Source organism: Pezoporus occidentalis, unplaced genomic scaffold, assembly GCF_034315485.1.
Source record: "Pezoporus occidentalis ecotype Australia unplaced genomic scaffold, CSIRO_AGI_Poc_V1 ctg189, whole genome shotgun sequence".
Taxonomy (NCBI): domain Eukaryota; kingdom Metazoa; phylum Chordata; class Aves; order Psittaciformes; family Psittacidae; genus Pezoporus; species Pezoporus occidentalis.
This window is the reverse complement of record NW_026913737.1, coordinates 1,315,886-1,377,139: the sequence shown is the minus strand read 5'-3', so window position 1 is coordinate 1,377,139 and position 61,254 is coordinate 1,315,886. Positions and strand designations below refer to the sequence as shown.

The 61,254-nt window shown below is 40.9% G+C and overlaps 2 protein-coding genes and 1 long non-coding RNA gene across 4 annotated transcripts; all 3 read right to left on the bottom strand.

Annotated features, from left to right (window-relative positions):
* Positions 1–11,627: 11,627 nt before the first annotated feature.
* On the bottom strand, positions 11,628–14,081 carry LOC134162453 (uncharacterized). The gene is made up of 2 exons (XR_009964326.1): positions 12,626–14,081; positions 11,628–12,537 (listed from the first exon to the last, which is right to left on the bottom strand). It is a non-coding gene; the product is annotated as an uncharacterized LOC134162453 (long non-coding RNA).
* A 15,330-nt stretch (positions 14,082–29,411) lies between these two features.
* On the bottom strand, positions 29,412–41,087 carry RGS21 (regulator of G protein signaling 21). The gene is made up of 4 exons (XM_062616304.1): positions 36,313–41,087; positions 32,388–32,449; positions 30,988–31,154; positions 29,412–30,014 (listed from the first exon to the last, which is right to left on the bottom strand). Exons 2-4 carry the CDS (start codon positions 32,428–32,430, stop codon positions 29,811–29,813), a joined length of 414 nt encoding a protein of 137 aa, XP_062472288.1. The 5' UTR covers positions 32,431–32,449; positions 36,313–41,087; the 3' UTR covers positions 29,412–29,810.
* Positions 41,088–41,095: 8 nt separating this feature from the next.
* RGS18 (regulator of G protein signaling 18) lies at positions 41,096–49,766 on the bottom strand. 2 transcript variants are annotated; one of them, XM_062616302.1, is made up of 5 exons: positions 49,400–49,766; positions 48,640–48,741; positions 45,160–45,224; positions 43,936–44,102; positions 41,096–41,569 (listed from the first exon to the last, which is right to left on the bottom strand). In XM_062616302.1, exons 1-5 carry the CDS (start codon positions 49,516–49,518, stop codon positions 41,315–41,317), a joined length of 708 nt encoding a protein of 235 aa, XP_062472286.1. In that variant the 5' UTR covers positions 49,519–49,766; the 3' UTR covers positions 41,096–41,314. The 2 variants fall into 2 exon arrangements, with proteins under 2 accessions (XP_062472286.1, XP_062472287.1); XM_062616303.1 differs by having other exon boundaries at positions 45,160–45,221; positions 49,400–49,765.
* Between the last annotated feature and the right edge of the window lie 11,488 nt (positions 49,767–61,254).

The following is a 61,254-nucleotide window of genomic DNA, read 5'->3' as shown; positions in this document are numbered from 1 at the left end:
AACCAAACAGATCTTTAAGGTCCCTTACAACACAAATCAGTCTATGATTCTATAAATGTGGCTCAAAGGTAGGGGAAACACACGGGTTTCAAAGTTCACAGTGAAGGGTGGAGGCATTTTTACTCATGAGTGGGCAGGCAGGATGTGGCATTTCATGACACGGACTCAAGTTAATGCAGACTCAAATCCTCGTTTATTGTCACAAAGCTTAAGGGCTGGGTTAATAAGAAACAGTCTAAGCTAATAAAAACTAGTAAAACAAACATTCTTAATACAATTCTTTCACTCATAGCAAATAAACTGTTAAAGAACAGTTAACGTTCTGCACTAACAATTGGTTTTGAACTGTATAATGAAAATACAGATACATATCTGTTTCTACAGATCTCAACAAATCAATTTCTTGCACCTGTGTTATTATACCACCCAGCCATCCCACGTGTCCACAGGATTTGAGGTTGCCATTGCTTCCAACAGCAGTCCTCTTAGGTGTGGCAACCAACAGGCACAGGGTGTCTTGTCCATTCGCATTGGCTATAGATGTTCTCTTTTGGCTGAGCGGGAAACCATGGCTGGGTCAGTCCTCTTGTGATGAAGAGAGAGAAGACAAGGCAGGACGAACCCATCGTGCAGGGACCCAACGAAGTCCTTTATCTGTGGAAACACAAGCATACCCTTGTCCCCAGGTTAGTAAAAGGAACGGGCCTTCCCATTCATGAGTTTCAAGATTACGTACTTTAACATGAGCTTTCCCCTGTTCAGAATTCTTAGAACCCCTGAAATGTTGCTGTATAGGAGGTCCATCCTCCGTCCAGCAATTTAAAAAATTCAAAACATAACAAACTGTCGTGGTTTAAACCCAGTCAGGTAGCTTGTTCACTCACTCCCAGTGAGTGGTGCCGAGCTGACAACAATCGAGGTCCGTGTCCGTCTTCCCCCCCTGCCTCCCCGCACCGGGGCTCTCCCCTTCCCCGCTCCCGGAGGAACGGGGAGGAGGATCGAGAGAGTGCAACTCCTACGGGTTGAGACAAAAACAGTCCAGCAACAAATCACCACCGCTACTATCAGCTACAACAATGATAAGGGAAAATAACAAGGGAAGAGAATACGATACCACCGGCCAAGAGAAACGAGCTCCACCCGGAAACCCCTGTCCTTCCGGGTCACTCCCAGTTACCCCTCACCCCGGGCATGACGTGCTGTGGTATGGAATACCTCCCCGGCTAGCCCGGGTCAGGCGCCCCGTCTCTGCTTCCTCACAGCCTCCCCTCCTCCCTGGCAGAGCATGAGCCTCACAGAGTCCTTGGTCAGGGTAAACATCACTTAGCAACAGCCGAGAACATCGGCTTCACCAACACTGTTCTCAAACTGGAAGTCAAAACACAGCACTGTACCAGTTAACACAAAGGAAAAACATGACTGCTACTGCGGAACCCAGGACACAAACTTTTGCTATATGTTCTTGTGGGGTTAACCCTGAACTCCCCCTTTTTTGTTCCTGCAACATAGCCTTAAGGGTGCTATGTGTGCATTCAATAATTGCTTGGCCTATGGGAGAATGCGGAATACCTGTAATATGTTGAATTCCCCACTGTTGAAGAAATGCTTGTGTTTTGTGTGCTATATAACCTGGGCCATTATCTGTTTTTATAGTTTTTGGAACCCCCAGTGTAGAAAAAGCTGTAATGAAATGTCGACTATATCCGGGCCCATCCTCCCAAGGCTTGCTCTTCAACCTTCCCTGTCCTTCAACAGCCCAGCTCATCGCCCCAGGGCTTGTTAAGCACTAAGGCCTCAGAGCTCACTCCCAAACTGTTCGCCTTCACTCCCCACAGCAGGACTCACCCCTGAGCAAAGGAAGGCTGCATTTGTTACACCTGCGAGGGGTGAGGTGGTTCAGATGAAAGGGAAGCAGTCCTCCTGTGGGAGAGGAGGCCCTGCCTTGCACCTGGGCACGGAGGGGTGCAGGTCTAGCAGAGCAGGCAGCCTTAGAGAGGGAAAAGTTCAAACAAACCCAGCGTGCCCAGGGGTGATGGAAGCTTTTGTCTGTGCTTTGCAAGGAGTCTCTATCAGATTGCAGTAAGTATGGAATGACTCTGCCAGGGTGGAGAAGCCAAGTCTGACACCCAGCTCCAACACCGCACAATAGGTCAAATGTGGGCCCAGGCACTCAGCTCCCCTGGGACTGATAAGCGGATTGACTCCACAACTCATTAAAAGTTGTAATGTAGGTATGCTTTTTATTCAGTGCTGAGATGCACAGGGATAATTCCTCAAAGTCATGCGTGCCTCAGTGTTGTTTCCCTCTACATTTATTCTCTAAAGTTATATATATTCATAAGGTTGCATAACACACCTATACATATTCATGTCCTATCCCCGCTTCTTATTATAATGAGATAGAAGGTCCTTTGTGCCTGCGCAGTCCCCCCTCTGGTCATGGGCAGGGGTCTCAAGAAGAAGTAAATGAGTCTTCCTCCTGTGGGTAGGGATCGTCAAGATGAAGTAAATGAGCTTTCCTCTTCTTGAACTTTTCACCTTTTAGTCTTCACATATGGCCTTAGGGTTTGGTCGGTGTCCCAGCCATAAATCATCTGCTTCTCCCCCTTATCAGTAGATTCAGGTGTCTGCTTTTCCTTATCAATAGCTGCTTATCAGTAGAATCAGGTGTCTGCTTTTCCTTATCGATAGAACCAGGTGTCTTTGTTCTGCTTAGTAGGCATTTACAACAGACAATACTTTTGTTTAAGCAAGGGAATTCCTCTAACCCCCTTGTACAACCCCCCTGTACCACCCCCCTGTACATTGGTCAACCCTCTGCATCGGGACCACACGGGATGGAGCTGCAAGGCCCAAGGCATCAGGATAGGTGCAGCATCTGTTCCCAGTCTAGCAAGGTATTCAGGCTGAGTTTTGCAGAAGCATCTTACTGCTTCTGTTTGCTTTGGCTACAAAATAAGACAGTATGTTTTCACCTGTGCTGGCAAAAGACTTTGAGGAATATATATGATGGCCATCTTGGAAGTGCCAAGCTGCCACCAAACACCGCCCTTTTCTTTCCAGGACTAGTTTGTACTGTGTCCTGAACATTACAGGAAAATCCCAGAGAGAGCCACCAGCAAGGAGAAAAGATGCTTTCAAAAAGAGGTCATAATATAACATCCTTCCACTCAAAAGCTTTTGCAGCTGCTTGCTCAGGGAGCTGAATCTGAAGGTGAGAAAATAGAGAGAAGAGGGAAAGTCTCCCCTCAGAGCAGACACCTTTGCAAGAGAGACCCACCCACTGCTGAGCTTGTTCACTGGCAATGTCCCAGGAACCTGTGATCAGCATAACACTGTTCCCTCTGCACTGACAGAGGGTTTTCTCATGATCAGCTATAACTGCAGCACCACTGAGCCTGATGTCACATCAGGCATTACACTCAAAACCTACATCCAGAGAAGCCAAGGGAAAGTATTTCGTTGTTTTTCACTGAGGTCTCGTAACATCTTTTATTGTTTAACCACAATCTGAAAGCCACTTTCTTTTTTTTTTTTTCTTTTTAATTTTAATGAAACAAGCACAACCACCCCCTCCCTGTAGGAAATAAATGAAAAGCAACTACATGAATGCCTCAACATACCAGGTATTAGTCCCCCTAATCCTTGGTATTTTTAGCAGAGCAGAATTGTCTGCATTAATGCCCCCAGGGTTTCTACCACTTTAAGTTCTGCAGTAAATTGCAGGCTACACTACTTGCCAAGACACATTCAGCTGTCAGCTGCAATTTAGGTAGATGGCATAATAAAAAATACTACCTGCTGACATTCATGGATTTGGCGCTGATCTAATCAACTAATCTTATCTGGCTCACTGAGCTCTTTTCTTACCCTCTGCTGGCTTAAAACACAGATGATCTGTATAGATTCATGCCAGTATTTCTGTTCCTTCTGGGATAAAAGCTGCTTTAGAATGGTAAAACAACCTTAAAATGGGGAGGTGGACTTGTTCTTGGGCTGTGTTTTTGTTATCAAGTAAACGATTGCTACCAGGGACAGAAAAGGCATAGATAGTTGTATAATGATCAGCCTTTGTCAGGCAGTGACCAGCATTCACAGCTACACCCTAAACCCACAGCCACATTTAGGTGACTTCTATTTCCCCCGGGGCCCTGTGAGCAGACCTTCCTGCTGGCTGGCTCTAGTTCTTCAGAGCCTCAGGCTGAAAGGAAACTCAGGACATCTGTCTGGCTAAACACTATCTTGCATAGGAGTGCAAGGGGCCCGACAAAGTCCAGCCACACTGAGATTTTGGTCTGAGTCAGTACTCCCACCACAGGCCACATCCTCCCAGCAGAGGTGGGGTGGTCTCTTTGGAGCATCACAAAACAGTTGCTTTGAACAGCAGATCCACTGTGGAAAACCCATGGTTTGACCTGAGGCATTTTCACATTTCTGAACTTGGATGTCATCCTTTTATCCTGGGTGACAAAACTCAGCCCAGGAGGACAATCTGAGCAAATCAATGGGCCAGGGTGTTGAAGCAAAGCCTTTGATGTCATGGGTCAGTCCTGGAAAAGCTAAAGTGCTCTAGGATAGAAGTGAAAAATGATGCAAAATGATGGATTCCAATCCCTAAAGTACTTCTTACACAGATGGAGCTAATGCAATGCAGTTAGCACACTCAGTGGATGCTGCATTTCTGGGAGAGCTGTCAGAGGGAACAAGTGGGAAAAGTAGATTGGAGGGAGCCTACTTTGCTAGCCAGGCTTAAACTTCAGTTTTCCTCTCTCCCATCTTGCCTCCAAGAGCCTCCCAAGGCTCCAGTTTCAGCTCTTGCTGCTTCTGCCATTTGTCTATCTGATTTCATGCCCCTTGTCGTGGTTTAAGCCCAGGCCATAAATCAAAATCATGCATTCTACTCCCCCCCCCCTTTCCCCCCCCCCCCCCCCCCCCCTCCCGAAGGGATGGGAAAGAGAATTGAAAGAATGTAACTCCCATGGGTTGAGATAAGAACAGTTTAGTAACTAAGGTATAACACAAATCACTACTGCAATAATGATAACAAAGGAAATAACAAGGGAAGAGAATACATCATCTCACCACCAGCTGACCGATAACTCGCCCCCCCAGCCCAACCAAGCACCGACCGATACCTCCTCCAACCCCTCAGTCTCCCAGCCCTTCCGGCTAACTCCCAGTTACCTCCTGTGCATGACGTGCTATGGTATGGAATACCTCTTTGGTCAGTTTGGGTCAGGTGTCCTGTCTCTGCTTCCTCCCGGCTTCCCCTCCTCCCTGGCAGAGCATGAGCCTCACAAAGTCCTTGGCCAAACCAAAACATCATTGTTATCAGCTCTGTTGCCAGGCTTAAAATCAAAACACTGCACTGCACCAGCTACCAAGAAGGAGAAAAATGACTGCTACTGCTGAACCCAGGACAACCCCTCATGATCTCACAGCTGAGTTTTAAAATGCCTTGCTTAGTCTGTCAAGACAGTGCCATATTTTTCAGTGCTGTCAAGAGCTTCAAACCAGAAACATCCCGAAAAGGAAAGCTACAGACATCTGGTGTCTGCTTTGCTGGTCTGGAAATGGTGGGAAAGGCAGTTTTCTCAGCCCATCTCTTCTGCAGAAGCAACTGCCAAAACCAACCAGCTACACTTCTTCACTTTATCTCTGTTTGTCTGAAGGACAGCCCTTCTTGCTCACCTTAACTCTGCCTCCTTTACAAATAGCACAGGTAACAGCAAATGCACATCACCTGGAGGACCCACAAGCCATTTTTCTCCACTACTTCACTTCAGTAAGTCAGAAAACCAGTCATGAAGCTCCCACAGCTAGGTGTAAGTAAAGCTGGCACAGTGACATTTGGGAAGGCTGCTCAGGGACTGCAGAGCCTGCTTCAGGGAGCAGAATTCTATGGACTTTGTTAGGATATTAACTTTTAGCACTGACTGCTCTTGCTATTTAAAGACCACCAAAATGCTGAGGTTGTCTGCCTGGATCATCTGTGTGATAAACACATAAATGTATTGGCTTTCGCAAATCATAGGTGTTGCTATGTGGATATAACTGTAGGAGTTTGCAATAACAGAAACAAAGCTCTCTAAAGACACAAGATCAGACAAGAAGTTGAAAATGGCCAGAACTCTTGAGCAAAATGGAGTCACATAGCAAAAGAATTTGAAAAGGTAAAAGAAAAGGGGGGAGGGGACACACACACACAAGGACTTGACATGAGGCAAGCAAATGCCTGGAAAACCTAGAGATAAAGTAATTTTAGCTTAACTTGGGTCGAAGATAGAGAACAATGTTTGTGCTGTAAGTCTGTGGTGAGATAACAGTATTTAGCAGCCCCACTAAACATGAGTGAATTGTTTCACACTATCCTTCTACTTATCAGTTAGTTTGAAGACAGTGCCTCCCGAACATCTGCTAGCTTTGGATACTCCTTGTCCTCCCATATTGTTTTGCTTGCAGTAAATTTTGTACGAAGGTCACACTGTTCTAAATCTTTGCAGCTATCAGAAAAATTAGATATGTCTGGTTTCAGCTAGTTTTGTGATTACTGGGGCACCCAACTGTGCCAAAGGTGAAAAGTACACCGTGAGGAAGACTGCTTACTGTATCTTGAAGACTCCTGCCTGCACAAGGAAGACTGCTTACTTCATCCTCAAGATCCCTGCCCACGATCACCAGAGAGCAGTGCGCAAGCGCTGAAAGGAAGGAGACTTATGATAATAAGTTCCTGGAGCTAGTTATAATATTCACCGCCCATACGCGGGCATTATGGATATGTATATGGCTATATGCAATAGTGAAAGTATATAAACCTGTAACAAATGCTAATCAGTGCGCCGCTGGCTACGGTGTTGCTTTTGCTTTATTCACTCTGTCTCTCAATAAGATCCTGTTATCTCCATGAGAGCAGTGAGCTCGTATTTCACAATCTGGAACATCTCCTTGTGTTGACTCCTCTCCTTGTCTTGAGGTGTGAAAAAGATTTGACCACTTGTGACCATGATCAGAGGATTCTTAGTCCAGAAATAAGGATATTAGCTTGTGGCCTGAGAAGCTAAACATCTAATAGTTATTTCAGGCTGTGCCATGGCTTTTTCTCTGCCTTGGGCAACATGGTCTAGCATGTGGCGTCTGTGCCTGTGGCAGGGGGGCTTGGAACTAGATGACCTTCAGGTCATTTCAACCTTGATCATTCAGTGATTCTGTCATCTCTTCCTGGGAATCGGTGCTGCTGTGGATGTTTGAGACAGATCTACAGGTGATGGCTATTAATCTCAATATGTTATGTTTCTATAATTTCTTTGGGATAGACTGAGGTTAGCGGAAGAGGGAAACATTCAGAAATGCCAGACTTTGTTTTGGGATTCTCACTTCAGAAGATTGCTCTCTGCAGACTTCCCTCATGTTTTAAATCTAAGCGATGGAGTTAGTTTTGGACATTTTAATTGTGATCTGGAACGCACATAATGCTACTGAAAATGTGATTCCTAGGATTTGCTGTAGGAACAGCATTTAAATTGAAAGTTCATTTACTCTTTCTGGAAACTATGTATGCATGAATTGAAAGAGTCAAACTTAAGCCATGCCATCCGATTATAACTCAGTGGGTGGGAGGGACACAGTCCTTAGGCTTTGAACTACTTAGATCGAAATGCAGAGCTAGCTGGGAAAACTCTGACCAGAGGAACAGGAGGCCCCAGGTAGAGTGGGATACTCCCAGTATCCCAACCAATAGACAGTGCGACATAGTTATTAAGGCCAGAGTCCTCTGAGGAGTGCTTGGCTGAAAAGACACCCGAGTGTTACAGACTTCTAGGGGAGGAAAAAAACAATTTGTTTTTGAAAGGAATATTGAAAAAGAGCCTAGAATCAAAACTAAAGAGATGAAAATCCTCATAGTCTGTAACAGAGATTTATACTGTTTCAGCATCCTGTAGCAGGGCCAGCAAAGGCATAACTGCAATCAATGTATCTGTAACCAAAGTAAAATGGAACAGAGCAGAACGGAAGAAGAAAGTTATGGTTATAAATGGAAAGTTTTGAGAGCTATTTAATCAAATAGTTAATTGTCTTGTTATGGAAACTGAAGCTTGCTTGAAAAGAACATGAACTATGGCAAGGAATTTGCGAATGAGGAGAAGGACTGAGTAGCAACTAGCCAAAACAAAAAACCAAACTTGTAAATGTACTGAAAGTAAACAGCTTCTTATGGAGGATCAGCCTGTTTATGGGGAACGGAGAAAAATCAGGGAAAACAAGAATTTTGCTGTAGCAACCCAGTATGTGTTTGTGCCATGACCAATCTAATGATTACACCTTTCTTAGGTGCAAGAAAAAAGAAACGGAAGGTCTGCAACTAAGAAAAGGCAATCTTTTGAGTGACACTTGTATGTGACAGCCATTTGATTCGCAAATCAGGAAGAGAGGTTTCTTTTCCTTAATTCAGCTGATGCAAACAAAATGACCCATTTACATGACAATGTCCATAAGGCTTTTTTTTTCTCATGTATGTTGGACCTAATTTCTGATGCAGTCTAGAAGCTGTGGCAGAAAACTTGGTGGTTACAAAGTGATGATACTAAATGGAAGTGTGTATGTGTGTGTAAAAGATGGGAAAATCAGTCCCTTCACTGAAAAAATCGGTAAGCTCCATCTCCCTGTCTTCTCCTTTCTATGCACGCTTGCCTATTCCTCTGTGAAAAAATCATAAGGAACAGAGTCCCATTGTTTACAAACAGAGCAAACTCAACAGGAGAGCAACTTTCGCTTTGTTAATACCCCGCTATCCCCTAACACAGTCTTGTTTCAAGCACTGTGCAGTATCTGAGTGCTTTGGACACTGCTTCTTCTTGACCTGTTCTAGCGGGTTTGTATCATCTTTATGAAAACAAATTACTGAATAAGACTGCCTTGTGAGATTGGAGATACCTTTTCTTCTTTTTTCTTTTTTTCTTTTTTTTTTCTTTTTTGGTGATATGTTTGAATTATCGTGAAAGATTAGTAACCTCATGCAACTGGTAGGCAGTTCAGGTCTAATTTCATGCTAAACTACCAGCTGAGCAAGATGTGGGCTGTGCTGGTGCAGGGTCTGCCTCAGGATCCCAGTATCCATCTGGCTGAAGTCACCAGCTTGTCCTGGAGTTTTGCTATATGCCAAGGCCAGCTCCATTTGACCATGTCCTGGGAGAACTGATGGGGAGCCATTGTGCTCTTCAACCTCGGAAGCTTCTGCAGATCTCCCTTCCCATCATTTTTCACTCAGTTTGTGACATGACGATTTTGGTATGGAAAGGACAGCTTGCCAAGAACACCTGCAGTATTCCCCCAATCTAGAAGTATGGCTTTGATTGTTCTATTTATTATGTGCAGGCCATTTTCTGCCCTCAGCTCTGCACGAAGCAGTAGAGCACCTGGTACACATTGTGGTTAGCAGAGGAGGGAAAACATTCTTTTCTCTTACTTTTCTTTCTTTCCTCTTTTCCTGGCAGAACACCAGTGAGGAGGAAGATGGCGCTCTTTCCCACAGCATCTTGGTAAGAACGCTGATTCTCGACGCTCCTGACAAAGAAACACCATCGCTAGGGGTAGAGTGCAGCTGGCACAGTGCCATTTTGGAAAGCTGTTTATGGGCTTCGGAGCCTGCTCCAGGAGTAAACAGCAATGAAACATCGTTCCAACGCTTCCCCCCCCCCTTTATTATTTTCTTTTTTTCATCCTAAGAATTTTGATGTCAAAAAAAATTGCAGCCACTGAACAGAAGAAGTCTTTCCCTAGTACTGTAATGATAGTGATACTGCTTTATAAAAGCTGACTAGTTTTTGTATTTGGTAATTCAACTGAGTTGTTGGAAGTTTTCTACATTTTGGAGCAGGGAGGGAGGGAAGCACTGAACTGTATCCTTGGTACAAGTCATGAAAAACTGCAAGCGCACCTAATGTCAGAGACAGATAGTGGGTTTTGGCTGTCCCAACCAGTATTAAATGTCCCAGTATGCTGATTCGTAGCCTGGCCAGGTAATCTTCAAGGGAGGTATGAAGTTTTTGACAGTGTAGGTAGTTAAATCAACATAGATGTGTGTGTGTGGATATTAGGAGGATTTGGGTAGCTGAATTTTATACTTTTATCCATTGAAAGTCAGTGCAAGTCCTTGCAAACATTTTCTTTTTAAGTTTCATCCTAGAGAAAAATATTAACTGCAGACTAAATTTTAAAAACATTTTTAAGTAAATCTTGTTGCATATGAAGCTACTCATTTCAGCAGCGACTGTAGTGATAGGACAAGGGGCAATGGTTCTCAACTTGAGCAGTGGAAGTTCAGGTTAGATATAAGGAAGAAGTTCTTTACTGTGAGGGTGGTGAGGCACTGAGAGAGGTTGCGCAACAAAGAGTAAACGCTCCATCCCTGGCAGCGCTCAAGATCAGGCTGTACAGAGCCTTGGGCAATATGGTCTAGCATGTGGCATCCCTGCCTGTGGCAGGGGGGCTTGGAACTAGATGATCTTCAGGTCATTTCAACCTTGATCATTCAGTGATTCTGTTATCTCTTCCCCGGAATCGGTGCTGCTGTGGAAGTTTGAGGCAGATCTATGGGAGGTGGCTATAACTCTCAATATTGTTATGTTTCTATAATTTCTTTGGGATAGACTGTGGTTAGCAGAAGAGGGGAAACGTTCCTTTCTCTTATTTTTCTTTCTTTCCTCTTCTCCTGGCAGAACACTATTCAGGAGGATGAAGAAGGTGCTCTTTCAAGTGACAGCCTGGAAAGTGTGCAGATTGAGAGCGCTTCCCAAGAAGAAACAACATCGCTAGGGGTAAGTGAAGCTGCTACAGTGGCATTTTGGAAAGCTGCTTATGGGTTAGGAGCTTGTTCCAGGAATAAACAGCAATGAGACATCATTCTAGCACTTCCCCTCCCCCCTTTTTATTCTTTTCTGTATTTCATCCTAAGAATTTTAATGTCACAAAAAATTGCAGCCACTGAACAGAAAAAGTCTTTCCCTAGTACTGTAATGATACTGCTTTATAAAAGCTGACTAATTTTTGCATTTGGTAATTCAACTGAGTTGTTGGAAGTTTTCTAAATTTTGGAGCAGGGAGGGAGGGAAGCACTGCACTGTAGCATTGATACAAGTCATGAAAAAGTGCAAGGGCACCTAATGTCAGAGACAGATCGTGGTTTTTGGTTGTCCCAACCAACATTACATGTCCCAGTATGCTGATTCATAGCCTGGACAGGTAATCTTCAATTCAAGGGAGGGTATGAAGTTTTTGACAGTATAGGTAGTTAAATCAACATAGACACGTGTCTACGGAGCTCTTTCAAATTCCCGGCTTGTGACTGTTTTTCTTTCTTTCTTTCCTTCTTTCTGGCTTTCTCTCTGTTGTGTAGCTCTCTGAATCCTCCATTCTACCTTTCTGTGGATCCATTCACTTGGGGGAAGTGTCTGGAATCGCCACCCCAGCCATGACCATCTCGAAGGAAAAGGACTCCTCAACCAATACTGCACTTGAAGATTGCCGTAGATAGGATAGGATAGGATAGGATAGGATAGGATAAGTTATCATAGGATAGGTTATCATAGGATAGGATAGCATAGCATAGCATAGCATAGGGTAGCATAGGATAGGATAGTTAAAGAGATTTTATTTTTCAAAGCCATAGGCAAGACATAGATTGTAAGCAGCCCTTATTGAAAAGTCTTCGAGTTACATTAGTAGTAGTAATGTATTTTACAATTCTGTAAGAGGGTACTCTTAGCATGGTTTCACCCTACAATTAGTATAGTTTATTTATATTATGAGTACAGTGTATGTTAGCGTCGGTTTGCACTACTGTAAGATTTACCACTTCTATTTACAAGTACCAGCATTTAGCTCCTAGTCCAAATAGTTCAAGAATACCAAGTTAGGGTTTTTTGAGAGGGTAAATATAGTGCATTTCCATAGTTTACACTTTACATTACATTGCATATGAAAAAGATGTTTTTAATTGCTTTCCTGCAATATGTATACATAAGTATTAAATGTTTTTCCACTGGTATTTGCCTCGAGTTAATCTGTGTTGTTAGCTTAGACTTTCTTACTGAATGTCAGGTTGGGGGGTTTTGTTAGTTAGGTGTTGGTTTTGGGTTTTATTTAACACCTCACACCACCTCTGTTGCTCTGTTCAACTTCATTGCTTTTACTGTTGGAACTTCTTCCAGCTCCCACAACTCATCTTCCCTGCCCCCTTAAGAACTTGAAACACCCCGTTTCAGCTGAATGGCCTGTAGGTGTAACCCTTCAGCTACAACCTTCCTTCAGCATTGTTTTCATTTTCAACATCACATCCAGTAACAAGGTATGGACTGGTTGTAACACCACCAGCGTTACTGGCGTGCATCTTGTTTAAATTCGTGCAGTTTTTCATGAGGGTGGCTTCTGTGTTTCAACAACAGTGGGGCTAGAAAGGGTTGTCCAAGTAAACCAGTCTCACCTGCGTTACCCATCGAGTCACAGCAGCTTATCATAAGCTCTGTGTAGTCCAGTTGCATGCTGCAAGAGTGCAATGAGCTTGTTGAGAGCTAGAGGAAAACGTCAGGAAAGCAAAAACTGTCCCAGTGCTTCAGCCATGCACACCAACCTGCTGCTGCTCTGGGATATTTTGTGCTCTTTTTTGAGCTCACAGTTTAATGATTTCTGCTGCAGCTAACTGGGCATCTGAGATTATACACAAATTTTACAACTCCTTCTTCATGAAATTGTTCTCTTTTGGTGCACTGAATGATTTCTACAGCAAGTTAATAAATGTAAAATGGTTTTGAGTGTTTGCATCTTTTCCCCATTGTCCCCATCATGGCCTTTTCCCCTCCTGGCCTCACAGCCATTACTTTGTTGGGTTTTTTTCCCCTACCCTGCCCACAATACTAAGGGTTGGAGTTTACACATAACAGCTTCTTATTCTACCTCTTAGCACAGTCCCTCTTCTACTCAGACCTCTCACACAGATAACCTGCCATTCACAAGTCACTTCATCACTAGGGGAGACTCCTAAAGTCACTGCCAAAGTCACACCGAGTGCCTGAACTGTGGCAGTTGCCTTTGCCACGACTTTCATGACAACTGTCAACTGCTTTTCATGTTACAACAGCAAAGCCAAGAAGAATGATTATACTGAATTTAAGCTGCCTCTTGTTTTTTTTCCCGGGGATACAAAACAAAACAAAACAACCTCACTCAATTTCCTTCAGGATAAATATAATCTATCTGTGAACTAGGAATTTCATATTGCCATATTGAGAGTACACCACCACTTGTCCTTTTCTAAACAAGGGCAAAGACAGAGTTATCAGATTACAAGCACTCTTATTGCAGATATTCATTTTTAGGGCCTGTCACCATAACCTTTCTTGGGAACAAGCTACTTTGTCAGCTGACTTGCTACTTAAGACTCTGTGAAACCTGTTGCTAGCTTCCACTGCTCTGTCACCAGACTCACTGGGGTAGGCATTTGCTGGGTGTTTATTCCATCAGCTGGGGGCTCCTGGGTTTCAGCTCTCATGCTCCGCAGCAGAGCAGAAACCTCATACCAGAGAGAGGGGGGGAAGGAGGAAAAGGAGCCCTCTGTGCGTCATGAAGCAGCCTGGCAAATTCTTACTTTCCCCTTGTTAAGTTCTGCTAACGCAAACTCATTTTCAAGGTGTCTGAGCAAGTGTGTGACTACACACAGCACAAGGCGCCTTCACATTTGGGCTGTGGGTGCTAATCCTGCAGGAGGCTCCGAGGGGACACCCCTTCCGTGCCTGTGCTGCACCATACCCCAGGCCAGCGCAGTCCCTGCTCTGCGCACAGCAAACAGCATCTCCACCAGAGCCCAGAGGCTGGTTCAAGCCTGAGCTCCTCCTTGCCCTCAGTTCTGAAGTCCATTATGTGAGTTAAAAACAACAAACAAACAATCAAAAAAGCAAACCTTCCAAAACCCCAACCATGGAAAGTGGAAAAATAATGGACAAATACACAGGCGTTTTAGCTGGCTCCTACTTTTCCAAAACACAGTTAATTCCGAGTAGGGCAAAGCCTGGACAACACAGCCAAGGAGCTGAAAATGAGAAAAACAGCAGGTGGAACCACTGGCCATCCACCAGGTCTTGCATATGAAATCTCTGTCTATATGCGCACACAGGTATGCAGATAGGTAAAAGAAAAAGCAGCTAGATGGAGGCCATATCTGCTCTTAAACTGACACATTCAGTTAATTCAGGTGTTTGTTAGTTCTTCCTTCCCGGAAACCGCCGTCATGCCCTTTGTACCACTTACTCCGAGGGTCAACTAGAAGAAAAAAAACACGCACACAAAGAAACCCCAAAGCAACCAACCCACCTCAATGCTGTTGTCAAGATGCTTTTAATAAACTGCTACTGCTCTACTTCAGGAAATCAAAGTTAACGAAACTCGGCCTCCCTGAGCATCCAAACCAGCTCTGCGATAGCGTCATTTCCTGAGACCAGGGCTGTTGAAGACCATTTAAAGAACACAGTGCAGCTGCACATGCGAGGCTAACCACAAAGTGCTGGCGTAAGCAGACCAAGGAGAAAAATAATGTTTGTTCCTCACAGACTGTTTCAAATAGGAAGTTCTGGAAGCAGAACATATCTTGTGCTTAACTGCTACGCAGTCGCAAAAAGAAACACAGTCTGTAAGAGCGATGATTGCTTAAGCAATAACATAGATTGTTGCATCTAAAGCACGTATCAGCTAGAAACAATAACAAGGAAATGGTTAGGAAAAATGGTGACTGAGTAACCTGTATAGGAATATTTGTGCCGTGGGTTTTTATTGGTTATTTGCCATAACACCCTTGTAAGCCTAAAGCATATAACCCAGCGACTTTGTTAACTAAATGACTCTGTATCTCCATGGAGTCCATGACATCATACACCAGAAATGGTGCCCAACGTGGGTTGAAGAGAATCTCAGGCTGAAGATAGCTGCAGAAGTCCGGTGGTGTACCCCATTTGGCTGGACGCATGGAATAACATGAATTAGAGGATCCTGATAAACATTCATCACCAGTTGCTGGACAACTAAGGTGAGCAGCCGTGGGTAGATAGACTGACCCCTTGATTTCGATACAGGTCAAAGCGCAACAAAGGAGCAGCGTCTCGGTAACTATCTGCTTCAGCGTATTTTACAAAGACAAGGCTTTAAGGGAACCCAGTTTGAATTGGTTAAATTGCTGGTCTGAATCAGAGATCATTGTTCCTGGTTCCCATCGACTGCCTCTTATGAATCGACTCTGTGGCAGCAAGTGGGAGATGAGTTGCAAGCAGCCCAGACGTTGAAACCTGACTCCCTAAAGGGACATTTATTGACTTGGCGCATGGTTTACTCTGCCTTGCGAGCTTTATAGCCAGCCGAACAGGTGCTGCAAAACATGGCAGCTCCTAACCCTGAGGCGGCTGAGGCAATGGAGGGGAAGCAATCTTTTGAATTGCTTGGCTCTGAGGTGGGCCCGCATCGCGCCCACCCCACCCCACCCCACTCCACCCCCCCAGTTGAAAATCTGATGAATTGGAGGATCCCTTCGATCTGGGAGTGATTGATCCGGAAGCAGAACCTGATCTTTACCCACCACTGACACCCATTAAAGCTTTGGCTGCTGCGGCCCTCACTGCCGGTGAAATCCTGCAGCAGCAGTGTAAACGTTTGCTGTCCCAGTCCTCTGTGGTGCGTCCATCACCAACTGCCCCTTCACTTTATCAGCCAAAGCAGTAAAGTCTTGGTCTATTGGGCAAATGTAGAGAAGAGGCTTTGCGATGTGATGATTTACAATTAGTGCAAGCCATGCCGGTCTTCTATAAGCCTAATCAACCTCCTGAGTTGGGACAATTGCCTTATGATGTGGTAAAAGAGGTGCGGGAGTCTATAAGAGATTATGGTTTACAAGCATCTTTTTCTATGAATTTGCTGCAAGCCATAGGGGAATTGCTTACCATGACTCCAGTAGACTGGAGACCTCTCCTGCGGCTTGTATTGTCGGCTGCACAATATTCAGAGTGGTCAACAGAATATAGAGACCTAGCCATAGCTCAAGCAATGGAGAATTTAACGTATGGTCTGGCGATTGGAGAGATGGAGTTATTGGGGGAGGGTCAGTATGCAACAGGGGCAGCTCAAGCAGCTTTAAACTGTGATGTTTTTACTCAAGCGACTAGCCTTGCCATCAGAGCACTCCACAGAGTACCAGATGTGGGTAAAAGGGAGACTTCTTTTGCAACGATCCAGCAGGGGGTGCAAGAGCTCTATGTACAGTTCCCTGGTTGGTTGCAAACAGCTATACAGCGAGAGATTGATTCCCCACAGGCAGCTGACTTGTTATTTTTTTCAACTTGCTATTGAGAATGCTAATACCGATTGTAGATGGGTGATGGACCCATTGCGGAATCAAGTTAAAACAGTAACCGATCTCATAACAGCTTGTCAGAATGTTGGGTCGGATCAGTACAAAGCTGAGCTTCTCGCAGCAGCCTTATCTCAGCAGCTGACTGTTGCTAAGGTACAGTGAAATGCTTTCTTTGTGGGCAAGAGGGTCACATTAAGAAGGATTGCCCCCATCAGAATGGAAGGGGCAAGGGATCACGAGGGGAAGCCCAGGTTAGGGCTCCTACCCAACTTTGTCCTCAACGTCAAAAGGGCTATCACTGGGGCAATCAATGTCGGTCAAAAATGGACAAATCTGGTAATGTTTTGTCAAGTCCAGGAAACGGCTGGAGAGGCTCGAGATCTGGTGCCCCAAAAGCTGCCAACAGGGCCAATTGGCAAAGCTCACAACTCTCAGTCCAGGTGGCCAGCTTGCAAAACAACACACCCACAATGGGGTGCAACCAGGGACCATCGTCAGTCAACTCCAGCCTGCAACAGCAGGGAGGGCTGGGTCAGAATTGGCCACAAGCCAGTGCACCATAATCATAGACCAGAGTGTATATTTAACACCCACAGGAATGTTCGGGCCATTGGCTAAGTGTCTGTTTGCTTTGTTAATCCATAGAAACTCCAGTTCCAGAGCAGGGTTGTTTATCCTCTCAGGGGTAATTGATTCAGACTATATGGGGGAAATCAAAATTACAGCATGGACACCTATGCCTCCTTGTACAGTGCCTATTGCACAATTAATTCTGCTTCCCCTCAGTACATCTAATTCAGGGCAGCAGCAATTGTCCTACAGGGGATCAGCTGGGTTTGGCAGCTCCGGACTTCCATATATCTTCTGAACGCAGAAGGTGACTACTAGTCAAGCTCTGCTAACATGCAAGATACAGGGATCTCCCTTTACTGGCTTAATTGACACAGGTGCAGATGTTTTAATTATTCAACCATCTATATGGCCCCGAGTGCTCTTTGACACATGCAACAGCCGTAGCCTCAGGAATTGGAGGAACTCAAGTCCCTGGGCAAAGTGCTGTACTGTTATATGTCAAAGGGCCGGAGAAAAAGGTAGCAATCTTGCAGCCATATGTTCTGGACATGCCTTATACCCTTTGGGGATGAGATTTATTGAAACGGTTTAACATGGCAATTATGACAAATTTTCAATAAGGGCCATTGATGCTCAGCCGCTCCTAAAATTGACCTGGTTGACAGAAAAACTGGTCTGGGTAGATCAATGGCCCTTGAAGAAGAGAAGCTTCACAAAGCTCAAGAACTGGTTCGGGAACAGCTTTCTCTGGGACATATTGTTCCATCTACCAGTCCATGGAATACTCTTATTTTTGTTATACCTAAAAAATTAGGAAGGTGGCAGCTTTTGCAAGATTTATGAGCTGTTAATGCTGTTATGGAACCTATGGGTGCCCTGCAACCTGGCATCCCTAATCCTACATGTATACCAGACAGCTGTTTTTTCCAAATTATTGACTTGAAAGACTGTTTCTTCACCATTGGTTTACATCCAGATGATGGTCCCAAGTGGCATGTATCCAGATGGTCCCAAGTACCAAGTATCGATAAGGATCAACCAATGTCACGGTATCACTGGATTGTTCTGCCACAAGGCATGAAAAATAGTCCTGCAACATGTCAACTTGTAGCTGCTGAAGCATTCCTAATGTGCAAAATTCTCATAATCAGATCAAGTTTTATCACTACATGGATGACATTTTGCTGTCATCTGAGACCAAAGTTCCATTGAAACAAGCAGCTTGTTGTCTTTCTCTGGAATCACAACATTATGGTTTACAAATTGCTCCAGAGAAGGTTCAACGGCTTCCTCCTTGGCAATATCTTGGTTGGAAACTGTACAATTCCTGTGTGTTCCCGCAACAAGTACGCATTGTTAAAAATATTGCTACTTCAAACGGTCTGCAAAGGCAGCTTGGAACTTCCTTTGTTTAACCTTTTAAAAGGGGATCCTGACTTAGCGTCGACACAAAAGCTCACTCCTCAGGCAAATGTGACTCTCATTAAAGTGACATTTAAGATAAGCACTGCCTTTGCACATCGTATAAAGCCTGCCTTGTCAGTAAGCCTTTTTATTGCGTTTAATGATTTTCAGCCTTATGGACTAATAGGTCAATGGGATGTGAATTCCTCTGACGAAAACACTCATCGTAGTTGAATGGTTATTTTTACCACATTCATTGCGAAAACCCTGGTAAGTGCATTAGAAATTATTTTCTGTCTAATTTCTCAGGGCAGATTGCATTGTCAGCATTTGCTGGGACAAGATCCTGATGTTATCCATCTGCTTTGCAACCTCTTGAATATGCAACTGCATTCAGAGAAAGCCTATCATTACAGAGTGCCTTGGCAGATTATTTAAATGACATTTCTCACCCGTTACCTTGGCAAAAACTGCTTCATTCTTTAACCTCTTTGTCATTACAGCCAAAATCCTTATTATCTGATTCTCCCATCCCAGGAGCTCGCACAGTTTTTGTGGACGGTTCAGGTAAAACTGGTGAAGCTGCTGTGATTTGGCCAGCAGGTAATGATTAGGACCTCTGAGGTTATAACATTATCTGGGTCCACACAAGTAGTGGAATTAGGGGCCACTCACCATGCCTTTTTCTTGTTCCAACATGAAGCACTTCACGTTGTTGCAGATTCTGTATATGTGGTAGGAATAGTTCAGTGTCTACAAGTGGCCTTTATCAAGGAAGTTTCAACCAAACAACTTTTTCAGCTGTTATTAAATCTTGCCTATTTGCTTAAACAGCGACAACACCCTTACTTTATAATGCATGTTCATTCACACACCCGTTTACTGGGCCCAATAACATAGGGCAATGCGTGGCTGACAAGATGACTTTGACAGTGGTTTTGCCACAGCAGTGTGAGCAAGCTAAATTATCCCACAACTTTTTTCATCAAAATGCCCATTCATTGCATAAGCAGTTTTCTCTTAGCCTAGAACAAGCAAAGGACATCGTCCGTGCATGTCCACGCTGTCAGTGTTTAGCTCCTGTACCCTTATTGCAGGGGATAAACCCTCGGGGACTAAAGGCTAATGAAATATTAATTATTTGGATTATTGGATATGCAAAGGGATATTACTCATATCCCTTCATTTGGCCGCCATAAATACGTTCATGTTTCGATTGACACCTTTTCAGGATTTTTAATTGCCGCAGCTCATGCAGGTGAGAAAGCCAAAGACGTTATTAAACATCTGCTTCATTGTTTTGCCACCATGGGAGTCCCTGTGCAACTAACAACTGACAGTGGTCCTGCTTATAGTTCTCATCATTGGGAATTGTTTTTACAAACCTGGGGCGTCACGCACCTTACTGGTGTTCCTCACTCTCCGACTGGTCAAGCGATTGTAGAATGTGCCCATGGCATCCTGAAAGCTATGCTTGACAAACAAAAAAGGGGGAATACCCTGGGTGTGAGCCCACAGGAGCAACTGCATAAAGCTACCTATGTGTTAAATGTTTTAAATTTGTCAGGGTCTCAGAACTATGCTGCAAAGGATGGGCATTTTTCGCCAAAGTCAGTTCCAGAAATGTATCCTGAGGTTTTTTAGAAGGATCTGCAGACAAAGCAGCGGTAAGGGCCTGTCCCTTTGCTTACATGGGGACAGTGAGAATGAAGATCTTGGGCCCACTGCAGGAGAGGATCTGGGTCGAGACCATCTTAAAAATCTGAATGTGCACAAGTCCATGGGTCCTTATGAAATCCATCTGCAGGTCCTGAAGGAGCTGGCGAATAAAGTTGCTAAGCCACTGGCCATCATATTTGAGAAATCACGGCAGTCAGGTGAAGTTCCCAACAACTGGAAAAAGGGAAATATAACCCCCATTTTCAAGAAGGGGAAAATGGATGACCCGGGGAATTACAGACCAGTCAGTCTCACCTCTGTGCCTGGCAAAATCTTGGAGCAGATTCTCCTGGAAGGCATGCTAAGGCACATGAAAAACAACAAGGTGCTTGGTGACAGCCAGCATGGCTTCACTGAGGGGAAATCCTGCCTGACCAATTTGGTGGCCTTCTATGATGGGGCTACGGAACTGATGGACAAGGGGTAGAGCAGTTGATGTCATCCACCTGGACTTGAGTAAAGCGTTCAACACTGTCCCACATGACATCCTTGTCTCTAAATTGGAGAGACATCAATTTGATGGATGGACCACTCGGTGAATTAAGAACTGGCTGAATGGCCACATGCAAAGAGTTGTGGTCAGTGGTTCAGTGTCCGGCTGGAGACCAGTAACGAGTGGTGTCCCTCAGGGATCGGTGTTGGGACCGGTCTTGGTCAACATCTTCATCGCTGACATGGACAGTGGGATTGAGTGCGCCCTCAGCAAGTTTGCCAATGACACCAAGCTGTGGAGTTCAGTTGATACCCTGGAGGGAAGGAATGCCATCCAGAGGGACCTCGACACACTTGTGAGGTGGGCTGATGCCAACCTCATGAAGTTTAACCATGCCAAGTGCAAGGTCCTACACCTGGGTCGGAGCAATCCCAGGCACAGCTACAGGTTGGGCAGAGAAGAGATTGAGAGCAGCCCTGTGGAGAAGGACTTGGGGGTGCTGTCGATGAGAAAATGAACATGAGCCGGCTGCAGTGTGAACTTGCAGCCCAGAAAGCCAACCGTATCCTGGGCTGCATCAAAAGGAGCGTGACCAGCAGGTCAAAGGAGGTGATCCTGCCCCTCTATCCTGCTGTCGTGAGACCTCACCTGGAGTATTGTGTGCAGTTCTGGTGTCCCCAACAGAAAAAGGACATGGAACTGTTGGAACAAGTCCAGAGAAGGGCCACGAGGATGATCAGGGGACTGGAGCACCTCCCATATGAAGATAGGCTGAGAAAATTGGGGCTGTTCAGACTGGAGAAGAGAAGGCTGTGTGGAGACCTCATAGCAGGCTTCCAGTATCTGAAGGGGACCTATAGGGATGCTGGAGAGGGACCCTTCATTAGGGACTGTAGTGATAGGACAAGGGGTAACGGGTTAAAACTTAAACAGGGGAAGTTTAGATTGGATATAAGGAGGAAATTCTTTCCTGTTAGGGTGGTGAGGCACTGGAATGGGTTGCCCAGGGAAATTGTGAATGCTCTGTCCCTGGCAGTGTTTAAGACTAGGTTGGACGAAGCCTTGGGTGAGATGGTTTAGTGTGAGGTGTCCCTGCCCATGGCAGAGGGGTTGGAACTTGATGATCTTAAGGTCCTTTCCAACCCTAACCATTCTATGATTCTATGTGTGTCTCTTCCAAAAGGCCTGTATTGGATTCCAGCAGCAAAGACTGTGAAACCTGCGCAGAAAAGTGAGCCACGTAACGAGGACACCTCATCAGGATCTGTAGTGACCTGATGACAATAAGAAAATGAAGTTTTCTAGTTACTTGTTTATTTTCGTGACTGTTCGTATGTGTCCTGAAGGAATTTCTGTGTATTGGGCACAGATTCTAGATCCGCCCCTTTTCCGGCCACTTACATGGTGGGTTCTATAGGGGTGCATTGATGAATTAGACCTACCAACTGGGAAACACTGATGTGTGCAGTTGAACAGCTTAATCAAATGATAGAGCAGAAATAAAAGCTTCTGCTTTAAGGAATGCTGTTTGAGATCTTGTTGCCTTGAAATTGATGTAGGACTGGGATGTTTTGTTTGCGTGTTAAACATAGTGCTTAGAAACTGACTTGTTTAAACCTGTTGAGTACTTTTACCATGAGTGCAATGCCTGTAGTGTTTCCTTATAAAATACAGCTTATTTTTCAGTGCAGTTCTGATGGGTCGCTGCCTTCCACACCCCCATCCCCCCCCCCCCCCCCCCCAACGCTTCTGCATTTGTTTCTGCTCTAGTAACAGAATAATAATAGCTTTAGTTTCAAATTCTCTTTGAACATTATGAATGCCAAATAGCTTGGTTTGAGATTTCATATTCCATTTGTTCATTTGGGAATCATTGAGACGATATCTAAATACAAAATATCGGGGCACAAATTAGGACAGAAAAAAAGTTCTATTTGAAAATGCGGAGGTATCTGAAGAAAGAAATGGTCTGCCCTCTCGTGGCGGTTTTCTGTTGTACAAAAATGAGTTGGTTTGAATGAAACTGGAAAATAAATGCTTTTGGTCTGAATTGCAGCACTGTGGAAAAGCAGAGTTAAAAGCAGCTAAATTGTAGATGGATTTCATCCTGCAGTCTGACAAAGAGTTCTCTTTATTTATGGTTTAAGTGAATGATTGTTTATTTATAGAAGATGCTTAAAATGTTATGAAGTAGGAATAATAATGAGAACCATGATGGTTATTTGAAGTATGTTGTTCATATTGTTGAACATAGGTGTCATTACAGTTTTGCTATCCTCTGTACCAAATTCAGTCCTACTCTTTTCAGCAAAGCCATTTTTTAAGTTAGTAAAGCCTATTATATGTGGAATTATAAACCAGACTTATTTCCCTGTCAATTTGCTGGTTTGGAATTGGGCAGATTGCCTTGTGGTTTGGTTTCTTCCCCTTTTCCACATGAAGGGAGCTATGCCACATATGCGTACTATGTCTTCATTCAAGTAGCTGAGATAGAAGGGCCATTTGCAAAAGACCTGGGATTGCTGTGAGTGGGCAATAGAAAATATGAGGGAAACAAAAGGTAAGAAGGATGATGTGTACAATGTTGCCACTTTGTACAAACAGATTCAACAGCTCTTGGAATTTTTTTGTTCTCCACCCAGGGTAGCCAGATGAGCTGGTATGGGCTGAAGTCCATGTGCTTATTTTCTGCATATATTCATACCAGTGTGTCAGAACCAAACATATAGAAGTGCTTTCACACAAACATGTGAAAACATGCTATTGCACTAGTGGGCAGAAATGTGATTGTGAAACGGGTTATTCACATGTGGATTTTTCTCTTCAACATTCATGAATTTAACAGACAATTCACATTACTAACACTTCTTGTTCTCCTGTATCTTTTCAAATTTTAACATTGATCCATTCCTTTTTATTCCCACACCTTGCTTTTTAATGTGTTGTTCTTTTAATCTTAAATACCAGTGACTGAAAGAGCATATCACAGTGGATCTGGGTAGTCAATAGGGACGTAGAATTGTCCCTGAATTGTATAAAGACATTTCCCTGAAAACATCAGGATGCTTAGGATTTGAGGGAACAAGAAACCTGGGTAGTTCTGTGCTATGGGAATTGTGCACCAGCCTTGTGTTCACTGCCTGCTGTAGGGGTGGAATCAGTGTCCAACTCAAGTGAAATATGGGCAGAAAAGAATTTAGTGGTGAAGCCCATCTGCTGTGCCAGTGAGAATTTCTTCTATGGTGCATTATCTACTTATTATTCCAGTGAGTATCCTATCTCCTTGGAATTTTGTGCTTTCCCTCAGGAAAACAAGGAAAAATTCCTAAAAAATCATCAATCTGTATCATGGAGCTGTAATTCCATCACTCTGGTTCCTTGAACCGTGTTCCATGTTTTCTGCTTTTATGCTGCTTTAGCAGACCTGGTTCACATTACCTTGGCTGAGATACTGTATTTATGGTCACTTCTGGTCATAATGTTTTTTCATAACTCAAACATCTGTGGCCCTAATTTCCTAGTCACTGGATTCCTGCTGGTTCACGGATATCTTTCAGATAAATGAGGTGCTTTCAATTTCAAAATGCCAATGTATGAAAATTTTGGAGAGCAACAGTTCTCTGCCCCGTGAATGCCAACAATATTTTGAAAATGAAATGAACCCTAAATAGTTCAAGACTGTGTACATTCAAGATGCTTATTGAATTCTAGGACTGCGTTTGGACCTAATACATTCAGATCCATATGAACTGCTTCCAATTCCTGAAGCAAAGCTCAGTTGGAGCTGGTTGTCCTTAATGTGAGGCCATGCACTTGGAATTATACTTCTATACTCCCCATCATAGCCAAAGCCAAAAGGGACATTGTTTAAACATTATCTGCTAGTTCAGATCTTTGAAAGGTATTTTTGAGAAGAGCTAATACATACACCTGAATAAACAAGCCCTTAAACCAAGGGTGCAGAATGCCCTTCAACAATACTGCTAGATACCACCTGCCCAGTGGGCTGCATTTCAAGCTGTCTTCCCCTAAATGTATTAGATTAACATTTATGAAGCTGAATCTCATTACTTTTTTTTTGTCATTAGTCTGCTGCCTCTATGCAGTTTCTCTTCAATTACACTGTACTACATCCCCTTTTAATGCCTGCAGATTTCATTTGCACATGAATTCCCCTCACTTTTATATAATTGAGAACTGAAAGGAGATCTCTAATGGGCTGTAATTCTTTTTGTTATTTCTCTTTTTTCATATGGATTTCCAACAAAAGATCAATTCCTGGAATAATTTTAAATACACAATTAACATAAAAATTAATAAAATCATATTGAAATGTATTACAAAAGTAAGATATGAGATACAATTTTCTTCAAAAATAAAACCAGATAATTTTGTGGCATACACCGCAATGCCTCTGTAAGCACTTTGGTAAGCAACAGCTCATAGGAATTGTCTGATGGACTTCAATTACCAATGCATAAAAACCTGTTTTCACAGAGGACAGTAAAGTGTGAATTACTTCATATTTCTGCCCATTCTAAGGAGAAACAAAGCCAACAAAACACTCCACCCTTCTTTTAAGAAACATACATTTTTATTTTCATAATAAAAATAGAGCTAACCTGAAATGGCATTTTTAGGGGATAAAGTACTTAAATGTGGTAGGTATTCTTTATTATTAATTCACTTCACAGAAACCCATGACACTTTATGGACAAGATGGACATTTTTTTTAAACTGGAATCCTTCATTCCTGTCCCCTTTTACCATTCCTCCAATTCTAATTTCAGTTTAAAATAGATACTTACTACCTAGTTATGCACAGAAAAAAAAAAAAAATATTAGTCCTCATAAAAATGTTGGACGCAGCTTGGAGACCTGCCATTAAAAATGACAGAACCAACCTAGGCATATTTTTTAATATCCAATTTTCCTGATTTAAAATTTATGCAGAAACTCAGTTTTGCTAAGAGAACCCATGTATTCCCATCAACAGAATTCAGCTCCAATGGGGTATGTCATTGTTACTGCAGAGAGCTACATAAAGGGTGAGAGTAACTGCAATATGGCATAAGTATCACAAAATATTAAGTATGAACCAACTACAGGTTATTCTAATATTTCTAATTCTAATTATTCTAATAATTCCTGTCTCAAAATACAGAATTTCCAGTACTGACTCAATATTAACAGTGAAAGACATTTGAGACTGTAAAAGGTGTCAATATTAATGACTGTCTACATTGGAATATGTTGCACTTAGCATTTGACTTGAAAAGACATCATATCACAAACCCCCCTTTTATGCCATTTAACAAGCCACATTTTTAATTTTATTCTCCTAAAAGACTCAGCTCTGGTAAGGAATTCAATAAATACAAGGGCTTTCAACTGTGACATTTTATCTCATTACAACAGGAAAAATGATTGCATTTAGATCAAAATCCAGTCAATTTGTTCTGGAAATTAAATTAAAATTAATTTGAAACCATTCATATTGTATAGTTGCTGATGGTGAAACTATACAATATGAATGCAAGTTCAAGTAGAAGACAAGTGATAGCTCTGTACAGATTTAGAATGAGCTTGAAGCAGGAGAAGTTCCTTCGTGGTGAAGAGCTTGGGTGAAAGACCAGGTAGACAGAGTGCAGAACTTAGAAAAATATTAGCAGTACAAGCAGTAGTGTCGTTGTCAGTCCATGGCATTTTATCTCTTATCTCCTAGTTTATGTAGTGTCATTTTACAGTGTCAAGAGCATTTCAAAGATGAAATGTTGGCCCTTTCAGCCTGAATTTGCCTATGCATCTTACTATTGAGTATAGTATTTTAAATACCAAACTAGTTCAGCCTTTCAAAGCAGCTTCCCATGTTACATTATGTGAAGAATGAGCTTTCCTGAGTTTGTGATGTTTATATTTCTTTGTATTCTTTAATTTTTATTTAGAAGCAAATGCCCCTTGAGCCCTGAATGTTGAGTATTTGCTTAGATTAGTGACAGAACTATCTGTAATTAGACCACAAGAACCATTAATAACATCATTTATGTGTGGTGGTCATTTAAAGACTAGGCAATCTGTAACCTGAAGTTAACATGGCACAATTACTCTACATTTCAGAAGGAGAGAAAGGTAATATATTATTAATGAGGAGTTCTTTGCCACTGGAACTTGGTGAAGAACTGAAGCTCCAACCTAGGCATGATTGACCAGTGTAAGGTAATCTCTCTGTACCCTGCCTTGCTACATTCTCCATGCTGTGCAGTCATGAAGATGTTGCTGCCAACACAGATACGTTTTTTATCCAAAACAGTAAATCCTACATCTTCCTTATGTCTTCTCTTCCTGCCCTTTTCTCTCAGCTAAAACAAGATATTTATATGACAGCATAGTACATTTGAAATTATTCAAAAAATACAACTTATTTAAAGATTTTTTCCATTCTTCTCTATGAGCTTTTAAGTTATAATTACTGTATTAGGAAAAACATGGTTTCCATACAGTTTTTACTGAGTATGTGCCTTTGTTTACCTTTCCAGGACTGTTATGCATAGTAGGCAAAATATTCATAGAATTAAAAATAACCTACATGCAAACCTGAATGGAAACAGATATGGACTGAGAGACAAATCCAACTCTTCTCATTTTATATGCAAATAACCAAACCCATGCAATACAGAAGAAAAAATAATGCAAGCTAATGTCTTCCTTAGGACAGCTAAACCATAGCAGCAATATAAAAAAATAAGGCAGGGAATCATTTGCTTTAGTATTGTCTCATTTTTCTCACTAAAGATCAAAGCACTCAGGGCCTCCTCTGAAATGTGTAAGAATACATTGAGTCTAATTTCCATGGCCAAGTATTATAGAAGTCGAAAAGCTGGGAAAAAATGGAAAAGAAACTTTTCTGGGAGGTGTTTTCTCTCAAAATGAACATAAAAATTAATTAATAAAATATGATCTTATACTGGTGTTATTAATTTAATCTACCTGCACTTTCTTTGCAGGAGCCAGATTATGTATGGTAGCTTTCCCTTTCTTACACATAGCAGTAAAGTCCAGATATAACAGGTAGTCTTCCCCAAAATTCAGTCTTTATGGTAAAAAAACAGCTATTTTTAGTCTCTAGGCTTCAGAACTTCTAGAAATTTTGTATTTCTAGTTCAGATAGTGGATTGTATTATCTCACATCTGATCTAACTCACACAAAGGTGAGCATGGGCCCTTCCACTGGCTTACGTGGCTTCATTCACACAATTCCACACAACCTGACTGTTTTATGTATAGTTTTAACTTCTCCTTATGCTGCGTTTTCAAGCAGACAGGAGTTGGAGACCCCTGGAAGCCATCTTTTTACCAGTTTCTAGCTCTGTCTGTGATGGTGTAAAGTCAAAAGTGTGCAAGTTTTAAAGGAGTTGTGAGGTTTCATGATCACACATCTCTTTTCAAGGTAAATTTTTTTCTCTCTACTTGCCCTGCTAAGAAAGGTGATGTGATCCCACTTCTTCCAACATGCGGCAAGTTTCTCTTCTGAAAATGAGAACTGGATTTGTAAGAAGAGAAAATTACCTGCTGCATTTTTGAGTAAATTTCAGCAATCCTGACTGCTGCCTTCACTGTGACTTTAAGCAGCAGAAATCCCCTGGTGCAGAAAGGAGACCGAGGCTGCACTGCAGGCAGAACTTGCAGTTTTCCACAGAAGTATCATTGCAAAATGAATGGTAGCTGTGGGACCGCGAAACAAACCTATATCCTCTTTTCAGCTCAACCGCAGCGACTGTGTTTGTTTCTCTGTTAACCACTAGTACTGGGGAAGAAAGAAATGAAAATGAAAAGCAGACAGCGAGAAAAAGTAGGTGATAGTAAAGATGGTGGGTGTCAAAGAAGAGGCATTTTACACCCTACCTAACCAACTACCTACATAAGCTGTGGCAGGGAACCTAAGTATACAACTCAAGACAGTGTACTGGGGCTTTCAGACTACTTAATATCCTTTATTTCCTACATGAATTAGTTCTTTAATGTAGTTGGATAGCAGAGAGGATCTTTTGCATAGAATATGTGATGGTGTAGAGAAGGCATGAACAGAGAATGAGAGATTCCTAGAGATTCAGAGCAGCTCAAAAGCAAAAGAATAGAAACAATCAAATTAATATCAAATTAAAGGTTTTGGGGGGTATTTTCCTGTTTTGTTTTTAAGAAAAATCTTACTGCTATCTCTTGTATTTAGAATTAATTCCATAGTGAAGATTCTTCCTGTCCCAATATGGTTTAAAATATTTTTTATTTCAGTACTATACAACAGCTCCTTCCTTCATCAAAATATACACAATAAACTCTCCAACAGCAATGAACGAGAGCAGTGTGTGCAAACATGATAACTGCACTAGAATCCTACTGCATCTTGCTTGTTTGAAAAATAACACCATGACTAAATTCTGATCTACATGCTTACTTGCCCGAAACTGTTCCTCTGATGTTTACTTTTCTGCTTACCTGTATTTCATTGAAAAATTGTAATAACTCATTTCATGAGTGCATGGGGACAGTATCACTGATACACTTGGAAAAGCAAAGAAAAGGAACTACTAATTGAAAATGTACAAAGGAATATTTACTCAGGGTTTGTTGGTTTTTTTTTTTCCAAATGCCTACACAATTAATAAATGAGACTTCTCAATAAAAATTCAAATTAAATAAACACAAAATTGGATAGAGTCATATTGAAGACAGCTGCATTATGAAACAGTAATATGCTCTGAAAGCCAGGGACATTTGTCATAAAACATCTGCCTATTAAATATTATCATACTGTGTTATCTCCCATATTTCTACTTCTCCTGTTTTTAGTTGGTATAAAATATGCTTAAAGGAGGATTTTTTTTATTTTTTTTATTTTTACATATTACAAATGAGATGATGAATGAACGAGTAAATGTATCCAAGTCCCCTGAAATTTATTTTTGAGGCCATACTTCTACAGAAAAATGAATAACAAATCAGAAAACCCAAAACATTCTGCTTAATGTGAAAACACTTTGACAGATAAAGCAAGCACTGGCAAAATTTTCAATGGCAAACTTCTTCACTAAAAAGGAAGCTCAAATGTCTTGGCATATTCTATCCTGTTTCTTGACTATTTCTCCACTGTTAATAGAAACTATCATGTGCCTATTGTACTTAAAAACAAGCTGTCAAAGGCAATTTAGATCTGGTTTGTACAATCAGTTTAATAAAATATTAACTGTACTGACTTGCAATGGGAGACATATACAAATTCATAATCCCTTGGACATTTTCTCAAAAAAATGGGAACCATCTCTTCTGATTTCCATTCTGTTGCTTCTTTACCAATTCCTTGTAAACTTCTGACCTTAGAAACCTGGGAAAAGAGTCCTTTGCCATGAGACTATAGACTAACCTCTGAGCATCATCAAAGCAGCTGAGAGTGGGTTCAGAGATGTTCTGAGAGATGTGGGTTTTAGTTTGGAAGTCGATATTAACCTGTAGGAAAAAAAGGAAGCATAAAACCAATGTCAGTTTGGTTGGAAAGCTGAGGTTTGTTCCTTTACAAGACACAGTCTGCATCTGAATTTCCCCTCAAATATCCTGGCTGATGCAAATAAGCAGGAAGGTTATCCCTTAATTTTCTACCATACTGAATTCTTAATTTTATTTGACTCTTAAAGAGGCGGCATCACTGCAGAAAAGAAGGGGAAAAACTTGCTTCTGTTTATCTCATTTTTTGCCAATGCAAATCCTTTGAAGTACTGATTATCAATGGGTAAATTAGGGATGAAGGTACTCAGCATCAGTTTAGGTTTTGGCCTTATGTATTTTATAAAAGTATTTTTGGGTTTTTATCATAATAAAATGGATTTCAATCATATGTAAGACATGGAGACACTCAAAGCACAATCACTGTCAGAGGCAAAAACATGAGTGTAAAAATTTGTTAGGGAGTAGAATGTGAACAATAATCAAGTAGTAATTTCTTCCTTCATCACAAGCATTTTTTAAGTAGATAACATTAAATGCTGTGATGGAAATGTTTTGCAAGTTTCCATTTTAATTTTTATCATGTCAAAATACCTGTATGAAAGAACAAAGACAACCATTAATATACTAATATTCCAATATACTGGTACCTAAAATATGGAGGAAATGGTGCTTATTGCATTATTAAAATGGTTAGAGAAAACAAATTATATCAAATATATATTTCATTAAATTTTAAGGTAGAATTTTCAGAAGGTGAGATAAACCCATGCCCTCTGTGAAAAATACATATAGCATAAAAGGTCTTGTTTTGTTTTACAGAGTCCCATGCAGTGTTTCCTACCTGGTAAATAATTGACATGAAAATGCAAAACAGCCACATTGAATTGTATTTTCTGTTATTCCTAGAAGTTTGTATCTGAACTTTCCAATTGATTCCCATCCTCAGTACCCAAAGTACACACAGAAAACTATTTACCTCCTTTGGAGCATCAGCTTGTATAAAGTCAGAATAAATCTTTCGGGCTTTTGAAGCGATCTTAGCCGAGGACTTGGTTTTCTTGAAGTCCTCACAGGCGAGCCAGAACTCCACATTCTCCTCACTGAACTCTGACTTTAAAAATGTCCTAAAAGCTGCCAAGCCATCTGGAGAAAAAATGCATGAGATGATGGGTAGAGGAAAACTGAAAGACGAATACAGATCATATGTATGTACATACATGTGTGTATATATATATGTGCATTTTATACGGTGTAACTTAAGTGTCTGATATTGTTTGGCCTGTCAGCCATCAATTAGTCTTAAGAGGCTGTTGAGGGAGAAATAAATAGGAGATGAAACTACAGCAATGATAAAGTGACTAAGAGTTCTTTCAGAGAGTTACTAACTGAGGAAAGCTCCCTGCTACTGTCTGGTCTCTAGCACTGATACACTAGTTAAAAGGGAATCCTAGAGATCTTGGCTTTCAAGAAGGATTTTAGTGACTAGAAAGTTAGGGATTTGAGGCTCACTGCTGCTCTACAAAGCAATGAGAAATCCAAGTTATATTGCACTACTGTGCTCCTCTCAGAGCTGAGGTTACCCTGCTTGAATAGCCCTTCCATCTTCTTTCAAATAATGATAGAGACTTGGACAAAGACATGGACTCTTTGTTATTTCTTTATTCAGCATTTTTTATATTTTTAAGAGGAAAAAGATAAATAAAGAAAGGACAAAATTGATTTACACTTAATCCAAGTTGCAACCTCTTAGAAAAAAAAAGCTGACAGCACCCAAATTAAGTTCTGTTAGTCAAGTTAATGCTATTAAGATACAGCGTGGAGGCACCCCAGTGTCCAGGCCACAGAGTTACTGTAGAAAATGGGGCAGGGGCAAGGAAATTTTAAAGTTACATGTGGCTTGAGGTTTCAGGTCAGTAGGAATGGGATCTATTAGAGAAGTGACTTTGGATAAATTAGAAATTATTTTTTGTTTGACTGAAAGCCAATGCACAGCACATATATTTTGATGTAACAGGAATACCGAAGAAAAGGTTTGTGTGTTTGATTTGGTGGGGTTTGGGGGTGTTTTTTAATTAAAAAAAAAGGAGAAAGAGAACCATTGCATGGATAGTTTAACATGGTATCTTAAACCAAAATGCTTTCAGAGGCTCTTGCCTTCTTATATGTCCCTTTAGCACCGACCAGAGGTATATTGTGTTTGCAGCTTGGAGAAACATGCCCCCTCTGCCTTTCAGCATGGCAGGTTGCAAGCCTCCAGTACTAGTGTAGTTCAAAGCACGTGGAGAGTCCAACCGGAAAGCAGTGTGAAAACCTTATGGCAACGTTTGTGAACTGGGTTGATGCATGTTTTAAAAAAACGTATTTTTCACTGCTTACCTTTATTAGCTAGTATTGTATCCACAGACTCAGACCAGGCCATGGTTTCCCCAGCGTTTGACCTGTGGAAACAACATCTATCCTTGAAAATAGCATTGGGATGTTTTGCCTGTGCAGTCTGTGGCAGCTAGTCTATTATTTGGCTATCTCCTTGAGGGAGCAGAGCGAGTAATTCCTGTTACCCTATGCACTGAATAACAGAAAGTCAACAAAAAGCGGGACGCGTTTTTTTTTTAGAGTGTAGAGAGCCATATGGACTCATACAATATATTATTTGACATTGGCAACTTGAATGTTCATCCAGGAGGTAGTAGTAATGCTTACAATTAAAATAAACCTGAAAACAAAACACCAGGAATAAATCTCGTTGGTTGTCTAGCTCATATTTTTCATGTGTTTTAAAATAAGACACCTACTTCTTCAATAAACTTGGTTCAGTGGTTTGTAACTACATTTTTTAATAGTGTTTTGTTTTAAAGAATTTTTTTCTTACAAATGTCCCCAGCCAAGATTTTTGAGCTAGAAATTTCAAGTGTTAATCAGTTCTTCTTGTAACCTCTAGTGACAGGTAAAAAAAAAATGAAGAATTCCAATGAGCTGATACCCCATTATCTACTTGGAACAGACTTAGTAGGTTTTATTTTATTTTAGTAAAATTAATGCAGGTGCTCTGCTTAGTGGATAAGGGAATTGCTGTGGATGTTCTCTACCTAGACTTAAGTAAAACCTTTGACACCATTTCCCACAGCATTCTCCTGGAGAAACTGGCTGCTCACGGCTTGGACGTGCGTACCCTTTGCTGGGTAAAAAACTGGCTGTATGTCCAGGTCCAGAGTGTGGTGGTGAATGGAGCTCAATCCAGTTGGCAGCCAGTGACAAGTGGTGTTCCTCAGGGCTCAGTATTGGGGCCAGTTCTGTTTAACATATTTCTCAATGTTTTGGATGAGAGGATCAAGTGTACCCTCAATAAGTTTGCAGACGACACCAAGCTGGGGGGGGGAGTGTGATCTGCTTGAGTGAGAGGCCCTACAGAACAATCTGGACAGGCTGGATCACTGGACCAAGGCCAACTGTATGAGGTTGAACAAGGAAAAGTGCCGGGTCCTGCATTTGAGTCACAACAACCTATGCAACGCGCTAGGCTTAGGGAAGAGTGCCTGTAAAAGGACCTGTGGGTGCTGGTTGACAGCTGCTGAACATGAGCCAGCTTGTGCCCAGGTAGCTGAGAAGGCCAAGGGCACCTTGCCTTATATTAGAAATAGTGTGGCCAGCAGGAGTATGGGGTGATGATCCCCCTGTACTCAGCACTGGTGAGGCTGCACCTCAAATCCTGTGTTCAGTTTTTGTCTGTCTTCTAAGGTGAGAAATAAAAACCCAGGCACCATCACACACCACATTTTGACCTTAGTAATGTTATGGAGTTATTCCTCATCCACACCTTTTGTGAAAAAAGAAAAACAGTATATAAACAGCCAGTGAATAAATTTAGACTGAAAATGAAGAAGGCTTCAGAAAAAGTGTTTTTAAGTCTCCCAGTAGAATTTTTGGCCTCTCTACTCCTCTGTACTTCAAAGGTGGAGCTTCACATATTTATGAAATAGATTATTTTAAATTGTTGCCTTTGATAATAGGGAACTAGAAATGATGACCCAAGGTACCCCTTCCATTCCTACGTAATGCTGAAAAAGATTCCTGGTAGCAAAATACAAATCCTTTCTGCAACTTCTTACCTTTGCATCCACCTCCTTCTGAAAGTTATAACAGAAGGAGAAAAATATGAACTATCATCCTGATTCTTCCCAGTGTTTCTTATTTTCCATAATCAGTTATTTTCTCTTATTTCCACTGAGTATGTACTGCAGGCTGTAACACTGCCAGTCAGGACCAAAAGCTTTCCATGCATTGCGCTATTAAGATTAATTTCAACATCTTAAAGGTGGAGAGAAAACCCTCAACATCTGCATGCACATTGAATCCTTTGTGACTGATTCAGTCCTAGGTTTGAGATTTGGTAAAGAGGAAAAACATGATATAAAATCCAAACAATATTTATTTGTAGAGTTTCTGGCCTCGTAGATGGTAAATACCTACAACTCGAATTTTCTTAGAGTGAGATTGTCTCTTTCTCAATTAATGCTGATACAGTAATTTTTTTCCCCTAATGTCATGTTTTGTGATTGCTGGTCTACCTTTCTCATGTAGCAATCGGGAGATTCTTCTGCAAATCCATGCAGGCATTTACGTGTATTACTATGCCTTGTTATTTGAAAAAAGACAAAAAAGGGACTTTGCTTTTCAGTGCCCTAGGTTCCCAGGGAAAAGTGGCAAAGACTTAGGAGCAGTTCAAAATAGGCATTGAATTTCAGCCAAGAGACAAAATTCTAGATAAATGTCTGATGCAAGTTTCCTCCAGATTCCTTGGTGCAATGCCAGTAAAGTCAATGCAGTTATAAGCACAGAGATGACACAGTTATGAGCAACATTCTTGGATGGTTCCATTCATTTCTTGATGCTTACCCTGTGTCTAGTCCCAATGATTATACTATTCACTCACCTTAGAACTATGATCATAAATTGACTTATTTTAAATTTTTGAAGTGGTAATAAAATTCTTGTTATAAAAGAGTCCCATTCACTTCTGTGACACTATTTATGAGAGGGAGGGCTGCAGAATCTGTCCCTGCTTTATTTATAATCAGGTGGTTATATATTTAAAAAAGAAAACAAAACCAAAAACAACCAAAAAACCAAACAGTTCCAAACACTACAACAGATGCTTTTTTTAAAATATTTCTAATTGCCTGGTATTGAATGACACAGACATAAGCATCTCTTGAAGATTTCCAGTGCTGACAGATACTTTTAAGACAGTTCTAGCAGTCACAGAAAGGTGCTGAAACCTATGAGTGTTCTGACCAGCACACAGAATAACTAGATGATGCAGTCTGATTGCTCATGCAATTATGGGGTATTGATCACAATTCACAAAACCACAAAGAAGCTATGAGGGATTTTCACCATTGCGTAACATGCTGTTCAGGGACTATTTAGTGTACATAAACTGATTCCAGGATATTCCAGGATATTCCAGGAACACAGAATGTAATAGGGTTGTTATTATTATCTTAGTACAAATACCACAAGTCCAGTAAGCAAAGTCAGGCATCTCTTCTCATAAAAAGTAGTTGGTAGCATTTTCATATACTTCCAATGCTTAAACTTATCAGTTTCTTTCCAGAAATTATTATTTTACTGAAATTTCATAAGGAGCAAAAGTCATCTTAGTATTAAAACAAATGCATCAGATGCTTGTGCAAATTGGAAATCTGGATCCAGCTGACAGTGCTGATGTTTGCATCCGCAGTTAAATAATAACTCAGACTGGACTTGCAAGGCAGCTTAGACCCTTATCTGCTCAGCGGATTTCAGTGTAGTTTAAAAACTTTATCCATGAGGCCTCTGACTTAACATTTCTGAAACTTGCAGAACTGTGCTATGGATTCCTGTTTTGAGCCTCCTATCTTTGACAGGCCACAGGAGAGTTAGAAATGTAGGAAAGGGAATGTGGATCTATTGATTGAACGTTTCCTCCTTTGCCAGTATTACTTGTTAAAGACTACTGATCTGTTAAATATTTAAATCTCCTCAACTTTTAAGCTTACTGCTTGGCTGTTTACTGATAGTCATCTTTTATTCTTTTAGCTATTTTTAGGCACTAGTTTCACTGAGTTACCTTCCTGTACAAAAAGCTATTGGCTGTTTAGAGGAATATGGTGTGATGTTTTTTGTTCCTCTGATCCACATTGGAATTAGATATTAATGTCAATAGACCATATAAAATGCTTTGTGTTCAAACTCTTGGTGCATTAACCTAAGAAATCACTTTCATTTATATATGTTCCTAGAACAGTTACCTCGTACTCACCTGATTGAAATGAGAAAAAGGGTCACACTCTCCAATAGCTGTTCTGGTGTGCTAGTGTTTCCCCTGGGTCAAGTTCAGTATGTTACTGCCCTTCAGCAGTTGGCCTCTGTTCAATCCATTCCACACCCAGGTTTGCTTGGATAATGTTGTTTTGTATAGCGTAAGCTCAGCAGAAGAATAAAGTTAACGTTCTGCTGGTCCAGGCAATTCAAGCACACAGAGACTTGGCTGCATTTCTTATGATGGGAGAAGCCAAGATGATTTGAGCACTGCTGGCATCCTAAGTAACATAGAAACGCCTGTCATACGGGATGCAAATACATTTTAATCACAGCACTATTTTTTCTTCCATATGAATAACTTGGTGTGTCTGCAGTATGCCACAGAGTTGTTTTGCGTAAGAAAACGAGCTGTTATTTTCCACCCAAGCAAAGTATGCCCTTCAGGTAAAATGTTTTGATTTCAAGAACTATCTGTCAAAATGTTTTACAGCATTCTGGGCCCCTCATATATGGGATTTCCAAGTACTATGCAAACACTATACAAACACAAATCTGCATCAGAGAAGAAATGGAAACATTTCTCAAGAAAATGTACAACCTTGAAGATTCTCATTTAGTAATAACTAGCAGATTATTTGGCATAGTTTATGGATGAATACACTGTCTTTTACACAGCATCACACTTCACAAAACTTCATACAAGAAGCCAATATAGCACAAACATATAGGATCATATTAAAACCTTATGATGAGACAAGTATAAATTGCACCAATGCAAGAATATGGGAAAGGTAGACACTATGCCTCAGAAAGCTCATATGGAGTAGCATTAACTGCAGAAATCTAAAACAAGTCTGGAAAGCTGGGAAGAAATGGGAGCCTCTAAAATACAAGCAAATTGCCTGGTGAAGGAACAACAGCTCAGGGTTGTCCTTACGTTAGGCTTCAGCTTAATCTTCTGTCCTGTTTGAAAACTCTAAATTGACTTCCATGGAATTTTATTTCATGCTAGTTAATTTTAGTTACGTTTCACAGAGAAGGCAATGATAGAGGCTAGACTGTAAATCTTGGTGTCTAGATAACCTGTTGTAAGATTTATGAGGAAGTTAGGCAAACAGATGCTATTTAGGAAAGGAGAGAGAAAAGCTTTAGTATAAAACCAGAGGGAGCTTTCGAGTCCAGCCCTAAATGAATTGAATACAAAAAGTGGAAGATGACAACAAGACACTAGCAAGACAAAAGTAGGAATGGAAGCAACCTGGATGCTGTATAGAGGAAATACATGTTTATCTTTGGCATAGAGCCACACAGGCATTTGATTGAGGCATTTGACTAAAATGCAAATTACAGAGCGGGATCCAGGACAAGCACCTAAGCCAGGCGTACGTTCATGAGCATATGAATCACTGAGGAGAGGATGATGATTTTATGCTTTTTTTTTTTTTTTTTCTCAGTTGAGGTTTTTTGGCAGTATGGGTGGTAAAGAGAGGGAACTGCATTCAAAGCAGTACCTAATTAAGGCAGGCTGAGCAGCTGGGGAAAAAAAGGGGAGAAAAATGATCTGACTTTTGTGAGTCTCTTGTAAGCCGTAGCATGTAAAGGCATCTAAGAGCCATATTACTGACTGCCAACTTCAACAGAAGATGGAAATCTGTTTCTTTTAGATTCTTGATCTTAGATTGCATTCCTCTTGTTTCTTGTCAAATCAAAAATTAATACAGCTTTCTTTTGCACAATATTAAATTCCAAAAGCCAAAGAAGATAATGTGTCTGTGAATTTCCATCTCCCTGCGGTTAAACAGGAAGAGCAGATAATAATTCAGCTGGTTTAAAGCATCTAATAAGATTTAAGTATTGAAGCAGGAGACAAACCTTTGTGCTACACAGGTCAGCAGATTATTTCCCTTGTACTTTGGGTATGATGACTTCATGTTCATAAGGAGTAAAGTGAAGTGTGCATGTACAGTGAGTTATGTTGGTAAGAGGAATATTTTGAGAGCTGAGTATTTTGAGCGCTCTTACTGGATGCTGAATGGCACATACAAATCTAAAAAGCTGCTACAGAAAATAATCCCCAGTAAAAATTCTTGATGATTGGTTTTGTGTATGTGTTATTTGTACTAGGTCAGCTAAACAAGAAGGTTTACATAATTATGGCATTGATTCTGCCAAAGCTAGAGAAGCCCGACCATGCTCTCTGGCACTACTCTAAGGTTCATACCATAAACCCACCTGTGCAGGGGTAGCCCTTAGTCTGATCAATCCCATCTAATTCAACCTTGGGACAGCATCACAGACTTGTACTAAATCTATGCTTAGTTCATCTTCTAGAACTACAGTAGAGAACTAAGTGGTAGAGCACTCATTTTCTCCCACTAAAAGGACCCTCTTTTAGAAAAAACCCTTTGCCAGCTAAATATGTCATTTTAGTTTATCTTTGTGCCCTCTGCTTTCCTTTCTCTGAATTTATCTTGACTTTCTTTTTACAGCAGTTCCCATGACATTCGTATGCTGTAAATTCAGCTACAGTTCATAATTATCTTTGAAAACCATACATGCATAAACAGCTACCAGAAATATCTTGTTTGTTTTCATCATAAAACTCCTAAGAGGGACCAGCACTGTCAGTACCACAAGACTGATGGTTTTGAGGAAGGCCTCCCTGGAGATAAAGAAAACTTTCCATGTGTCAGTGAAATGAAACAAAGGGTGCCTGCTGACATAAATTTATCATTACAGACCCTTTTGAATAACAGCTGGTTTTTTGCTAAGAAGTAAAAGTGTTACTCAAGGTACTATATTTGTCATTTGTTTGGGTTTTAGAATAGTATTACGTATTTTTTTTTTTAATTATTTGATCAATGGCAAGATTAAAGGTGCAGATTCTCAGCTGGTATGAAGAAACATAATCACACCAGGGGAGAATCTAGCTGCAGATGTCCTCAAACCTGTTCTCTTTCTCTAACAAAGTTAGTAATATAGAACATAGGAACTTGCATATTTTAAATACCTGCAAAACCTGGCATTCAGACATATTAGTCTAGTTGATTCTATGATTAGAGATGCCCTAATCTGAAACAGGATCATTTGTGCAGAACTGATTCATGACACAGGGACAGTCAAAGAGCAGGGATAAATAATCTATCCAGAAGAACATACTGACTTCAAGCCATGAAATTGTGTTAGGAAGTTGCTTTTCACTGTATTCACTCATTCATGTGACATGTGTGACAATGACAACAGGAGTGCAGTTTGTAAAAAATGGTGCCGAGAAGCTCCAAAGCTGCATTTGATATTGATAGAGACTGAAACACATTATCAACATTACTAAAAACATTTTATTTATTCCTGAATCACTGTGCAGAGGTTCTGACTGCTTACACAGTTAGAAATAGCATGTGTCTGGAGTTTTGGGATCAGGGAAGGATAATGGAATAAACCAGCAAGGATCATACTCCTCACAGCTGCAAAAGTGTTTCCTGTCTCTTCCCAGGGTAAAGCTGAGAGCTTGGAGATGGTTGTCAGGACACTGCAGCTCAGCAGTGTTTCCTGGTGAGTCCGGGTCTCTGCACAGTAACACCGGATTGAAATGGCAACAATTACAACTGGTATTGAACTGTAAGTGAAGTCTTCATGTTTTACTCATCAATGCACTAGTGACAAACTGAATCCTGACAACTTTTTAAGTAGATCACTTAGGATTTATTGAAAGTTAGTAAAGCAGACAGGGGAAGCCTCAGATCAAGCAGTTCATATATACCCTGAATTAGTAATGAACACAACTTTTCATCCTCAGGAACTGCACCTCTTCACTTCGACAACTTACAAAGAGGGAAGAGAAGGGAAATATCTTAAAACTCCATGAAAAGCGACTGAATATACAAGTCATAGTTACAACTAAATCCTGCAGCCACTTGTTAACTGAACCAATGTCTAAGATTTTAAAAGCTTTCCCATGCTTCAAGATATGTCTGCATCAATTCTGAAAGAAGACACTGTATACTGACTGTGAAAATGACATATCTGACTTCAGTTTACTACTGAAGTTAAAGGGAGATTTCTCCTTCCTCCTCTATAACCATGGAGAGTAAAGTAATGACCAGTAGAACTGAAGGTTATTCTGCCTGAGTCCAAGAGCTGTTAATTTTCAGATTATTTTTCAAAATAAAAGTCAGAAAAAAGTTTAGAACAAAGCTTAGTAACAAAGTTGGTATACCATAAATGTTTGCAAATAAAAGTAGGACTATTATATATACATATACACATCCATGTGACCTGATATTTAATGACACACATTGTGTTAAAATAGCATTCTTGGGTCTCTGTTGCTACTCGTTTGGTTGCAAAAACCTAGAATACAATTATTTGATGGCTAAACTAATAAATACAGCATAACTTAAATACAAAGAGACACATGTAATAAGAAAACAGTACAAATTGTACCACAAAAATTAAAGATATTATGTTCCTCTTAAAATATGCAATAGCTAAATTTTAATTACGCAGCTGCTGTAGAAAAAAATCCCTGTAACTCTACATTATACCTAATAAAGTTCGTATGTGTTTTGCAGTATGAGAAAATACCACAAATACTCTGTGCTTAGTGTAGAAAATATTGCAGAAACATAGATCATAAATATGTGCAAAGGCTAGGTATATAGATTCTAACTGTGATGAGACCCTGTCCCAAATAATACAGGCCAACGATACACAGTAGATATTATCAAGTGGCATCTTATATGTTTTTATGCAGGAAACTCAAGTTTTTCTTCTAAATAGTTGGGTTAAAAAAAATACTGTATGAAAGCTTTACATGATATGTCTTGACAATATGTTGCCTACTTCTCTATAATAAGATTAATCAGTGGCTACAGAACTCTGACCTGGTGTAAGTGCATGTAACTTCGCTTTCCACTCATTTACACCTGCTAAGGATTTGGACTGTAAAATACATATGAGTTGCAGCAGTAGCTAAAATTTATGAGGGTTCAGTTTCCCTGCTACCAAACAGTAAAGTCTGGTCGTACACCTTTAAAATCATTGACAGTGAAAGACCGTGACCGTCTCCTAAGGGTAGGACGACTGGGACTTCTCCCCTTAACCAAATTTAAATAAGGATCAGATCTCAGGAAGCGTGGGTAGCTGTCTTGCTCCATCAGCCTGTAGACAGTGTTTTGTGCTCTATCAAAGGTGGTGATGATGGGCTGTTCAATATTCTGACTTGTGACTTCTTTGGTTTGAAAGTCCAAATTCACCTGGAGAATGAGGAAAAGTGGATTTCTTTAATATACATTCATGCATTTCCTGTGTTATTATCCACAGCAATGATACTGTATTTTGGTGAGTTTTTTTCTGATAAAAGGACCTTGAATCCCTGATACAATGGGATATTTATATCACAGAAATAGTTAGTATGTTCATGTAACATCTGCCGGAAAGTCTGCACAGATGTGCCATTGGTACAATGGAAAACTGACAAAATAGAAGGTAAAGTTTGATGTTTGACTAAAAGTAATTTTCTAATAGCAATCTTTGTATAGTTGCAGCTGTCAAGCTTTGCAACACCGGACTAATACAGAACTTCATTTGATGGGGTATCAAAATGATCATTTATTCAATGTGTCATTGCCTTCATCCTGGAAAGAATTAATTAGTAATTCCGGAAAGAATTACTGGAAAGAATTAATTAGTATGAGAATTTTATTAAAGTCTCAGGCACTTACCTAAACAAGATATTTTGAAAAATAAGTTAGAATGTATGTTAAAAATTGTTGATTCAGTCAGAAAGTAACTTCTCTAGTATGCCTTTTTTTCCTCTCTAAGATACATCTGTCATTTCCATAAAGCTAGTTAAAAAATAAATCCAAGAACTGAAGGACAGTTAATGACGATAAAATAGTCCACTCATCAAACCTATGATTTTATGATCCTATCATAAAACTGTACACTCTGAAATGTGTGTGTAAAAGAGCTCTGCTCCGATGTTAGCCAGAGAAAAGATGCAAGTTCCAGAGCAGTGTGTTGTTAAATGAGATGCTGTTGGCTGGTCTCAGCTGCTCAGCTAAACCCAAGGAAGGAAGTCTCCCCATAGCCAACTGCTCAAGGGGAACAGCAGTACTCACACTACCCACACATGCACCAAATCAAAAGTATGACAGTTAAAGAAATTGCTATGTTACTGTTAGTTAAAGTATGACTTCCACACCCTGCCCTCTCCCTAGCTTTCCTACTGCTCACCTCTTCACTATGTCAACCTTGGAAGTGCTGACAGTACCAGTACTTGATACCCTACCATAACTGCTCAGAGATTGGTCAAATGGCAGTGACAGGCTCTACCTTGAACAGCTATGGGGTCTCTTTTTACATAAGGTCCACCTCAAAGACAGGCAGCAGGGAAGGAAATAAAATGGGACATAAGCCTTTGAAAGTGGGCATTTCCTAGGAAAAGCAGACCTGAATCTGAAATATAGTCTATGCACCATTTTGCAATCTTTCTCTTAAAATAAGAATTACACCTTTTACACCCTTGTTACAGGGAAGCAGCAGTTAGTGTGTAAATTTTGCTATACTGACAAATAAGAAAGAAATAATACAGGAAAAAAAAGGAGCATTGGCCAGTAACATAATCTGATCTCAAACTCAACAGAATTACAGGAAATTATTAGTCCGAAAGACCTATTGGAGAGGCTGATGGTGATTTCAGTGAGACTTCATCATCTCCCAGTCTGTTCATCACTTTCGTAGAGCAGGCAAAAAAATATTCCTTTTCTGAATTCTTTATAACATGTTTCAGTAATATAAAGAAATTTTAAATATGAAAACTTCTTGCACTATTACAGTAACATAAAAAGGCCTTACTGTTGATGAGGATTGATGTACCAACATATTTTTATGTATGTGTGTCGTGGTTTAAGCCCAGCTGGTAACCCAGAACCATGCAGCCACTCACCCCCTTCTTCCTCCCCCACTCCCAGCTGACAGTAATGTACCAAGAACACACAATTAGATCTGGGGAGTAGAAGGGTGGAAGGATCAATCAGGGGAAGGATCAATCAAGAAAAGCCCATGCTTAAAAGAGTTATGTTTTAAAGGATATGTTTAATTTTAATAGCTTATTCTAGTCTCTTTTAGTCCTTTGCCTCATTTAAAGTAAAAGCTTCTGAACCTCAGTTATGTAATAATTCAACAGAGGATTACTGGTTTAAAAGAAAGGGACAATAGTTCTGTTGTTCTGGAGGTAGCTTTAAATAAAGACAGATAAGACTTCCACAAGTTCTAGCTATTATATCTCATTGCAGCTTTAATATTTAACATCCCTATTTTTTTCTTTACAGACCACTAGGAATCTCCGAGTCCTATAATATAACATTTAAACTCTTGCTCTACACTTAAAAGAGTAACATGGAGGGGGTATTGAAAGGAATATGGGGGACAATGAGAATAATCTATGCCATTGCTTGCACATTTCCTTCCAAACTTTGACATTTAAGGTACAGACTTATGTCAGTGACTACATGATTAACTGTTGCCTCCACATCTAGGCATGCACTTCTTAAAAGCAGATTTCATCAGATGCAGTTGTGTCAAATACTGTATACAATGAAGAATGTTTTTACTGTACCTCTTTTGGAGCATCTTTCTGTATGAATGTTTCATAAATGGTCTTAGCTTTTGGCAAAAGTTCATGTGCAGTCTTGCTCTTCTTGTAATCCTCACAAGCTATCCAGAACTCAATGTTTTCCTCACTGAACTCAGTTTTCAGAAACTTCGTAAAGGCATCCAATCCAGCTACAGAAAGGAATGTTGAATGGCGTTAAAAAAAAACATATATCCTTATCAAACAGCTACTCTTTTCACACAGTCTGTGCAAGGCAACAAAATAGGTTCTGCTCCCTTTGAATTATATCACATTATAGATAACTACTTTAAAATACATAAAGGTTTTCAAATAAGTGCAGTTCTTTCATTATGATCCTGACTACTGCAACTCCCATTAGAGAATTCTCAGCATCTGTAAAACTCCACTACCAAGATCTTACTAATTTAGAAACAGAAATAATCAAAACGTGTGGATGTTTGTGGAAGTGACAGATTTTATTCTGGCTGAATGTCAACTTAGGTTGACTGAAACACTATTTGAATCTTTGTTTGTATGTAGGCTGTCTCCAGTAACAATTTAAAATGAATGGCTTTTAACATCTTGACAGCTTGATAATAAGTTTTATCTTATTTTTATCATGCTGAAGATATTTTCATTTCAAGTACGCTTAATCTGCAGAAGTAATGCAATCGTACTGATGTCAGCTGTTCAAGGGGCAGATCTGAAAAGCACATCGTGTCCAGCATTGTAGCTAGATTATACATGTGTCCCTCCAAAATTGAAGGAGGGGCATACATGCATTTGATAATTACATAAGCAACAAGCCCTTTCAAGTGACGGTCAGCTTTGATCCTATCACTGTTTTAGAAACAAACTGCACCAGAAGTGACAAAGTCTGTTCTTAAATACACAGAACATGTTTTCATTTTTAAGGTTTGATCTTATGGTCAGGAATATTTGAACAATGCTCAAATAAAATTCTACTGTTTATTGAAGGAACTCCTTGCTGTCTGTTACATTACTTTGCTCAATAAAATACAAAACTTAAAAGCTATTTTCAACTATTTTCAATACTTGACAGCATGCTATAGCCTAAGCACAGGAGAGCAAAAACACAAGCTGCTACAGATAACCCATCCTATCTAGTTTAAGGTAGTTGCCAGGTCTACTTAAGTGCACACTGGATTTTATTTTCTATCATTGTTCTATCCCAACAGTCTGCACAGAGAGGGAAAAGCTACAAACCTTTCTCAGAAAGCAGTTTGTCAAAAGACTCTCCCCATTTCACTGCTTCTTCAGGAGACACACTGCTTAAGAAACAGAAAGTGGGTTTGAAGAATTGTGCATATTGTGTATTTATGAAGCTGCTGCAACTTACGTAACCTGTTACCATTATTGCTTAAGACTGTTTCACAAAGTCTTTGATTAGATCATATTACTAAAGGAGCTAATTTTCTTAGGGACTTCAGAAACATTTGGTTTCATTTTTTCTGACACTTTTCCTGCAGAGTTGCACATTTGCCCCTGCCTAAAAATCCATAAAAGCAGAGATTTTTCTTTTCAGTGTTTTGTGTTGTGCTACTAATTAAGCAAATTGATATCATGCAGTATGGCAAAACTCATAGGGGAACCAGGCAGTCACCTACTTAAACTTAAAAAATACTCTCGCAGAGATTTGATTTTGAATGTACTTGGTCTGAGGCTGTGTTACCACCAGAAGTTCTATAGCCTGAAGACAAAGTTGTAGCAATATGGTTTAGGTGATAGTCTTACAGGGTAATAGCACAAATAGGCTGGTTTGTTCTCCACAAAGTTATGCTCCATTTATAAAACATATTCTTCAACAAATATGTCAAGTTGCACATATTTTACTTTGATTTCAAATATTCTGCCTAAAAGAACAATGAAGAAAGTAAAGAACAACAGCCAACATCACTCGCAATTACAGATTTGGAGAAACCCTTTTTTTTTGTTTTGCATAGATTAACCCTAAATGCATACCTCAACAGTACTTTGATTTTTAGCAGACCAGAAATGGAGTAAGCCCAGAGATTAATTTCATCATGCTAGGAGCAGGACATAAGTTTCAAGCCTGAAGCTGAAGTCAAATTTTATCAGCTGCTTGAATGTTAATATTTAGAACCATTTTCATTCAAGGGCAAAGCACAATACACTGAAAGTATCAGTAGGTGACTTGTCTGGGGTTAGTTGGTTTGAACAACTCTTAATGGACTGAACATTTCTTGGACATGACTCCCTCTTCCTCGTGGAGGCTTGACGTTCTGTTGCCTGATTCACAAAATTTGGGTTGCCTTGGCAAAATCTGTAGGCACATGAAGTTTAGATGAAAAGAAATTCCAGTCATTTGGGGAAGGAATTAAAAGCCAGTAATGATCTTGGTCTTGCACAAAACTAAAAGGAGTATTTTTTATTTATTTAATAGGTGATGCGTGTATCTTAGTCATTGCTTATAGGAATGAAATCTTTAACTAGAAAGAAACAAACAGTTCTTCATAGGTACACATGCTGGAGAACTGAAATTGAAGAAATGAGCATAGACCAGTAAAGTAAGGGGATTCTGGAGTCAGAGAAAACAAGAGCTCACTCTCTTACAGATGTTTTTAGTTATGAAAGTACAAAAAGTGTAGTTCTCTGTGGACTTGTAAGTCTGGGAACAGTGAGTTCATATAGTTACAGGAATTAATTTGGTCACAGTGAAAGAAAAACCCTGATGACTTCAGACAACCTATGTCATCTGCAACTGCATGGAATGTGAGAAGTTCTTTGCTGGGTTTGGAAACTTGGTGTGGATTTCTGGTTTTCCTTCAAAAACTGCATCAACCCAACAGCGCCATAGATCCCCGACACTTGGGTGCAGAAATGAGTTGCTGCAATAGATGGAAACCAAGATTTGCTCAGCTTTGTCACTTTCTAAAGATGAGAAAAAGCTAATTTACAGGTCAGAGGCATTTCCACAATCACCACACTGGCCAACTGCAGTGTTTCATTATTTTTTTAATACCTGTGTTAGTCAATATCTGTGTGAAGAATGGAAATTATAAAAACTGTAAATTATTTAAGTAATAAATCTCAAACTATCATCTCATTTTACTATTTAAAAAAGAGTAATTATCTTTTATTTTCATTAAAAAAAATAATACCCCTCTCTAATCCATATGTAAAGATTGGCAAAAATCTACCAGTTTCTCTTCTATACCACAAGAAGGTATGAAACTCTGTTAGTCAGGCACCCAGCTGAGAATAACATGGTAAAAGGCAGCTGAGAAGGAAGTGATAGCCTGTTAAAAGGGGGAAATTCTTCAGAGAATTATTTATTGCTATAATATCTGGCTCCAAAAGTGCCTTTTCAGAGATTATAAGAATGCACTGATGGCCATGTATTTTGAGATACCTGGGGTAATCAAACACCCACCACTGCCTGCATACAGGTGGCGTGGAGACTGTGCTTCCTGTTTTCAGATGCAATCTCACATGGTTTTACATGTATGGAAAAGAGAAATGGAAAAAGGGTGTTCTCAGCACTGTTTTAACTTTGTCATTGCAATGTCTTGTATTCCTGAGTGAACTGTAAAAACATTGAATTAAGGCTTCTGCCAGCAGCAAAACAAGGAGAGAGAAAAAAAAAATTATGAAATGCCCCACAGGTGTGGACTGGAAAGTCTTCCACATTCTAAGTACACCCTATCATTTGGATGGGCATGATATTTGGACATATGAGCAACAAATGGCTAATTACCCTGATGCATAGGTGCAAATATTCTTGACCACTTTTTCATGGGGTCTAGAAACAGCATTTGGATGTCTATACCATTTCTACTACACATTCACAATTAGTAAGGGCTTGTAGAAGCCCTTTTTCTGGTCAAAGAGGCATCTTGGTCCCAAAAGATAGTAAGTGCTTAAACAAGGTTCACCAAGTTCTAAAGGCAAAAGAGCATGGAAAGCACTGAAATATTCTGAAGTGATCTGTAATGGAAAGAAAGGGGCAGCAAATTTGTTTCGGCCACGGAGTTGCAGTATTTCACAAATTCCTTCTTTTCAGTCATGACCTACAAATGCAATTCCTATGCATCAGTGAGATCTTGGTACCCCACTGAAGTCAGAAACTAAACTCTTATTGAATCCAACAAAACCAAGATTTTACCCTGTATCTTTATAAGAAATAGTATAATAGGGACAATATTACAACAGTGTTTAAACTTCAGTATCTGAATTTTGGAGACAAAAGTGTTCCAATAATTACTGGAATTATTGAGGAACTATGCATTCAGTATTTGACATTTATCTGGCATTTGTGCATCACAGAATTCTATGGGAAACCTGCTTTCCAAGTAGCTGTATGGTTTCCCTGTAAGCAAAAATTTGTCAGCTACATTTCTGAGTTGCCGCTTGCTCCATGGATTCAGTGGACTAATAAAAATGCTGTTGGCATGAGGAAAGGTTTAAACATATCTGCAAGTGTATGGTGACCAGTCTACACTTAGTGGTGTAAAAACACTTGTGGTGAGCTACCCTGGTGCATACCAGGTAATTCTATAGTGTTTACATGCTTGAGTTAGACTGCTAGCTTTAAAATTAAATAGAACTTGAAAGCCTTGTCTCTGCCAAGTCTGAACACACTCACACAGCTGCAGGAAACGATCTGACTCACACAGGCACTTCTTGAAAGGAATCCCCATCTCCTCAGTCTTTTATAACACTTACCTTGCTGCTTTTGTCAAGTTTTCAGGTTTAGCAAGATGATCACCTTCATGAAATTCAGGTTTCTGCAGGAGAAGGCTCAGCCTATTTCTCTTCTGCTTAGCTCTACAACAGAATTAGGGTGGCTTTTCAAGCAACTTTGTTGAAAATTAGGGGTTTTCCCCTCAAATATTTCCTTTGACTAATATCTCTTTCTGCATCATAGATCCACATATATTTACTCACATTAATGTTGATGCTACCTCTCCTACTTATTCACATTAGTGATTTTTTTTTTCCTTTATAGCTTAGCACAAACTTACATAGGAATCACTGGCAAAGAGAAAGAGAAATCTTTTCATTTTCACTCTCTTGATTTTGAAATGAAGGGGTGAAATTTCACATTAGAGAACATAAACAGCTGGCTCAGCAGTTCAACTTTTAAAGTTTTGCAGAGAAAAAGGAAGTATTGTTTCCTGTCATTTGAAATTTTTACAAAGAAACTTTACCGGCTCATATTCAGGCTTTAAAGAAGCATTTCTCAGAATGTGTTGAAACCTCCTTTTCCTATTTTCTTACCTTATTATTTGTTCCTTGTTCTTACAAAGGAAAAAAATAATCTGCGATGAGTATTTTGTGCATATGATTTCAAAGACTGCAGTTCTTGAGTTTTCATGAATACGTAAAAAAAAAAAGATGTGTGCCCTAAATTCATACCCACAAGCTATGTTAGAATCCTGTATGTAAACAGAATACTCAGTATCAGCATGCCCTTAAAACTTACCCAGGCTTGCTTGCTTTATGTGGCTCTTCCTTAATGGTTGATTTCATGACTTTGTAATAGGGTTTATCCTTTGAAGCAGAAATGTTTAGTTGAGGGAATAAAAGAAGCGGATTCTCCATCTTCCTCTGAAAAGGCTTCCCAGTTTCAGAAAATGTTTCTTTTACTTCCTTACAGCAGTTACATCTGGTGTGACTGATGCGCTCAGGAGGGCTCTCACATGCTGTATCGGTTGCCCCCAATTGGCCGTCGAGCAGTTTCCAGAGCAGGTAGTAGGAAGAAGGAGGTTCTCCACCTTCACTGCCACTGCAGCTGCATGTACACAGGATTTCAAGTAGGGTTCTGGTTTTACACTCGTCATTTAGGGAAGTGAGATTGCAACTTTGCAAAATGGCCATTGACCATCCAGACAAACACGGCTACCAGCAGGGAGCACCTCCTGGGTTTCTGCTTGTGGAAGCTGGTATTTTACTGGACTTACGATGTTACCAATGCATAACATTATCTTAAGCTCTTAGAAGAACTTCTAACTGACCTTAAATTGCCCGCTACAGCCTCCAGCAGCGCCATATGCCAGACATAAAATCAGTTCTATCAGCAGCATGCGAAATTGAAATGCAGGGTTTCTCAGAGTCTACTGCAAAAGCCAGATGAACCTGCGGTTGAGTAGATATTTTGTAAGCAGAGATTTTAGTTTTGCGCCATTTTTCAGGAATTATGGGCACCTACTCTAATTTCAAGTTTCTCCACTTCAAACTCCTCCTTTTTCTACCTGTGGCTTTATTTTCATTTACAGTTTCCCAGACAAGGTAAAAAGTCTTTAGAAAAAAAAAAAAAGGAATTCTATTTGTTTGACAGTAAATAACCAAAAATTTCTCATTTCAGTTTGCATAATGTAAAAATGTATTAATTTTTTAGCCTGATAAGCACAAATTACCTCTTCAAATACAAGTTTGGTGTCAGTTAAGTTTCTTAAGCACAATTTGTGTTGGTTTTGTTCAGTTCTGACAATTACTGCAACGTGGGTAAGTTCAGGTGCCTGTCCCACTATGGCCTTTTCCTTGTGGCTTCCAGAGATGAGAAGGACACGAGGTATTAACATTCAAATGAATTACAGAAAAAACCTCTGCTGGGACTACAGATTCCTGAAACATAACAAAAAAGATGTTCTCTATTGTGAATTTTTTAAGAGAGAAAAAAAATGAAAGAAAACTCACATGTATTACATATGTGACACAAATTTTAAAATCAGACTAAGTGGGAAACACTCAGTGCAAATCCACATTTTGTAACACAAGGATCTTTAAGAAGCCGAGTTATGGTTTTAACATTCAGTTTCAGTTTCAGAGTAGACATATATCACATCCTGCTTCTTTTAAACTGGCTTTAACCACAGCTGTCTATAACAATATATTCTGCCTTTTACCAATAAGTAAGTAAATACAGAATGAATGATTTTACTTTGTTTTCTGCAACAGTGGTATTCACATGAGCTTTTTTCCCCTCCTATTATGTGTATATAATACTGTCTGTTTACATCTACCATAATTTTAATATCTGGTGACTTCAGTTTCTGAAAAATGTTGTTAATTGTAGCCTCAGTATTTCATACAATCTTATTTAAGAAAGATCTGGAGCATGGAAGATCACTCAGAAGTGAGTTATTGTGGCCTTGCCACTGCACCATGTAACTTATAGATGGAAATGACCTGTTACGTCATTTCTTCCAGCACCCACCAATAATGGCCTCTCCTCAGCGTATGCGTGAATGGCTTGTCCAATCCACTCTTAAAATGACTCTAAAGCAATGGGTGTTACGTCTTAGATGCTTGACATATTACTGTACTACATTGTGATAATAGCATCAGTCCCAAATGCAGCAGTGTGCTGTGCATCTCCTGAGAATTCATTCAGAAACTTGAATAATTACAATCTCTCTTTTTTCTACTTCCCCTGGCCCATTAATAGAAAGCTAATATTAAATTCAAGCCCTGAAGTAGCCAAGTTGCATCACAGTCAGTCTGTGTTTTGTCAGCAATGGTGCTGGTGCTAATAAGTATTTCTGGTTTGCACTGCAGGCTACAGTAGTTATAGCAACAGCATTAATGACCCTGTAAATGCTTCTGGGCCATTTTGCACACTGCAAGATGATGATATAGAAATATGCATAAGTTACTTTAAGCTAGAAAAAGCAGACCCAAAATATCACGCTGATGACATGACTAGAGACCTAGGAAGTTCTAAAGATATTTAGGATGAGAACTAAATGTTCTAATTCCCAACCACTTCTCTAACCACTGAAATGTATTCACAAATCTTTTGGGAGATTTTTAAGCCCTCAAATCAAGATCATCTCTGCAAAGCAAGAGCAATACTGACTTAATGATTTTTTACTTGTAGACAAGAATAAATATATTTCTTCTAGAGCTTTCATAGATGAATAGAAAATGCATTTTCAAAACAATCTTCATGCAACAAAAAAGCAAAACTGAATTGACCATGAAGTGCAGGAGAGATATATCATGAAGTTCCTTGAGGTGATGTCCTGATCTCTTTAGGCCTGTTGTGAAAAGTGCCTGGCTTCTGTAGTGTTTCATGAAGTCCTATAAAGCTGACAATCAAGTCATTCCTGACTTGTGTAGACCCAATAGCTGCCCTCTGTGAAACAAATACTGACTGATACCATTAGTAATAAGTTGTATTATACAGTGAATATGTAATTTCTTTTTTAAAGTTTAGCACTGAAAGATTCAGGCTTTCAGTTCAACCTATGTGAAGCCCTCACTGAGGGGTTCAGCTCAGCACAAAGAACTAGAGCATAGTGAGAAATTCTTTGTCAGCAATCCAGCAACATCTCTTTCCAAGCTATTTTTGTTACTTGCCAGGTAAGTGTCATGTCCATGCTCATGTTCTAGCATTGCCTGTGCTCCTCCACAACCAAGTTCCACCACTGTTCTTTTCAAATCCAGTTTTACCAATATGACTTTTGCAGGGTTATGTTTGTTTTAGTTTCTGCTTTGACCTTTGCAGGAATGAAAAAAAGCAACACGGTCTCTACTGTGCTGTGAAGAATAAGCATGGAAAGAAACTTTACTGAAGGGCATGGGCTGAAAAGCTGCATTTCCACATTTCTCTTTCTTTTTCCTGTTAAGGACTTGAAGAGTTGAAAATTAAAATTACATGTTTTTAATGAATTTAATTGTTACCATTCTTCAGTAACTTCCTAACCATTTATCACTTCATCAATATTTATGTTGTTTATTCCTTATTGGGAACCACAATTGGACCTACAATTTAATCATATAATCCAACATATGTTTGTTTCGCTTATCTTCAGACAAAAAAACATTTTTGCTTCATGAAGGACTACCAAAGGGAAAATTTTTATTGTAAATCTCAAGCAGAGGAGCTCGCAGTCTAATTCAGTGGTGCATTTACATGATTCATCCTAGTAGAGGAACTTGGCATGTGGAATACTTCAGAGTTAGTGGAAGAGAAGTATTGTAATGCTTAAACATAGTTCTCATTATAAAACCCTCTTCTGTTGTTTCTGTTTAAAAGGAAGGAAACAAAATTGCATTGCTTCAGATATGGATCACTGACAAGAATAATGTAACACTTCTCACTCAGGGTCTGTAGGTCCTGTCAGCTAGAGATCTCAAAACAGTTTTGTTAAGGCACCTGTGATGAAAACTCAAGCTTGCTGCAGGCTCAGGAATCTTTGTAGTTCCAGCAGAACTGCTGCTGTGGGAAATGGCTACATCTGTGCTAAACTAAATTCATTTATTTTGTCTTTGAAAGGTCAAAATAAGAAAGTGAGTCTGCAACGTTCTCAGCTGTACTCATTTCCTGCCTGTCCCATGGGTATAGGGCTGGCATCTCTGATTAGTTCTATTTACATACATCACTGTCACAATTAATCTACAGGATGCTGATTTCTTAGTTGAACCACTTAGTGTTTACAACCAGCTCTCCATAAATGTACAGCAATGACATGGGTGCTCATTAGACAATTGCATTTTAATGACCAGCTTCTGGAAGACACTCACACACACTTTAAAATGCATTTTTTCAGCGCGGTATTCACAGGAAATGCTGAAGGCAGGAATGTATTCTAAATCCTTACCAAAATATGCTACTGGAGTTGCTCACTACTGGATTTATTTCTGTCTTACAGAAACCCAGAGGGATTCCTCACATGACACCCTGCTTATTTTTCAAAGACAAAGATTTTATCAATCCATTCTAACAGTGCAAGCAACAGCAAGTATTTGGCTGAGCACCTTCTGGGCCTTCTGTGAAAGGTGTGAGAGACAGAATGGAAAGACTATTGCTTAATGATGCAAGAGGGCTGTGACTCCTGGCCCACTAAATATGAGTCAGAAAATCAAACTCCCTACAGCAGACAAGGCGATAAAATCTGGTTTACATCAGAACTGAGTTTGCCATTACCAAATTATTGTGTAGTTTAAGCAGAGCCCACGTCTGGTATCAAGCATGTCCTCACTCTGCTTTTCCAGTCAATGATTCAGGAATATTACAGGGATGCTGCAGCACAGGTTGAACTACAAGGGCAGCCACTGTCAAACCTTCATAATGCAGAAGCCATAAGGAGTGTTTCATATTTAAAGGCAGCTCTGCAGGAAAAAAGGCTACCCCAGTGCTGCGGGAGCACTCAAAACAGCTTTTGAAGGTCACATCCAGGTAGTCAGGATTAGATAAAGCAGGCTTTAAAAGCTTAGGTTCTACTGTAAAGCCACCTTTGATGGCTGCAGTGTTGTATTACGTGCTCCCTCAGTTGCACTGATATGAACACACCTAATTCTGCCTACTTAAAGCACAGCTAAGATTATTGCAACAATACTTTCTTCAGTTTATATACTATGTTTTATTCTTCCTGATAGTGCATTGTTCTGATGTTGTGATTTAGCTGACATAAATAGTTCTAGGGTTTACAAAGCGGTATGGTGGATTGCTCATCAGAGCAGTAAAAAACTTGGTACCAAAACCTGAAAAATCAGCCTCAGTCCTCATTAAATATATAAATACATATGCATAAAAATATATAAACGCATCTTCAAAGTCTGTTAAAAGAAGACAGCACCTGAAGATTTTAAAGCTCCTACTTTGATTTTTCTCTTCAGTAATTACCAAAGAAGTTCACCAATAAAATGAGATATAACATTAATAAAGCCAGGTCAAATCTGAATGAGTACAAAATCTTCAGAATGACTGAGAAATTTTCCAGGAAGGTTCAACTCTTTTTTGAGGCTCAAGAAAAGCTGTACTCTAAAGTATAAGTTGGGACAGTTTTATTTCCTAGATGATGAAAGTTTTGCAGTAGTACTTTTCTTTTGCTCCTCCCAGTCTGTTACAAATCTTCTCCTGTGAGGAAGGTGGCTGCAAGGCAGGGACACTCACTGTCAGTGTTCAAGAGCCAGGCATAGTCTCATCTTCTTAGGCAATACCAGAATTTCCAGTAAGTCTTCAGTTACCAAGCATCAGGGCAACACTGTCTTCCCCCAGATTTGGGGGATGATCCCTCAAGGAAAGCTTCCTGGTTACCTAACACAGTAATATGCTGAGGGCTTCAGAAAAGCTTGAGGCATAGCAGAGATAAAGATCCACTCTAGTAAGGTACTTAAACATATGCTTACTTTCAGTCATGCAAGAAATCTCATCTGATGAATTTGCTGTGCTGGATTGGAGACTGTGTGATTTGGCTATGATCTGAAACACTTTGGGACACAGCAAACGTGAGCAGCAACTTAAGAAGGTATTAAACTCACTCTTCATTCTGGACTCCAGCCAACAGTATGGATTTTATGGATTCCTCACTGTCACCCCTGCCACCATGTTTTTGACAAAAGACCTTGCCATTTGGGCACTACCCATTTCTCAATTTTTTCCAGCTTTTAGCCCGAGTCACGGCGTGCTTCATTATTACAGTTTTGATTTGATACAGTCCTCAGCTTTTGCAGACCTTGACCTTGGCAATCTCTCGTTTTCACATCAGCACCTAAACCAGATTCTCATCAGGTCCAATCTGCTGCTCCTGTCTTTCTTGTCCATGCTTTTTTGTTTCTAATGGAATAACTGGAATCACAAATTTAAGTTTTGCAAAGATTGCCAAAAATAGTTCCTCAATATGGAGGAAATGTGAGATTTGCGCTTTTGGTATGCACATCAGGAAGCAAGCTATTCTGCTCTCTCTGTTGAGTAAAACCAGGTGATCACTTATGAGGTTACACTGCCGATTTGATAAACATAAAACTTGCAGTAATTTTGATATTGCTATGGTCACCGAATCGAACACAAATTTTGCATCTGTTGCCAAACAGCTGGATTGAGGGTAAAAAATGTTGGTCTGAAACATGTCCTTGCAGCATGTATGAAATAATTTCCATTCCAATTCGCAGTGATCACAAGTCACTTCCTGGGGAAGGTCTCCAGACTGCTTTGCTTGATTCACAAGTGCCTTCAAAATTCTGACTTTAGAGATTGCCACTGAGAGTAAGAAAGAAGGGGTTTGTTCTGTTATGTTGGAGGTTTTGCCCAGAATGGTCTCCAAGTTTAAAATCTTTGCTTTCTGATGACCAAATTACACCCCAATCCTGACAGTGCTGATATTTCTTCCCCAGAGGATGCAAGGTGAGAATAGCTGTATGGACATCCAGGTCTTTCAGCGTGAAAATAAAGCAACGTAGGTTGACCGTTCAATGGCCACAGCTTTCCCAGTGCTCCCTCTGTTGGAAAAGTTCTGACATGTCCTTTCTCTCCTCCTTCAGAGAAGGGGACATGAACGGCCCTGCTCGGAAATCAGTGGCGCAGGTGTTTCTCCAGTCAAATCCAGAAGAGCTGTGACACCTGTGCGCATCCTTCTGCTGCTGGCTTCTTCCTTCCTCCCACCTAACGCTGGGGTTTGTCTGGCACGGCCTAGCTGAGGGGGCTCGGTTTGGTTCGGTTTGTTGCCAGACTGTACAGAGCAATACATTTTTTGAGGACTATAAAAAAAAAATCGGTAAAAGAGTCTTATTTTTTGCGAGTATTTTACCTAGGAGCGTCTTCGGCGTCAAGTTATCCGCTCCGTGCCCCGCACACAACGCGGCAGGCCGACGGCTCCGCACCGCCTGTGGGCGCCGGGACTACACCTCCCGGCACCTCGTCTAGGCAGCCGTCGCCGGCCGGAGCGGCCGGTGCAGCCCCGGGGCGGGGCCGGTGCGCAGCCGTGGGTCGGTGTGACCGGACCCCCGGCAGCCTCCCGCTCTCTCGTCTTCCTGAGCGGGCAGAGGAGGCAGCGGCGGGGAGCGGGCTGCGCAGACACTGGCTGGGGGGTGGCGATGCCACGGATCGCAGCAGGGTTGTGCATTGGATATGCACTGTTCTGTCCACGAGCGAATGGGTGGTGGAAGCCCTGATCCATCAGGTGTTGCTGTTTAAACAGTTGCCCTGGGTTGGGCTAGCTGTGGCCATGGGCGGGTGAGCTGGGCTTCCTGACTGTTCATCCTGCTTACCCTGTTTAGTTACCTCGTTTTCCTTGTAATGCTGTATTTCTTTTCTGGAGGTGATTTAGGCACGTCCTGTCCTGGTCAGGTTTTCCTGAGATTTTGAGCTCGATCTGTGAGCAGAGCTAGATCTGTAGCTAGCAGAAGGATGAGCTAGTGAGGGTTGAATACAGCCAAGTCTCCATATGGCCAAAGCAGGTACAGCCCGTATGTTCATGATACTCCACTAGCAGAGGTCTGCTGAGCTTCCTGATGGGACAGTTGAGTGGGCTATGTGAGTGCACAGACTCTTGCCTGGCTTCAGCTTTGAGCTTACAGGCCGTGTTCCCTGGTAACCTACCTTGTGAGCTATGGGAGAGCTTGTATGCGAGCCAGGTCTCTCATGTACCTTCACTTTTGCTATCTGGTTCACATGGAATCATCTCAGACGCATGCCACCATGCCTGGTCATGCTGCCTGGGGACCAAAAGACTTGCCCCCCTTGACTCTGCCCCTGCTGAGAATAACCAGGATGCTCTTACCACCTGCCCAGCCTACACACTGTCACTTCTGATGGGTATCTGGTATTTAAAGCTAGGCCATCGTGCACTGATTTCCTGGTCACCCTCTTCCAGTGACAGCCCCATCAATAAGAAATCCTTGTTTGTGTTGAGGGCACACACCCTGGTGGGTTGGTTGGTTGTTTTTTTCTGGTACTTTTGTGGCAGAGCTGTGCAGACGTGGCAAAAGGCACAACTGCTCTCTTGATGTTTGCACCTGGGGTCATTATCTAAGTAACCAAGTGCACGCAGGAGCCTGCATAATCTTAATTGCAAAACAAATCCTACAACAAACAGGTGGACTGTGAGCTGGGGACCTTTTCTGGCTTCTGAAGAACCATTTGTGACTGCTTTGTCTCTGCACTTGCTATGCTGTATTCATTTATCTGGAGTGACTGTGATGGTTATCTGAGCAGAGCTGGAAACAGGGAACCCCAGCAAGCCCTTGGGGCAGAGCCAAAGCAGACACTTCAAAGTAAAACCCCAGCCTTGAGCCTGTGACACATGAGGGAAAGCCTCTTGTGCACAGTGAGCCTCTGAAGTCTCACGCAGGCTCCTGCAAGACGTGCTTCTTTTCAGGTGACTTCTTTAGCTGCACATTCTGCTTGTCATCACTTGAGGGCAGCTAAGCTCATGCTAGGTTTTGCTCTAGCTGTGCATGCTTTGTTCAGTTGTTCATATCTCAGATGTATAATGATACAAAACTCAGCACAAGCAAGGAAAAACTCATGGCTTTGGGGCTGTCTGTCCAGGCTGTGCCAGGGAAGCTACAGTTTGTTAATCACCATCTTCTTGAATGGGAAAGGATGCTCTCCTGCTGTTTGAAAACTGCCTGTTTCAGCAGACCAGTTGGTGCACCCTAACATCACAATTGCTAGAAGTGAGACTATCCTGTGGTATTGCTTGACACAGTCTGGTCTAAGCAGGGCTCAAACTTCTGGACAGAAGCTGCTGGCAAACGATGTTAGTCACATGAAAAAAAAAAATGATTGGTGACGGATGTTCAGCTCAGTGTTTAATTGCAGCTGAATGCTACAGCGATAACAGCAGGCTGAGTAAGTCTGGCCAAAGTAAGTTTCTTGAAGAGGATGGAAAATTCTTATCTCTTGTCCACAGTATGAGTGACTTAGTGGCTTTGTCTGGACTCTGTGCAGGCACATGTGGGCATACAAATGAGCACCAGAGCTCCCCAGATGGAGGGACGCAGTGTCCAAGAGAGAAAGCCAAGGTGTGTGTAGAGCAGTGAGCCTTCAAATCACAAGTGTATGGTGAAAACCAGCGTGAACGATAGCAATGCTCAGGCATGTCTATCTGCCCCACAACAGGCACCCAGCTGACGGTTAGCTCCTTGTCCTTCAGGCAGTGGTGGTAATCACTGTGCCATGCCTTCTGCTTCCTTAGGAGACATTAGAATTTTTCTCCTGAAATTTTTCACTTCCTGCATTAGCAGCTGTGAGCTTTGGGAATAGAGGTGTGGGTGATGGACGCACACAGCTCCTGTCCCTGGCCTTACTGATCAACATTGTGAAAAAGTATAAGGTGAAGCAGTCCAGTGTCATCTGGACTGGTATTGAAAAAAAGTGCAATATTGCTGTGGCCTTGCAAAGCTCTGGGTAGGCTAATTAGCAAGAGTGATGGCACAGCTAGTTGGACAAGGCTGGGTGTGGTGCTGGTACAGCTGTTTCGTTCATATGTGCAAGACAGAAGCCTTCTTGGTCCAAGTCAAACTAGTTCCAGGCCCTCCCTGACGTACCTGGTTGAGATTTCCTTCTGGTGGGACCCCATGCTACCGGGTCCATAAAAAGAATACAAGACGTCAAAGCTGTCCTTGCTTTGCGTTGTATATTGGACCAGATGGGCCCTGACTCCCTTCCAGCCTCAGTTACTCTGTGATTCTGAACTCACTAAGGAGCTCAAGAATTTCCCACAACACAAACAAGCCAGCAAATTGTCTCCATTGAACCAGAAAATTGTAGGGCAATGAACAGTACAAACACCTTTGCTGATTTTTTGCTCAATCCATCATAGTAACTGGGTTAGTTGTACCTTGGGTGCCTCACCAGTTTGCTGCTGCTACTGTGTGTGAGTAATCGCGAGAGACGCGTGCTCCGGGGAGCAGCAGTTGAGCAGAAGTCGCGCAGGGTCATTTAGCTACGATTAGAGCAGAATCAGAATACAAAGCGTTCTCCGTAGCAGATGTTTTGCTGCTGGCAGGGCTGTGCTGTGCAAACCAGCAGTGGGCAGTCGAAGCCCATTCTAGAGTCCAACCAGAGCCTAACCTGCACTGAGGGTGGGACGCTGGAGAGGTCGCACCAGCAGCCAGCAGACGCCAGTTTTGCCCTCTGTTAGGAACTAGATTTCTCCTTGGTCTTGGCACTGCCCTGGAAACTAGCACCTGAATGGAGTCTGCAGGTCAGAGAGGAGCTGGGAAGAAGGTTCAATATAACAAGCAGAATAAAGCAGCTTTGATTTATTTTCTGGTAGATGAGATTATTTCTTCTCTTCATGTCACAGTCCTGGGCTCTTGTTTTTTTCATGCTTTATTACAAGTGTTTGTAATTATATGAGTGGCTTCAGAGGGCAATTAAGCCTTCATTTGGAGTCAGCTCTGGATGCTGGAAGCCCTCCATTAGCCTGGGCTTCTGCCAAGGAAAAACACTGCATTGTCTTTAACAACTGCACCAGCTTCTATCTGCTTAATGTTGATTTTCCTGTTAAGTTCAACTAATACTTTTCTAATTGTGTGAGCTGGGCCTGAAGCCAGGCTGGGTGACTTTTGATGGCTGCTTCCTAGGCTGAATCAGAGATGAGCAAAACCCTCACAAACACTTCACTGTGTTCATGTTCAGTTGCACCTAATCAGCAGCTGTTCTCCCCAGAACTGACTCAGGCTTTTACCTGTGCCCCTGTGTTGCTTCGCAAAGCAAACCCTACACAGTAGGAGATGTGGATGCTCACTGGAGCACTAGGGGCCTGGCATTGATTGAAGCTTACCCCGTGAGGTACCAAAGAAGATGCCATGGAAATCAAAGGCCAGCCCACATCTCTGCTTGTGAATGAGCCACAGACTGGGAATTATTCTGTGGGTTCTTTGAGGCAGCTGGTAGGATACAAACTACCCAGGAGTGAATATTTACATTAGTCAAGTTTTAATGCTTTATTACATCCCAACACTGACAAATGGAAAAGAAATTCACCCTGATTCTCAGAAGCTTGTGTTTGGAGCTGATTTGCTTAAGTCTCTCACAAACCTGGCTCTGGGCATGACTGCAGCCAGTCACTTCACAGGGAGCCTGGCTCATCACTGTGTGACAGCACATGGTGCTGACCAGGGTCGCTGGGGCCAGCAGGCCACCAGGACTCACTGGTGGCCACAGGACCACCTGTGGTCATTGCACATGCTTCAACTGTGAGATCACCAGCTCTCATCCTGCAGACCTGTTAGAACACCTGTTTTTCAAGAGTTTATTTCTTTACTGAGACAGCATTAAGAAAAATTGAAAAATTGCTGAGAATTTTGGTGTTTAAGGCAGGAAATAAGGTCTCATATCAAAAGTCATCATTACTTTATTGAGCATAAAAAAAAATATATTTTTAAATGGTCATTTGACAGGTTCAAAACCTAATTAATCTTGGAATTTCTGGCAGCAAAACATGCCTTCTGCTTAGGATGTTTGGTACACAGAGAGGAAAGTTTAGATAGCTTGAAATGAACTGTAACGCAGCACTAGACATCCAAACAACTCATTATTGTAGATGGTTTCCTGGTAGCACAAAGCAGCAAGAGGGAGCCACGGCTGTTTCAGAGCAAATT

Bases quoted from the DNA above. Each gene is read 5' to 3' on its own strand.
- RGS21 (XM_062616304.1), bottom strand. From the start codon at position 32,430: ATGGCCTGGTCTGAGTCTGTGGATACAATACTAGCTAATAAAG. The intron at 31,155-32,387 runs GTAAGCAGTGAA...TTTTTTCTCCAG, and splicing joins TACAATACTAGCTAATAAAG to ATGGCTTGGCAGCTTTTAGG. The intron at 30,015-30,987 runs GTAAATAGTTTT...TTTTTCCTACAG, and splicing joins AAGCTGATGCTCCAAAGGAG to GTTAATATCGACTTCCAAAC.
- RGS18 (XM_062616302.1), bottom strand. From the start codon at position 49,518: ATGGAGAATCCGCTTCTTTTATTCCCTCAACTAAACATTTCTGCTTCA. The intron at 45,225-48,639 runs GTAAGTGTTATA...CTGTTTCTTAAG, and splicing joins AACTTGACAAAAGCAGCAAG to CAGTGTGTCTCCTGAAGAAG. The intron at 41,570-43,935 runs GTACAGTAAAAA...CTCATTCTCCAG, and splicing joins AGAAAGATGCTCCAAAAGAG to GTGAATTTGGACTTTCAAAC.